General features: G+C 41.3%; 2 protein-coding genes across 11 annotated transcripts in view; both read left to right on the top strand.

Moving 5' to 3' along the window:
- Nucleotides 1–5,799, top strand: part of LOC137593490 (neuronal cell adhesion molecule-like) — a 64,528-nt gene extending 58,729 nt beyond the window's left edge. For all 8 annotated transcript variants that reach the window (XM_068312220.1, XM_068312226.1, XM_068312228.1 and 5 more), the window contains 3 exons: nucleotides 36–167; nucleotides 842–920; nucleotides 3,564–5,799. In XM_068312220.1, the coding sequence (XP_068168321.1) occupies nucleotides 36–167; nucleotides 842–920; nucleotides 3,564–3,810 (458 nt within the window). In that variant the 3' untranslated portion in view covers nucleotides 3,811–5,799. The remainder of the gene's footprint in view (nucleotides 1–35; nucleotides 168–841; nucleotides 921–3,563) is intronic.
- A 5,367-nt stretch (nucleotides 5,800–11,166) lies between these two features.
- LOC137593896 (contactin-1a-like) lies at nucleotides 11,167–60,565 on the top strand. 3 transcript variants are annotated; one of them, XM_068312988.1, is made up of 24 exons: nucleotides 11,167–11,304; nucleotides 37,169–37,303; nucleotides 39,054–39,092; nucleotides 43,532–43,658; nucleotides 44,435–44,613; nucleotides 44,996–45,091; nucleotides 46,029–46,235; nucleotides 48,353–48,452; nucleotides 48,546–48,727; nucleotides 48,813–48,937; nucleotides 49,314–49,431; nucleotides 49,679–49,826; nucleotides 50,676–50,803; nucleotides 51,449–51,621; nucleotides 52,206–52,329; nucleotides 54,087–54,248; nucleotides 54,446–54,595; nucleotides 55,164–55,234; nucleotides 55,329–55,563; nucleotides 56,508–56,611; nucleotides 56,731–56,920; nucleotides 57,035–57,147; nucleotides 57,227–57,383; nucleotides 58,276–60,565. In XM_068312988.1, the coding sequence occupies exons 2-24, from the start codon at nucleotides 37,249–37,251 to the stop codon at nucleotides 58,350–58,352; spliced, it is 3,060 nt and encodes a 1,019-aa protein (XP_068169089.1). In that variant the 5' UTR covers nucleotides 11,167–11,304; nucleotides 37,169–37,248; the 3' UTR covers nucleotides 58,353–60,565. The 3 variants fall into 3 exon arrangements, with proteins under 3 accessions (XP_068169089.1, XP_068169091.1, XP_068169090.1); XM_068312989.1 differs by lacking the exon at nucleotides 11,167–11,304 and adding an exon at nucleotides 30,921–31,309; XM_068312990.1 differs by lacking the exon at nucleotides 39,054–39,092.
- The last annotated feature ends 383 nt before the right edge of the window (nucleotides 60,566–60,948 follow it).

Consider the following 60,948-nt stretch of genomic DNA (forward strand, 5'->3'; position numbering starts at 1 on the left):
ATAAATTCTAAGTGTTCTTCCTCTCCTCTGGACAGCGGTGGCGAGCAGACAGGTCGACATCGCCACTCAGGGTTGGTTCATCGGCCTCATGTGTGCCATTGCTCTGCTCATCCTGATCCTCCTCATTATCTGCTTCATCCAGAGGAATAAGGGAGGGAAATACCCCGGTGAGTGGAGGTTAAAAGCCACAGTCTTCTATTAAATTAATGTGTGTAATATATCAGAATAAAGTTGAGCTGTTTTTAGTAAGTTGGGGTTTATTCCATGAACATAGTCTCTCTCAGTCACAGACTTACTAATCCTGACCTGGGTGAGTCACGATTCAGCATCTCTGTGATCTGTTTGTGGTAACACCGCGTCTGAAGAGCAAAAATGTTATCAATATGTTCCAAAATGTCTTCAAAAACACCTAAATATCAGGAACGTTTTGAAGTCAAAGTCACTGTGAAGGATGCACCGATGCTCCCAAACCTCCGATCGGTCCAGAATGCCCCACTACCACCGCCACCACATTCTGCACCTTGGTTGTGTGTGTGTGTGTGTGGGCGGGTGTTTTCTGTAGTGATATAAAACCATAGATGTTGCATCCGAGTCCGAGGAAGTTCTGCTGTGGACATAAAAGGCAGCTGAGAAGCGTTCCCTATTATTCTGGCGCGGTCCAGCGTGTGTCACGGCCAAACTGGTTGGCAGACATTTTAAACAGTCGTTTGAAGCAGTCGGAGGTTAATGGAGCGGCTGTATTGCAGTATACTGAAGCCATCCCATAATGAATGAGTAGAATAATACACACGTGCCTTTTGTCTAATTTTTTGTCTAAAACTGTGTATTTATGTCTCACCAGTCAAAGAGAAGGAGGACGCTCACACTGACCCAGAGTTTCAGCCTATGAAAGATGATGACTGTACTTTTGGGGAATACAGGTGAGAGAAAGTGCCCCAGAGCCCATTTTTACCCATCAACCCCTGCCCCTGCCCCGTCCCCTGCTTTCTACCCAGATCTTTTATCTCACACGGGGGTTGGAGCTCCACATTCCCACTCTGTTCTCCACCTATACGTCTGACCGACAACTGACCCAGGATCACCACCAACAGAAACAAGAAGAAATTAAAATGTCCGGCGTCTGAACTTCTACCACCATGAAGCACAACGTTTTTCTTCAGGATTCTTGGATAAGATATTTGTTGGACTCTTTTGTGCGTCTGTGTTTTCGTGAATCATTTAAGAAACTGGTTTCTTCAGGTACAGATCTTTACGTAAGACTTTCAGGAGAAGAACACATAACTTTGACCCATTTTCAACACTCTAAACTGACCTTAAGTGTTCCAAATAATAAGCTAAATATATACATCCTGTGTACAGTATACATAGTACCTTGCTTAGTGTATTGCTACATGGAAAATCTCTGAAATGATTCTCAGTCTTTTGCAGCATTTAGCCAGCTCTGCTTGTCGGCATCCTCTCTAGGCTGCTTTTCCAATTGCACGCAAAAGGAAGAAAAATGAAGCACTTTACTTCTGTATAGCTAATGTTTTAAATAATGATTTTTTTATAGGTCACTTTATAAGATGGTCTTTGTTCTATATTTTGTATTCCTTTTTGTATTATGTGCTGTATACATAAATCTGTTTACGCTGTGACACACATGCACTCACACACACACACACACACACACACACACACACACACACACACACACACACACACACACACACATGCGTACAGTCATACATACAGCATATATAGTTATTGATATGCATGGTGTGAATATCTGATGGGATATATGATTCTATCTTTAAGCAATGATGTGTTCAATGGAATTATTGTTCATATACTGTATATTCATATATAGATATATATAGAATTGAGATGCATATGGATCTTATATGAAATCATCAGCATGTTTCAGAGAAACAATCAGTGTAAAAGTGCCGGTCAATGCTGCTTAGAACAGTTAGCCATTTGTCAACAGTGAGGCTGGTGATAGTCTAACCGCTGCTTTCTGCAGCTTGTTTTTGTCCCTCTGCTTAAAACTTTTATTCTCTCTGGAGTAAAACCACATGACTTGACAATGGGCAGCCCAAAAGGTTGTTAAACAGGTTCATATATTGTTTCGATTCGGTCATTCATTTAGAGAAGGATCAGGTGAAAAAATTCTTCTTGGATATCCATTTATAATGGGACCTTGTTGGTGTTGTTGGTGTTCCTGGTGTCTCACGACTCCTGACTTCTGAGCTATGGGTCTTTTTTGCATTCAGCAAAAGAAATTTTTCTGTGGAGGAAAAAAAAAGGCATGAATGTGAAATGACAATTTAAAAAGACTTACAGGATTCTTTTAATGTCATCATTTCTCTACAATGATGACATTGCCCACTCTAGAATCTGAAAATGAAGTCTCTAGGCAGAATATTGGATATTGAATGAATGGTGAATAATAAGTGAATAAATGTAGGGCCTTTCTACCCTGTTTGACTTTATGTTTAGGGTGAAATTATTTCATTAAGTGCAAAATTTCTGAACTGATGAAATTCAAAAATAGCAAATGCCTGACTGAGCAAATTTTGGGTTGTTCCCATACATAAAGAACATTTTCAGCTGGATGGACCAGCAGATATGTGGGCAGAGCAGTGGCTTTAAGTACTGCTGAGCTGCATGCCGAAGAAGGATGTGTAGAATATCACCGTCCTTTCAAATGTCTCCAGTGGACTTTTATTTCAAATAAACAAAAGTGAACAAGTCACAGGGCAAAAGTAAATAAATATTATAGAGCCTATGTGAGCGTACTCTTTAAACCTGACAGTATGTCAATAAAGGCATGACTTCACACAGTCATTGTTGTTTGACTGCAGGAGAGTAGAGTTTAAGTTCAGATCACACATGGCGCTTGGTTGTTCGTGAAAGGGTTGTTGTGTTGTGTGGATCTCAGCTGGATCGCCTCTTCAAGTTTTAGGTCTGAGGACAGGTAAGGGTGATCATTTCACATTGATGTTCATGTATGTGGAATGTTTTTTGAGTATCTGATATCCAAAGAAAAGTTTCTTTGCAGACATGTCATGCATTGTTACTTACTTGTGATTTTTTTTTTCTTATCATGCTTGCTTCAGGGGATGTTTGGCTGAAATCTTGCTTTACAAGTTTTAACCACATCATTGCCTTGGTTTTTCATCACTTCTGTCTCAGGATGGGGAGGGTATCCCTTTTGTTGTCCAAACAACACATTCACCACTTCATATTTGGTTTCAGGGGGAATTTTAGCAGGTTACGATTGCTTGAGCTCTGTTCCCCTGTTGCCTGATGGAAACCAACTAATCATTCATTGCTGCCATTTTTTAGACATGGAGCAAATTTGAACATGCTTCCTGTACAGTTGGCAGAAATGTTCACGGTCACTCCCTATGGAAAGGTGCTGACTGAAAAACCAAGACCTAAAGAAGCAACCCATTTTTAATTCGGTCAAAAGAATATCAGTTTAATGCTCCATCTAAAAAAAGTGATCACTATTCTCCTTGTTGCATTTGTCACGTCATCTCACCTGTAACACCTTGCATGTTATTTTTTTCCTTCAGTGACAATGAAGACCATAAACCGTTAAAAGGGAGCCGCACGCCGTCTAGCGGGACAGTTAAGAGGGACGACAGTGACGACAGTTTAGTTGACTACGGGGAAGGAGGAGACGGTCAGTTCAACGAGGATGGCTCGTTTATCGGCCAGTATAGTGGAAAGAGTGCCAGCAGGGACACTGCCGAGGGCCACGAGAGCTCGGAGGCCCCGTCCCCTACAAATGCCATGAACTCCTTGAACTCATTTGTGTAGCCTAGCAGGACGACGTGAGGCGGCGCACTGACTGCTCGACCCCCACAGCTCTCTCCAGAGCCCCGTTCCAACACTGCATGGCTTCATCTTCATCCCCAGCACCGCACAGAACACACAAAATTAAGTTACATATCCGAGCCTTGGAAGTGTTTGTGGAGAGACTTTGTGCTCATGATGTCATATCTCATGTAGAATTTAAGAATGAAACAGGAAGTAGCTCAACCTGACGTTTTGATTTGGATGATGCACAGAATACCTGATATGACATAAATCCATATAATAATTAACACTTTGATATTAACAAGTGTTGTATTCTTACCACAAACCTCGTATGGACTATGCAGTGCTCATCTGAACTATACTTGTTTGTTGTTGTTTTTTTATTGAGTATTTTATTATCTACTATGTTCAAATAGTAATCTCTGTCTACAGTAAATGTTTTGTACCTTCATGTATTTTCTCCAACACAGAAGCCTGTAAGAATCTGTATAAATTCAACTATCTGAATTTATACATCCCCATCTGTTACTGCTTCATTGTGAATGATCACTGCACCCGCGCTGAAAGGGAACCGAAATGCTGCATGGCATGTCATGTGACCTCACGACCTCTGTGTCGCATGTGACCTTGTCTCATTCAGTTTTGATCTGAAGACCAGCAGGGAAGTGCTGAGGGTGTAACAGCTTGTTCTCAGTTCTTGCCATGCTCCTTCTAAAGCAGTGCCTTTTGCTGAAAACAACGCTTCAGGTGTGAAGCCTCTCCCCGCGGTTCAGGGTCGAGAGCAGAGAAGGTAGCACGGCTGCAGGGGTCGCATCCCCAGGATGGATAACGCAAGCTTGAGAGGAGGAATGTGTGGCGGGAGCAATCATTTGTAAACCTGGCATAATTTTTTTCTTAAAAGCACCTCCCATTGCCTTAAGACACAGGACTGACTTTTGCCCAAGAAGCTAAAAACACAAAACACAATCAAACCCGTAGCTGTTAGCATTTTAGAAGTCACATTGTACAACACCCGATTGTATGGCAATGTATGAATGTATCTCTCTGAGTGTAAGCATGTGTGTGTGTGTGTGTGTGTGTGTGTGTGTGTGTGTGTGTGTGTGTGTGTGTGTTTGTGTGTGCTGATACAGTACATTAAATTACCATTAGGCTGAAATTATTCATGTGTACTAACTGAACTTGAGGGCTTTTGGATGGAATCAAGATTTTTTTTCTCTTAACTTGCATCAAGTTTTTTTTTTAAGACATGTAGAATATTTGTTGAATTTGTAAATATGTTATTTGATTGTACAGGAACAAAGCAGCGTGTAAGGCAGCCGAAGAGGCTGTGCATGATATGATTTAACTTGTTGATAGGACTGTATTAAGTATAGAGAACTTGTTGAGAATATATATAGTATATATATATATATATATATATACTATATATATATATATATATATATATATATATATATATATACTGTATATATAATCATTTTCTTTCTTGCTGTGCACAGTGTACATTGTACTGTAACTAACTGAACTAACTGAGATGCATATAAAATTATAAAATTCTGATTGTTTTCTGATTTCCTTATCAGTGTGTTACTTTGGTATTGTCCAGGAATATGCAGTATACAAAGACAATAATAACCGCTGACAATTCTATTGTCCTCATTTATATTGTTTCTAAACAGTTCCATTAAACTGCTAAAAATGTTCCTTTTTCACTGCTATTATTGCAAACACTAACAGATTCTTTTCGTCATCTCCTTTTAAAATATGAAGTTCACCCTATTGGAAAAACAATGAATGAATAAATAATTACTTTAATGTAGACTCTTAACTCAGAATGGCATTGTGCTGTTTGGAAATGAGTGAGGTGCTGAATGATTCAGTGAGTCATGAAACCCCTGTTTTTCAGTCGGTGTATGCTTATTGGTACATTATGTAACCATGAATGATTCATTACATGAGGAAAATTATATCACATAATAACAGACAGCTCTACACCTCTATAAATAAGGGAAGAATAAAAATTTGTACCTTTACTGCATGTGCTCATGTGTTGTGTATAGTCAGCTTCTTTGCTCCAGTAAAAGTATCAATGCAAGAATTTAAAAATTAATAGCAAAAGCTCTGTAAAGGACATGTGGCTTAAATAAATACCCAGAAATTAAAATATCTATGACTGACATAATGGCATACATGTAATAGGAGCTGTTAATGGAGACGCAGGATTTTTAGTGTCATAGCTTGGAGTTTGTTTTTTTACTTTTTATATACATATAGTGTATGACTAATCATGAAGTGGTCTTATCCCCCACCCCACTCCCACCCACTATGGGAGTTAGGCAGGGAACCTGGATCAAAGCATCACAGGGCTGTGAGATACTGAATGCAGTTGGAGAGAAGGGGGAAAAAAACATTTCTGGTGCGCAAAATTGTTTTCATATTTAGGGATTTTCTCTAATCTGTTTTTATTTTGGAGTGTTTCACAGCTTTGAACCCCAAGGAGGTATTGAAATGAGACCATCTGAGGAATTTTAAAGTGGAAATCTTTTCCTTAGTTTTTTGATGAAATATAAAACCGAGTAACTCAATAAATTACTTAACATATTTTTTATAAAACACAAACCAAAAAGGTGGAACTACTACAAACGGTTGTGTCTTTTAGTTCTATTGCTTTGTTCACATAAACATTTAAATATATCAAGTGGTCTACAGAAGAAGAAGTAGTTGTGTATGACTTATTCTGTCTCTCTCTCTGTGTGTGTGTGCGTGTGTGTGTGTGTGTGTGTGTGTGTGTATGCATGTGTGTGTGCGTAACAGTGTGTGTGTGTGTATTATGGCAATGGACCAATTCCACGTCCTGCTGCCCATACACGTGATAAATTTAGCTCTGCACACATCTGAGAGAATTGATGCCAAACAAACATTTACAGCCTCTGAATGTTCATTCCAAGGTAAGACTGATGTACTTTACAATCAACACACACCATGCACACACACACACACACACACACCCCTCCACAAATACACACTAAAGAACAGCACCACGCTGCACGGTGAGAAGGAGCTAAGTGTGTGTGGACGCCTACACATCCCTCCGTCCCTCACGCAGTGTGATGCTGCTATGGAAAGGCCTTATGGAACAAGACAGTTGGACTCCATCTTTTTTGGATCTCACTTGTGGCGCTTCCACTTCCATTACAGTCATATTGTCAGGGTGCTAGAGAGAGAGCCGGTCGCCATCTGGTGCATTAACACACAGCAATGGTGTCAGAAAGCTGGGAAATCTGGTATCTAGTTTCTTGGAAAGAGTTTTCCTCCCTCTGGCATGCTCTTTGTGCCTTCTGTTCATTCAGGTGCGCTGATTTATTTTCGTGGGTAAAGTTTCTCGAGAGTGTATCACAGGATTGTTTGCACTTATCTTCAGTTAAAAATGGATCACTACTTAAAATATCTATGAATGGGGTGTGTTTTATTCTTTCTTTTCAAATAAGGTAACGGATATTTCTTCATGAGGGTTGAATACATCTGTGAAACCTACAACAGTTGGGAAAGATGTTTGCGCTATATTAGCCAAGATACATATGACTCACTCATCATCAGCATTCTCTGAGACCTTCAGCTTCTGGATCGTGATTCATCAGTTTTCTTCTTTTGCAAATATTTCCTCTTGACTTTACTGCCACCTAGTGATTCAAGGCAATTAAACAAGACTCCACGCAACAGGCTTTTTGAAAACACTGATTATAAATAACTTTTTCAAATATATATCAGTGAAAATATCCTTAAGGCCGCAATCATCAGATCTAAAATGTGCTGAATTACCTTAGACTTTAAATTTATCACACAAACCTTCGCTTTTTGTTGACATCCCCAGTCCTCAATTACAAAGGCTTAAAGGCTCAGCTATTTATTCATCACGACATCACAATCCTATTATTTGTCCACCGATTGATGATCATTGCCAACCATCAAGCAGCTGCCCTATTACCCTTGTGAACTGTAACCAGCACCCCCCCCCCCACCTCCTCTGCTGTGGCTCAAAGCCCTCCTACTCTACCCTCATTCCTCATCCAATCCTCAGTGGATTCATTCTGTGTCGTCTTCTCGTCTGCCGCAGCATCCATTACCCATCCCCACCTCCTCTGTCCAACGCCTTGATTTACTGATGGGCGGAAAGCCTGGCTTGAATGGCTCCATACATGTTTTTTTATGTCTACCTCCAGTCTGCTTCCAACATGGGAAGAAGGATAATTACACCTTGCAGTCTTGTTTCCCAACCAACTAGAATATTCAAACGGCGCCATTTACATCCCAGATGCTCAAGTGAAGGTTGTGATCTTTTAGCATCGACAAGCTTCCTGATATGAAGTTACATTTGGAGAAAAATAAATGAATCAAAGGCAGCTATTAGAAACATTTATATTCTGATATAGTTAAGGTGTGTGATGCCCGGAGCTTCAGGGCATCTGTTCCTTTACATGTGAATGTGTGCCTTTATGTAAATTTTTTTCCCTTTTTATTCTCTCAGAGCTGAGGAGGACAAATGTTTATGATTACTCTGAAGTTACCATATGGCTTGTGGACAGTTTGCCAACACACACACACACACACACACACACACACACACACACACACACGCACAGGTGGAAATCCACCCTTCCAGTCATCGCTGCGCTCCTGTTGGATGGTTGGATGGATGTTACACAAAATAATAGTCCTTTGTTCCATCAATTTGACACTGTCTTCCTTCACCACCCCCCTTCTTCTCATCATGATAGCACTAGGATTATAATCCTCTCCAGACCATCATTTCTATTCCCCAATGCAGCCCCCCAGCATGTCCCATGTGTGCTTTTGGGTGGTGGGGTTACTTTTGCATGAGCCCCTGTGGAGATCATTGGGGCTAAATCATGTTTACCCTCACCCCCCTCCATCCTCCATGTCCCTCCTCCTCCTCCTCCTCCTCTGCCAGACTTGAGAGATGACAGCTAGCTATTCTTTCCTCCCAACAGCAGGGTGTTTGCTGCTCGTCTTATCCGCCCCAGAGACCAACCTTGTAACAGCGTTAGCCATCAGCAGGATCTGTCTTTATTTGCACTGCCATGTTGTAAGAGTGTGTTTGTGTTTTAAAGGTGTTTGTGTGCGGATTGAATGCACCCAGATCTTGGATAACCTCTGCACAAAAATAATATCCTATTGGGCCCTGTGTTATGCTGCTCCTCTGGCTTTCCCACTGTATGTGGAGGGGTAACATATTTTCTCACACATCCTTCACAGCTGAAGAAATTAGAGTGATATTTTTTTTCCTCTCCTATTATCAACACTTCCTATCACAAAGAAAACTACTTTTTAAAAAAATGAAAAATCTGAACCAGAGCCTTAAGGAAAAAACCCAACACGCTTAAGAGCTGTAACCTTTAAGTGAAATCAGTTTCTGTTCACAGTAAAAATCACTTATTTGATATGTTCTCAAAAATTCATTCAAGGGGGCTGAGACCTTCAATTAATTCTACCCTGCTCTGTCTCAAAGATTCCTGCATTATTTATGGGCTCCCGCCACAGCAGATTATTATTTGCTGTGTGGTGTTTACATCCAAGATTTAAATCTAATCCCAGGGGAATAGATGGTTTCATGTTTGCACTGACACGAGGGCAAGGCATTGTAATTAGTCGAGGTGCCCTTTTGATATCTGCCTGCTGAAAAACAGGCTGACTGTTAACACTCAGGCTCGAGTCACACTCACTTCTCATCTCTCGACTATTCATCTGTTCATTTTTGCGCCTGTTTAAACACAACGGAACAAGATATCACCGAAAAAAAATAATCTGTAATTCACAAAACTCATTGACAACTTCTTTTTTCTCAGTGCTGTTGAATGTAAAAGGAAAAAAATGAATGGTCTAAACCAACTTTTTGTGACTCTTACTGAGCTATATTTGGACATGATTGAGGACTTAAAAAAAAAAGTCTGTTATCCATTAAATTTATTTTTTGTCAGAGGCGGTGTTGGCCATGTTGAATTAAGTATACACTTCTGGCTGAAGTTGTAGAGCAAAACAGAATTTCCAAGGCCAAATTGTTAAAAAAAAACAAAAAACATCCTAGAGTCGGGATCCAGTCAAAGAGACTTTCAAAAGTAAAGTGAGTAAATGAAACAGAGTGCGTAAAAACAGACGTCACAGGCTAGTAAGCACCCACAAAGGTGAAAGCAGTGATACCAAGGCTGCTGACTGATTCTAAACCAGAGTGTAGGCTGGTCAAGTCAGTACAGTTTTATGGCATAACAGATGTTTTGTTCTTTCATTCATGTGCATCAGGTATTCATTTACGTTTGAAACAGCCTTTATAATCACTTCCTATTACTGGGAAACAAAGCTGATGAAGTCAAGCCCCCTCCCTGACCGATGTACAGGCATGAAGAACAAATGGAACTTGATGGAGACAAAACTAAGGAGGTATAAGGAGGATTTATAAGGAGGCCAACAGAGATATTGTCATCCATATGTTGTTTTGAAGCAAGAGGTGATACTTCAGGGAGTAGGCCTGTATTTTTGGTGTACTGCAGCAGCTATGTAGCTTGTTTAATTGCTTTTTGTTAAGTTTGGCAAAAAATAAGCTCAGCTTTTAGTTAAAATGTTAATTATGATCACACTTTAGTGGGAAAATTCCATTATGGGTCAGACATGTTTGCAAATTGTCAAAATCTCTTGTTATCTGTTCGTAGATCATTCATTGGATTTTGAAAATCCTTTTGATCCAGTGGATGTGATCTGATAGTAAATCTCACCGTTGCTGGTTTGTAGCATCTCAAAGCTGTGTGGGTTTCACATGGAGCTGGACATGAACTGATTTTAACATTTAATCTTGATCCTTAACTCTATCACTAATCATAAAACTGCTCTTAAAAGTAGCAAAACTGAGTAAAATCTTTTGCTTGACAACAATTTCTGGAGTCAGTCTTGTTAAAATATTGGAAATTGAGCTCTTACCGCTGTGATATAACATAATTTAATTGAACCACCTTGAAGTGATAAATACTAATCTGTATTAACAATCCAGGTTTTTAACAACTAATACCCTAAAGTTTCTATGATATACTTAATCTCTTGCATTCAGGCAAAGTTGGGACACCTGATTATTTTGTAATAGCTTTAGTCAAGCAAAGGTTTTATGAGCATTAACTTAATAAATTCCACTCAGGTCATCTTCATTATGCTGCATAACCTGCTGATGGAGCTCACGGGGACCCGTACAACGATGCGTAAGCGTCGTGGTCCTTTGGAACCGGCAGGTCTAGCGCGCCCCCCCCCCCCTCCCCACTCTCCTTCCTCCTCCCCCCTCAAGCTTGCAGTCATAAAGCCTCATCCAATCCACGGGTCCAGGACCGCTGCTCCGTCAGCTCCTTTCCCAGCTCTTGAGCGCCCGGAGAAGCGGTGCTGAGCAGGTGTGAGCATCGTGAAGGACGCACCGACGGACGCGTTCGGCCGCCGCGGGAGGTAAGAACACCCCGGAAGGAGGCTGCTCATTGGAACCGAACGCTGACTGAGCTTATTTCCAGAGAAGACGTCCTGTTAACAGCTGGCAAATCAGGGTTGTTTACAACAGACTGACTGACTGGGACGCGCGGATGGGATGGCGCGTATGCACCCCAACCCCCCCCCCCATAGCCTTTCCCTCCCTCGGTCCCTCATGATGCATAATTTGTACCGATTTCAGTACTGCATTTTTATGTGGCTGTGACAGATTCTGAGATAACGTGTGCGCAATATTTGGCATGTAGTGTAGCACGGTGGAGGTGATGTTACATGATCTGCTGCAAATCCTGTCATGCGCATCCTTTACAAAATGTAGCCCGTTGCACTGAGCAGTAATACTGTTTGTGATGTCTTTTGGTATCATCTGGCACTTCTATACTTATAGTATTAAGTCTGAGTATTCAATTCGGTATTAATTAAACCAAGCTGGAGGCCATAACCCAATAGCGCAGCACATACCGATGATTCCAAGTGCCGCCTGCTTGACAGCCAAGAGATTAAGGAAGCACCAGACGACTGTAAACACTTTCATCTAGGGCGGAACTAAAACCCATGTCCTGGCATTAGTGCAGCGCCTGATGGAGGCATATAGTTCGGCTCTGTCATCTTCACCGGTAGATTGCTTAATAATGGCCCATTGCAGCGCAATTCTGTCAGGATGTCAGCTGCAGGAGAGGATGACATGGGCGCGTCCTGATTCGCCAGGCTGCTTCAATGGAGACAAACTACCGATGCTACGTGTTGTCAAAGTAAGGCGCACGGATTGTCAGACGCACTTGAAGGATGCTCAAACCGGTGTCCTTCATTTTTACTACAAGATGAAGCAACAAGGTTTTAAAATAGAAGTGTAATATTGCAGGCAACGATGGCCCATATCTGACTCCAGCATGAAGATGAACAATCTGAATGCAGCCTTATGTCTTTTCTTTTTCTTTTTTTTTTTTGATTCATAGCCATCCTGATTGTTGTTCTTAACAGCAAGTACAGATGTACAGTGAACAGAAATGACAGCAACAAGGCGGCTTGACATGAAATGTTTGCTTTCCTCCAGAGCAGCATGTCATGCCAACAGTTGCTTTCAGTGCATCCATTTAAGTTTGAACAGTGACTCATGGAAACATGTCTTTTTAAAAATTTTTTGCATGTTGTTTGGCAGGACAGTTGTCATTAGCGCTGGATAAGAGATAACCACATCTGCTCAGAATAAATGGCAGGCGTTGTGAACTCAATCCTTCATATGTTTCTGGATCAGATACGTATCTGATTCCCGCTGATGTGACAGCAGGATGAAGAGTCAGATCAGAATCAATGTGGTTTTTCTCCCACTATGCAATATTTTGTAAGTCAGAGTTGACAAAGTCAAATATGCAGGACTGCAAATTTAATAGATATCTATTGCGACTGTTGTCATAGATTGTTACCATCCATTTTTTTCAAGGTGAGAAAGTCAAGGATGTTATATTTGGATATTTACAACATTACATGGTTGTTTTGCATCTATATTGAGTGGGACATCTTTACAGTCTTTCTGCTTGCTAGTCTAATTTTGCCTGCCTGATCTCTCCATCACATCGAGTAATTAGATAGAGCACTGCCAAAGTTTTCATAACAGATTGAGTGCATGGATTGGTGCACAGATTCAGTAGGAGCAGCAGAGTACCCTTTAAAGCAACATGGCTTACATTATGTGATCGATAACATAAAACTACAGCACTTTTTGTTGTTTTGCCATAGCTATGGCTGCAGCTAATCGAATCCACACCTGATGTTTTGGGTTCGTTGTCTCGGTGGGGTCGTATTAGTGCATGTCTATGAATATTTGTTTTCTATATATATAAATGTGCTTAACTTCAGACCAGCTGATGGATGTCTTCTTTCTGCTCCAGATCCCTGCATTAATAGGTTTTAACTTTAATTTTTTACACTCTTGGTGCAGTGTGTTTGATTCTTCAATGTGTGTTTGTCCTGACTTCTGAATGAATCAGTTGCAGAACATGTCAGGAGGGATTCTGAAACCGCCAGTCACGTGGAGCACTTTATGAATCTTGTAAGCTTGTTGCTAATGCATTCAGTGCCATCCTGCATGCACCCTGAGGACGCTCCTTCATACTAGGTGAATGATTTTACTTTGCTCAGAAGTAGGCTAACCTACTGCATGCAAGGCCTTAACTTACCTCTCTTGTTCTACAAGGATAAATGTGCAATGAAGAATTCAGAAATTTTTATAGCAGGCTGAGTTCCAATGGCTTGCAATGTGTGCATGATGAAGTTCCATATAACACTGTACACTAAGATGTTCTGTGAAGCTTTTAGAAGCTCATTTGTAATATCATTCAGCTTCCTGCTTTCCCTTCAGTCAGCTTCATTTCTGAACATGAGAAGGATAGTGAGTCTTTTTGCTCATCTGATTCTTGATTTGAATAGTTTTTTTAAAAAAATGCTAATATATTTAGTGCACTTTTGTGCTTGTGTTCGTTTTTTTGGGGGGTTGGGGTGGGGGGTTGGAGAACCTTAGAAAAGTTCTTCTGTTTTCCATGTCTGGGTAGCTTTGTAGTGGTCAAAGGTGCATGAGTTCAGTGCTCGAAGCAGATCTCTGGAATTTTGCCATCAGAGATTTCGTTTTCAAGATGTCCTTCCAATTGATGGGCATCAAACTCATGGGCAAAGACTCAAGGAATGATCTGAAGGGAAAAGGGTAGATTTGTCAGATGATTTTAAAAGGCAGTTAACTGATAAGCACCGCTGCATTTGGCAGCCACAGGGGTAGTTATCTAGTTGTTGTTCTGCAATGCTGAATGTCGCGTCAGCCACTCTGGAGGAGACAGGTCTTGTAAATTTGTTTCATTGTTAAAGTGAATGAGCGAGACGAGACGGACAAGCATGAACATATTTGTAAAGAAACACCAGCCTTTATTGTCGAGGCTGTCTTCATTGTGAATGTAAGTGCTTCTCGCCGTCCTGCTGACAAAACATCGTCTCGATTCTTCCTTTACGTTGCTCAGCAATTTACATGCCAGCGATCAATAGTGAGACCCACTAATGGTACGGCGTTGAGGCAGAGACATGATGCGTCCTGTGTCTGCCTGGAGACAGACCTCTCCTCTGTTCATGCCTGAGGAGGAGAAAGGGCCTCAGTCTCAATCTGCCATCTTTGACTGCATGACCGCTGGAGTTGTGTTAGACGTGGTGTTAATTTTCCCACCGTGGACGGCACCCTGACCCTCCGCCTGCATGTGACCCATTTGAGCTAAGATGGAGTGAAATGGAAAGATCTCATAAGCACAGTGAATATTTTTGGTATCACTTGTCTGTCATTCTGGTGATTTGAATAATGTCAAACACAGCTTCCGATATATGTAAGAACGTCTCCATTTCTTTTCTGACGTGTAGAAAAATGGCTTTTTTTTTTGGATATTCCATAACAATAATCCCAGAAATTAACAATATGATAAAAAAGCAAAATCGTTTTGTTGAAACCTTAATTCACCCATGAACATTAGGAGCTAGCTGTATCTTTTAAGCGCCTTACATTGTCTTATATGTGCAGGATGTTCCCTTCAAATCACCCACCGTGTTTAACTGGATAAGGTTTTCTTTCCTCTAATCTCCATGTCTGAGGCCTTTTTCTTGTTTCATCACTTCTTATAACAAACTTATAAGAGTAATTACTCAATCATAATAGTTTTAAGATGTTTAATTGTGCGTAATTGTGTAATTTGTCTGTTTTGTCTGCTCGTTCTTTAACATCTTCCAAATCTAGTATAAAGTGCAGCTTTTAAAAATGGGTTTTTGCTGATTTAAACAAATACAGTTCATTGCTAAATATAGAAACACACTTGTTTGATATCAACTGTTTGTATTTTTTGTCTATTTATAACACTAGAGATCATGTTATTCATGACAAGGTAAAAAAAAAAGAAGGCCTTTAAAGCAATGGCTCAATTGTAAAAACATCAAAATACAACCCTCCCATCAATTTATAACTTTAAGTGTCTTTTATCACAGAACATTTAATCTTTTCCCTTCATCTAATTGTGATTTTGTCTGTTGATAGAGTATCTTGGTGACTAACTCTGGAGTGATACCTAATTCAAAATCAGATTACTCCATTTCCATTAAGACAATGCGTGTCTGAGATGCAGGTGATATTTAGAAAAGGTCCGATATCTCCACTTGCTGCTCACGGAGGAAGCAGGTCGACTGATCAGCGTCATCATCGGGGTTCATTTTCACCAACAGGGCTTGTTTTGTCTATTGGGGAGAGTTAAACTCATCCAAATTATAATTATTCTTTAGATTGGCTTATTGAATAAGTCACTGATAGGATGGAAGTGATAGATTCAGGTCTGATTTTGTTGTTTTACACCTGCTGGCATTGTCTAACAATTTTTAACACTGACTTTATTCGAATGAGTTTGAGACATTATTATAGTCGCATTAAGAATGATTCAAATCTGTATTTAGGTTAGATGTGACAGATTTTTTTTCTCTCTTTCTATTAAGATATTTTTAGATTTTACAATCAAAGCAAGTCTTTTGGGATTCATGAACTCAATTGGAAAGAAATTACAAATGTGTCTCCTTCCGGGGGCACATTTCTGTTAACAGCATTTTGAAGTGTTTCAGATAATATTTGACTTCATTACAATGCATGCAAGGAAAATAGTTTATTTTCTTATTAGCCTGGCAAACCTTATCTTACTTCACTAGGATGCCTTTAATTTCCACGGTAATGTTATGTTTCATTTGCCCATCGGATATTTAATTACAGTTTGCTTGTTCTTAGTCATTACTAAAGTGATTAGTTTTTAATGATGATAAGGAGTAAAAGTAACAAGATTGTGAGGTCAACAAGTTCAGAGGACAACTATCCCAAATTAAGGAGTCAGTTTTAAGCATCTTGATGTGAACGGTACTTAATTAAACTATTCCTCAAAGTGTCACATTACCACGAGGGAATCGGTTTACTCATTTTATTGATCACAAATATTGTTTTACAGTGGACTGGCTTTTCATCCAGGAGGCTTCAGCCATTTATTTTTGCACCTTTGTGGGAGGATACTGATAGATTGGTTACTGTAGAAATCAATATCGCGTTTTGGTTTTGTAAGAAATGACATAAATGAAAATGATAAATGAAACTTCATTTAACTTTTGCTGGCATATTAGCCAGATTTAAATATTCAAATGTAAATAACATTTGTTGTTGTCAACAAAGAATGCCTCCTCTGTTGAGAATTGAAAAAACCCCCCAAAACAAAACACTTCACTATTTACAGAAAACTGTAAAGGTAAGGTAACAGTTTTGAATAATTTGTTCCATTGTCTTAATATTAAAAATAGTATTCATTGTCATTCTAAAAATTGGATCACTTCTGAAGCCCTCATCATTGATGCTCTCAGTAATGGACAGCATTGTTTAGGACTTAATCCCATTTAATCTGTGTTTATCCTGGGATTGTGAAAGCTTAATGCTGTTTCAATGGCTTGCACTGTTATCTTACAGTACTGGGGATACAGACACAGCCTGATTGTACAGAGAACTGTCCAATTAGGTATGAAAGCGTCTTCCTCTTTGGGGCCGAGCCACTCTTGAGGCCTCTGAGCGAGGCCTGTTGCTAGGTGCTGGGAGCATGTGCACGAGGCAGGAACCTTCATCTACATGCTAGTTCAGCATGTAAGACTCACAAACAAAGCCTCTGTCCGGTGCTTATACACCGTCTTTCACCTCCATGTTTATCATGCTACTTCAGTGCATGATGGATGCATCTAAATGGGAAATACAGACACTAATGCCATCCTGTTTGACTAAACTTGAGTCAAGAAGACTAGCGCTTTAACTGGCTCACTGCTAGTCTTATATGGCAGGGACTGTGTTGGTAGGAAGTGCTTGGATAGGAGGATAATCGAAGAGAGAACCCAAAGGCGAAGGGCTTCTGGCACGTGGAGCGAATACTGAAGGGGTCAGGCTCTTGGGAAGTTTCATAATACGTTTAGGGGCGTCCTGTTTTCCCTTTCTCTGGACAACTGGACAGCTAAATTGTTTGTGGATCAATAGTTTAGCTTCCTACTGGCTTTACGGAGTGAGCAAAGTGCATTTAAACCCAAGAAATCCCATTATGTTTGGCAAAGATGGGAAGCATAGTGCTAGGAGCCTCAGCAAGAGCTATTGCTAGGCCCATTATTCAATCTCTCTCTGCTTGTTTACCTGCAATGCTTCTACTGAGACTATTCACAATCAATACATACTCATCTGTCTCTTTCTGTTGGAGTTAGACTTTTTTTGACACAGAGACTTTCAGAAATATGCACCATTTTCATAGTTTTGAACATAATACTGTATGCACTATATTCCTAACTGCAAGATGCAGTAATTTCCAGGATATTGTAGATTACATAGAGATCCTCACTCACATAATTAATGAAACATCAGAAGGATACGCTGTTCTCCCTTATGAACCGGCTGATTGATGGTTAATGCTAACTTATGAGTGAAGCCTTTCTGTCTATATTGATTCAATGCTCATTTGGAATGCTTGTTGTTCACTTCAGCTGGCTGGCGACGGAAAAGGCACAGGGAGAAAGGCATCAGGAGAAAGAGGGAAGCAAGTGGGTTTCCTGGATATAGAGAAACAGAAAAAGAACAAAACATGCGACCTCTCCTTTCATGCTGTCTGTCAGTGTAACCAGAAATAAAAGCTGTGGCTGGTAACAGGCTCTGGGCTACTCCTGTTCTCTTGCTTTGCTAGCGGTGTTTTGGTTTTCCGTTGGTCAGTCCACCAAGATCTTGGCTCCTTTGCTGCATCTCAACATGAAGATTCCATTGATCTAGGCGACATTAGCATTCAATGTAGGATAAACAGGTTGCTTTCCCATGTCTCATTGACAGACGTGCTCCCCCTGGATTATCTCAGAGGATCTCAAATCGACCCTCGTGTTGCAAAGCTATTGGGTAAAGAGAAAAGGGGTCAAACAACACGCATGTTGCCATTGCCATCCAGCAGTTTACTCTTTGCAAAAAATCGATTCGATCGGTCAACTGACATGTCGGGGCAATGCATTGTACCTTTATGGATACTGCCATGTCAAACTCACAAGCTACTTGTGTCGTATATTCTCTTAGACCAGCAGCTATTGGCTTCTGAGCTGACAGGCGACCGCAAATTGTCTCATGACGAAAGACTGTTGTTTTTTTTTACCATATATCATTAGTCAGATCTGAACAATCTGTTTTACCCGTTCATTACTTACACATTTACAGTTCTTGGGTAAAATCTATGTTGCAGATATTTCCTTGGCATAGTTTACAACAGCGTCTGCTGCAATCTGATGATTCATGTTGGCGACATAATTCATGCAATTTTTATGTTGCGCCAGTAAATTGAAGCGGATGATACAACCAAATGAAAAATAACATGTTCATTTCAGAGAAAGAGGCAGACAGAGCTGGATAGAGTCGTGGAAGATAGCTTCCTCATTTCAAATCTCCTCATCTTCCATGGGATATTTCAGCCTGGCCGTGGACACATTTGTATGAACATGAAACAGGGATATAATGAAGATATGAGTGAAGATAACAACCTTTCAGTTCTCATTACTGGCTGCATAAACCGAGCATCAATTTCCTGACTGACTCAAAATATCTGAAAAATATTCCATGCAAAAAAATATTCCGTGCGCATATCAATATAGCATTTGTTCGGTAGGGCTTGGCAGGTGTGTGTGTGTGTGTGTGTGTGTGTGTGTGTGTGTGTGTGTGTGTGTGTGTGTGTGTGTGTGTGTGAGTCCTGTGGTGACATGTGTCAGCAGTAAAGTGGCCGGTGTCACTGGTTGGATTATTCATGAAGAAGGTGTAATGGCAGTGAGTAAAGGAAAGGGCACCCAGAGGTGAATCTGACTGGGAAAAAGCATCAAATCTTTTTTTTTTTTCAAATACCCTTATCTTCAACACACAGCTCCAGTCATACTGCACACAGAGAGCCACAGTGTGTGGGGGACAGACAGTGTGAAGGACACAGCGTCACACACATACACTCAAAACACACTCACGAACACACATCCACAATGGATGGAAGGAGGCGGGATTGTACTTTCCTTAATTCCCCTGACAATGAGGCAAAAGCAAAACACTGCTCCTTCATGGGACTGAAGAGGGGGATGGAAACCAATACATGATGAGAGACTGCTGGAGGATTTAATGTCATTCACGTTGACCCATAACCAACCCGAGTATGATGTGATTCCCTTACAATGAAATGAAAAGGTTGCATAAAATGAATGCCTGAAATGGTATTAGGCGCCAATCTGAACAATTTGATGAATCGCATTTCCCTCATAAAAGGTAAGACTGACATTGTGTTGTTTACAGTGTTTGTCTCAGGCTGATGCAGCGATTTCCTGTTGACATCCCAGTGATAGTCCCATGATGTCAGATTACCTTCAGTTAGAGTCAGACTGGCCATTTATTTGTGCTTCTAGTCTTAATGCTAAGCTAAACCGAATGTCTCCCTGTTCCAGATGGTAGAGTTTTGTTGATCTCGTCTGCAGAGCAGCTTGTAGTTTCTTAAAATGTCAAATGTTGAAATTACAGAGAATTTAAATATGAATTAAATGTAAAAGAATCTTCACTATCACTAAATCCTTCATGAAATATTATAATAACTACTATAGGACACAATGATATTGAGTCAATGCTACTTTTATATCTTCAGCATTGGCATCTGTAAAACCCAAATGTAAGCCAGAGGCTCCTGTGAGGACTGAGGACAGTCAATCAGAAGCATCTGTTTCAAGCATAATAAATGAAGAGTTGTTTTTTGGGCTTGATGGAAAACAAGCTTTATTGGAAATGCTGTAAACCATGTGGTTGCAAGGGCCAGTATGCGAGCTGCATCTCTCCATAAGGCTGTTCACTGACTGTATTATGACCTTGAAGAGATGATTTCCAAAAATAAAGTCATCTGAGTGAAAGAAAACTTTTTCTGGACCTCGTGGTGACACTCGTAAAAAAAAAATCAGTTTTGTTTTTTTAAAAAAGATTTTTGTTTGGTGAAGCAATCCCATCCAACTATCTGAATCATCAACACGGTTGATCCTGGACCAGCATCGTGATCTGAGCGCTCTTGAAATGCACCTGTTGTATGTCATGGGCCAAGATCACATAGTGTGACTCTGCCAAAAATGCACCAGATGACTCAGGTCTTTTCCCAGGCACAGCTCATTGTCAGTCGGAACACATCCCTTTCCTCCAGGCCGTCTGACTGTGGCTGTGTACTCCGCTTAAACACGAATGACTGCAGTCTGGAGACATGAACATGAATGGATGGAACGTGGTGGTGGTGGAGGAGGGTTGTAGTCCAGATGGGTTAGGGTTAGGACCCACATGCAGAACACCAGAGGAGAAGCTCACATTCATAGTTTTAATTGAATAACAAAGAAAATCCTACAACAAGTTTCTGAGGAGAGCAATGAGCAGACCAACAGGCAAAGTCCAAGAGGCAAACAAAAACCCAGGAAACACACAACATCTCAAAAACTCCAAGAAACTTGAAGACTGAGAATGGTTGGTAACAATCTGGCAGTGAACTCAGGTCTGAGCCGAGCTTAAGAAGGTGGATTAGAGAGGGAATCAGGTGGCTGTATCGACACAGGTGACTGGAATGAGTGGATTGAGTGGGAGCAAAGCCAGGATAGAGAGGACAGGAGGGAAAACCGGAACTGGGACCATACTACATGTACTTCGGGAGCATAAACCTCTTCACCATTCTTGTTAATACTTATGCAATAAAGAAACAGTTTATAAAGTTTATGTACAGAATACATAAATATGCATGGTGCTGGTGTCAAGCACTGGGGAAGACTAATACAGTACGGCAATCATCGCATTCACAGAGGAGGCTTTGTCTGGTGTAGTTTCAACTCTGGAGGAGATGTCTGAGCCTCTTGTTTGAACTGTACAGCCCTGAGTAAGATCATAAAGAAAGATTTGTAGTCCCATTCTACAGAATCTTCATAATGTTGTTGGTCTGATATTTTATTTTTTGTTTCCTTGCTCTACTTGACTACTAGTTACTCGTTGATTGAGATGTATTTAAATTCTCCTATTTAACTTGGAATTACAATATTTCATTTAGAATTAAATTGGTGGTGCTGAGTGATAATTTACTAAAGTAAATAGCTCAGCATGTCTCCGGTGCCCCACAGATCTTTTGAGGCCTCTGTGTGGCCTAGATGTATTCTAGATAGACAACAACTTTGCTCAGAGACTCGGTGGCAGGGGAATTGTGTCTCTTCTCATTTCCTACTGTTTTCTGATATCTCTCCACATCTGCCTCACAGAGAAATTCATACAAACAGAAAGAATAGAAGTAAACAAATAGCTGCAGAGCTCTTTAATGCTGCAGACTGTGCATTACTGCCCTCAGCGATTGGGCTGCTTTCTGCAGCAAAGCTATGGTGGAATTGGAAGTTAATGATATCATTAACTTAAATTATCATTCTTAAAGCTTCAACACGTCCAGTGCATTAATCAACTGATGGCCTGGCCTGTTTTTACTAAGCGTCTGTTTTTTTCTAACAGTGTGTCAAGAGCTTTGACTGCAGGTTTCCCTGCAGGGCAGACTCATTTCAATAAAACAAAAAAAAAAGAAAAGAAAAAAAACTCAAAACAAAACCTATCGTTGAATAAAACCAGACACTGTTTGAGGCACTGCTGATTGTGAAAGGAGGGGGAAGAATGTACTGGTCTAGAATCAAGCAGTCAAAATATGGCTACTTTCCTTAAAGCAGTAATTTAGGGTCATTAAACAAGACCAACGGTAGCTCTGTAAGATTGTCTCATGGCAGCAAAGACTCTTTCTTTGCAGGAAATTTATAACAGAATTAAAAAAAAATTTTTATTGAGCAAAAGCCATATCAGTTTTGGTAAAGGCTTCTTTACCACAGTTGTAAAAAGAACCAGATCAACTGTGGGAAACTCCTCCTGAATGTATCCTAATTATGGGGTGTCATTGATTGCTCTAGCAATATCAAGGTATCAGTCCTGTATTAATAAATCAATACTTTGTGATTGATCCAGTTCCCCTACTCAAATTTAACCGAGAAAATACATTGATTTATTTCTTAGTGGGTTCATTTCCCAGACATTGCTTTGCGTATCTTAATACAAGTGAAGCAATAATCAGATGATTCGTCATGAACTGTTGGACGGTGTTTCGTCCACATCCACAAAGCTGTCGCTGTGACACTCACAGTGATAAGCAACCTGTCTACCCTGTGACTGTCACTGACTTACATTGTGTGTTAATAGTCATTATATTCTCACAGTCTTCGATGGTACAGTTTTTTGTGACATTTTACAATCAGTATTGCTGAAGAAATAGTCCACTGAAGCATGGAGGCGAGGAAACATTGCACCCTTCAGCTGACTTGAAACATACTACTCATTTATACCCACTCCCACCCACCAGCATACAATGACGAAGCTAAAGGAAAGCAAAAAACTGAAGCAGTGTGTAGAGAGGATTTTTTTTCCTTCTGTAATTGTGTGTCAAGCTTCTGAGGAGGAAGGTAAAAATTACAGCCGTTACACACATTAAAAAAGGCTCTGTCTGCTAATAATCCCCGCTTCAAAACTCAACCGCTGAAACCTTCTCACCTGCAGTTTGCTCAAACAGTCTGAGCAGACGTGGATAATGAAGACAGAACAGTCCCAGCGGTAAGATGATGCTTATGAGGAGGAGAAGGAGTGAGTGGGCGTTTAGTTGAATGTTTTCCATGATTGGGTTTAATGCTTTGATGTACCATAATAATTAACAGACCCCCAGATATTCAGAGTGCGGTTACCCCTCTATTGGCAAAGGGAAAGACATCCTATTTGTTTCTATCCGAGTTCAACGCAGAGAGAAAAACAGGGGGAGGGTGTCAAATCTCCAGGACAGTGGGGGACACAAATATGGGACCTGGCTTCTCTGCTGTGTGACCTTATTTGCTAATTAAGTGTCAGACCTATTTTTTTCCACTAGAGGAAAAAAAAAGCTCATATCTCAGACTCAGAGATTGCCAGAAGGCGAAAGGAATTTTGCCCCCATTGGCCGACTTCTCTGGGTTTCTGCCTTTGTGTGTGTGTGTATGTGTGTGTGTGTGTGTGTATGCAAATAAAAGTCAGGAGTAATATTAGCGATGCTACTGTAGTCCATTCTCATGAATACTGCATAAAGCTTTGATGTAACAACACCATGTTACTGAAAGTATGCCCCAATATTCCAGTCAGAAGCAGGTTTACTTCACACAGGCTCGTTCGTTGGAGACAACACTTTGGCAAGAAGTCAATATTTTGACGGGAAGGTGGAGTTTAGTCCAGGGTTATAGTTTTTTTAATATTGAGTTCTATGAGTTTTAAATTTCCAATTTGATTTATAAGTGTTGTAAATTTAGCACTTATTCCACATGATTTTTAAAATATTTACTGTTAGGCGTTGAAGTGTTCTATAATCTGGAATATGTCCACTTCCAGGAAAAGTCTTTCCATTAACAGCAGCTACATTCCATATTCATCATGTAGACTACAAAAGTTGTTTTCTTGACATATTTCCGCTTGTCTCTTTACATCCAGACGCCCACGTTATATTGTATGGGTTTTGTTCAGCGAGCATGAAAATTGCCCTATTTAGTGACACCCTCCCCGTGTTCCTCAAGATGCAGCGCCCATAGAAGCACCCAGGAGAGCGCAGCGACTCTTCAAATGAAAACTCCTAACTGCATAGAAAGTGCTTGTGTGAAGTGAACAACGGATTTCACCACAGTTGTATTTTTGTTAATCCTTATTGTGCTGGATATTGTTATGTCTCAACGCTGTAAGGCATGAGTGATTGTTTGTCCGGTCCTAAAAAGAGCAGCATTGTATGCATGACTCACATCAGTCACTTGAATGCCCACGTTGACCTATAAATGGAGGCCTGGGTCAAAGGAGGGGCAGTGTACCCTCATCATAGGGAGGAGATCTCGCCTAATGAGCCCTGATGTTGATGACACGCATCGGGTTGTGCCACATATAGACAGCCAAGAGGAGAAAGTATTTATATCATACTTGTGTATGTTACTTTCTACAAAACTAAGTTCTTCAAGCTGAAACTATAGCATTGTCTTATTTTTGTTGTTTGCTGTTGTTTAATGTAGCACACGTGAAAACCGTCATACTTACTCACCCATCCATATTAAAAACAATCCCAATTCAAAACCAGTGTTTCCATTTTCTAATTGGATTGTCAATAAAGGACAGGAAAAGATGAACTGTTTTCCCATGGGGGAGGGAAGAATGAGGGAAAACTCTCCAAACCTTATTATCCCGTCCTTGATGACTCTTCTGTTGCAGGAATCAATACATCCTGACTGGCTCCAGGGACACTGGGCCCGATACAGGAAGTAGATACCTAAAAAAATATCTGTTCTGGATGAGAGGAGAGGAGGAGTGTAAGGATAGAATATAAGAGGGGGGGGCATAACTGAAGAGTCAAAGACAGGGCTGGTAGACCTGGATTAATAGGAGGAAAATACAGGAAGGATGAATGTCAGGACAGGGGAAGTAAAGATGGGTGGAGCAGTCCCACTCGATGAGGGGGGTGAGTTTCGGGGATGAAGAGATGCGGACGAAGTCAAAGGTCTTCTCACAGCTCCTCTGCTGTGATTGGCCGTAGCCCTCACAGCCATCAGCGTTAAACATTTTCCTCCCTCCCTCCTCCAGTTTCTGTCACCCCTGTAACCTTCGGGCATGTATATCTTTTTCTGCAGTCTCTTCTGATGAGATATTCTTGCATATTCTTCCTTACTGTAGTAATTCCATCCTCCACACTGTGGCTAAAATACTTTCTTGCCATAACCTGTGATCACTCTCCTTCCTGCGACTCCGCCCTCCCTCTCCCGCTTCACTCTCATGCTCCCGTTCCTCCTCCTCCAGTGTGATGCGAGGTCACAGCTGGGCAGCTCTGTGAGCTAAATGTTTATGCGAGGGTGTATATAAGTGTGTGTGTGTGTGTGTATGTGTGTGTGTGTGTGTGTGTGTGTGTGTGTTTATATGAGACTGATGGAAGGGACTTCTGTGCCACTGAGCGTCTGTGATACAACAGGGCAGGATGCCATGAAGGCAGTTGCTAACCAGCTGACTAGCAGTTTATCCTGAGGCGCACTGTGGCAGAGAGATATGCAGCCGACTCCACTGTGCCAATGCTAAAGGGATTGTAACTGCAGGCGTGTTGGGGTGGCTCTGAATGCACCTCAGGGCTGTGTGTTCACGAACAGAGGTGGGTGGCGGAGTGGGCTCTCTGTTCGGTTTTATGTACTGTATATGCTGTGTGGAGGAGCCAAAGCAGAATGGAGAGTCAAGAAGTTTGTTAGCTTCTTGTGGGTTATTTTTGAATGTGTGTGTGTGTGTGTGTGTGTGTGTGTGTGTGTGTGTGTGTGTGTGTGTCTGTGTGTGTGTGTGTGTGTGTGTGTGTGTGTGTGTGTGTGTGTGTGTTTTCTCCAGCACAGCTCAGCTCTGCTGGTTCTGTCTCCTGCAGAGGGAACAGCTCATTATCAGCTTTTCAGAATGAAACATCCTACCCCAACACTGCAGTGCTGCACACTGAAAGGATGAACTCACTGAAGCATCATGGCTGTGTGTGTGTGTATACTGTATGTGTGTGTGTGTTTGTGTGTGATAACTATACATGCGCCTGTTATTCTGTAACATGTTTTAAGTAGAAGGGTAGTGAGTTTCTATGTCTGTGATGTCGTGTTACCTCTTTTGTGCATGAATGTCTCCATGTGTGCATCATGCAAGTGTCTTGTCATGTTTACCTTTTTCTTACCTGAGACAGTATTTTCATGTATGATCGACCATTCCATTCATTAAATATTCATCGCTTACAGTCTTCCCTTTTTGTATGACATGTCACATGACCACTGTGATTTATTCATCAAGCCTCAACCGAGCCATTTGTCCTGTATGCACAGTGTCGCTTATTGGGTCGTCCAGTGGTCTCATTTCATCACTACGCATGCTATGATAATGTTGTGCCCTATATATGCTTTGTTCATCCATGTATGCTGGGTTTATTAACCACAAGTATTCAAACAGTGTTGGAACTATCTCTCGTGGTGAGTGTTTTTCCATTTCAGCAGCTGCTTCACAACTGTACCGAAGTATAATGCGAGTCTTTGACCTTTACATAATTACTTTCTATGAATGATTTTATGTCACTGGGCCTTTACAATCAACAGCGGTATGACACATTTCCCCTCACTTTCACTTGGCATCCAGCTGTGCATATGCAAAAGGTTTTATGATCAGTGAGTAATGATGATGGATGAATCATTTTCAGCCATGTGTGTAAAATAATATTCGATAAATGACACTGGAATATGTACCAAAGAAAAAGATTACTGTGTGTTGACTTACAGATTCAAAATTTAAAAATGTGTTCATTAAGGGCCCTGAAAATGTATTTACTCAATCATCTTCTTAGTATGAGTGATTTTCATTATTATTTTACTAATAACCAATAATCACTTACCACTCAAGATGGATGCATGTTAAATTTCTAATAATTTCCCAACTTTGTATTTTTTGTCACCGCATTTTTTAACCTGTATTTTATGCAAATATGGGGCAATTTAATATTCTAGTGTTCTAATCTTTGTCAATAAAATGTATTGACTTTTAGCTACCTCTATGAACACTTGAATTGAACATTGCATTGCAAATTGCAAAGATGTTGTCTTCCGATTGAAATAGCTGAGAGCGTCGCTTCTTCCTGATGCAGCTGTGGGACTTTATCAGTGATATTTTTCTCATTCTTCTTCTCTTTACTTCATGGTGAGCAATCTTTTTTAGGTCAACTGGAGTTTGTGCAGTATCTGATAATTTAAGTCAATCAACCAATAAGTTATGATACGATTCGATAAAATACAAATATCCACCTGTGCTTCCTGGCTTTATCTCTTACCCCAGCTGAGACACAACAAAAAGGTGGAATGCTATTTAAGGTACCTTCATTCACCCAAATCTCTTGGCACTACTCATATTAACATGCACACAAAAGCTGTTCTGACCCGGTTGGGCTGTTCTCCTCAGTCACAGGTTGTGCAGTTCTGCTTCTATTCTCTTTTCCTGACTCAATGAGCAACAACAACAACACATTATAAAAGGCATTGAGGAACGGATGGGATCAGGAAGGTCGGGGACGATTCACTTTGGCTTAAACTCAAACTTCCAAAAGACTCTAGTTTTGTCTGTTTTATTATCAGCAGCAGGAAAGCCCTCTTAGACAAGTTAATTCATTCATGTGCAGTGCATTTAATTCACTGACCTGTTTCTAAACATGTAGCACGCGTTCATAACACATTGAACATGACAGAGTTAATGACACACACACACACACACACACACACACACACACACACACACACACACACACACACACACACACACACAGCTACACATATAAATGCACCAGATCAGAAGTAAAGACACACAAAAGGATTCTTGTGGGAATTAAACCAGTGAAACATGGATAACAATTACGAGACAAAGGGACCAAACATTTATTGTGTGACAGCAGATGAACAGATTGTAAGTCCCCAATCTCTGTAGTAAGCCTTTTTGGTCACATGCTTTAGAAGAGCTACGAAAAATGTAAGTGATCATGTATTCTGATCAATTCTTCTGACCTTAGTCTCTGCCGATATTCAGAAGAACACACACAGCTGTAAGGTCTATTTGGGTCAGGAGCTGATGACCACCAGTTATTGATGTTTCTCTCCTATAACCCCCGGTACATTTCCCCTGCCACACCTGCCTAATGGTGGCTGCTTTCTCCTCAGTGAAGACAGAGGCTATTCCTTTCTGCCTTCCCAGCCTGCTCTGTGACAGGTTTTCCATTTTCTCCTCCTCCGACCCCAAAAATGTCTCAATGCAGTCGAACGTTTGAAAGTGCTAAACAAAGCCCTGCAATACCACCTACGCCGGACATGTGATCCCCCTCCAGCCAGCTTCCTTGCATTGGGTCACCTCCAGTCCTTCCTCTCATGGGACTTCGAGCTAGAAGTGATGACCTTCCATGTAACTGCAGATGCCTCCCAAAGTCTTGGTCTACTTCCTGCTGGCTGAGAAACAACTTTATGTTTGTTTCCCACCTGGATTGTTCCTACACCAGCTTCTTCAGTACTTGACATTGAATCCTTCCTGTGCTTTTCCAGCCACCTTGCTGGACTTGCAAAAACACGATTTCAGTTTTGTAGCAGTCCTCATCAGCTCCTTTCACCTGCTGCTACTTTTACCTCGTCTTTGGTGGCCTTTGATTAGAAGAAGGCTGGGGCTTATATCTTCCATGTCTTTATGTCTTTTTATTAAATTAAGTTGCAAAAAAAAGCCAAACTGAAATTAGCTTATAAAACAAACAAATGTCTGTCCTTGTGTCATCTGATAAATATCAAGACTTTCCAGTATTACAGTCAATATAAAACCCTGCCCATCTGGTTTTTGTGACCACACATGTATCCAGGAACTACAAACAGATGACACAAATGGCGCCGACTTCCTTTACATTCTACTGTATGTCCATCATGATCGGCATGGTACTGTGAAGTAGCACAATCGCCTCTATACTACGGAGGCAGTGCAGGTCTGCGACATGCAGAGCGATTGTGCTGTGTCAGAAGTATTGGGTAATCAAATTGTAAAAAATAAGTCAGAGGAATGAAGCCAGACAGACACAAGTCTTATGCCCCGCTATGACAGCTTGTGCCCTGCTCCACATACTTTGTGCTTCTGAGAGATTTTCCTTACCTTTGATTAGTCAGGGAGCTCATGGTTTATGAATGGCAGTGGAGTGCTTGTTAAAATGGAGAAATGGTACTTCTTGCTTCTTCGCACAATGCTCATGACTTTTTAGTGTCCTGAATTGCTTTTCTAAAACAAGCCATTACATCCATTTTGGTCCCAAGCATCATCCGCAGCTCTCTTGACTCGATCTTTTAGTTTTAATGACTTGAAGGTTAAGTATGGACATTTGTAGGTATTGGATTTCATTGGTATTTTTTTGTCAAAAGCCTCATCAACTTTCAGGGTCATTTTCTTTCTATAATCTTTTTCATGCTCGGAAAATGACGCAAAAAGCTACAGTAATGTTACCTACAGCCTTAAATCATTCAGAATGACTATTTTTGAATTCTTCAGTTTCTTTCATTGACATAATTTAATGTATTAGAAGCTAGTTTAGATGATTTTATTTCCTTAGAGCATTAGCTAAAGTTAGACTGCCCGGTAATAGGGCATCTGGATGCCTCCTGGAGATTTAAAGCCCCTTTAAATCCAATCTTTTTAATATTTTAAATTGCTGTTTGACATCTTAATTTCTTTTTCCATCATGTTGTTAGATCTGGCTGCAAGCAATACAAAATCATTCAAAGCACAACTTCTACTGTACATGGTAACTCAGACCCAAAGCTTCATGGAATCATTTTCTGTGGGCCAAATGAGGCTCCATCTCTGATAATTCTGCTCCCGTCCTCTGTTGTCTGCAACACTCAGAAATTTTTTCATTTAATTTTTTTCAGTTAATACAACCCAGAGGCACAATGTGAGAACTGTAGAACTGTGGCGACCTCCTGTTTCTAGAGCTGCCCATACACCACTCCAGGATAAAATCACAACTGGAAGCCACTGAGTAAAATGTCTTCAGTTTATTGTTGGACTGTGGGTAGCTCAACTCAATTTTCTTTTGCCTTCGGAAAAAGGTCAAATTATGACTTTTCAGTCAGAAAGTTATCTTGAAACTTTTCCAAACTTATATATAAGGAGAAGATCTTTTATTTATTATTTAGTATTGTAATTGTCTGCTGAAAATACTCAATCCTTTATTACGTGAGTAACTTCATGGAAGGATGCTTTAATGCAGATACGTTATCTAGTGTTGTGTTCACATTTCAAGTTCATTCTTCCAATATAATGAAGAAAGATTTCTTTGTCATACCTTTGATACCTTTTATACTTCAATGTTAGTTAGTTGCTGCTTTTTAGTTGGTTGCTATTTTTTTTTTATAAAATGGGGTAATGTTGGTTAACATTTAGCTGTAGTCCTTATTCTTCATCATTAAGCCATAGAAGTTTGCACAAATGTAAAAAATATTATTCATAGTTACTGACTGAAAACAAAGAAATATTTGTATATTTTTATTTTATTTGGATGTTTTGATTTACTTTTAACAGACAAATTGCACACAATTGATATAAGCTTTAAATTACACAGCGTTCTCATTGCTTCATAAAAGTTAGTGGGAATAAAAGGGGAGTGATTTCTAGTTCTATTGAAGCAGAGGAGATGAATGGCTTTCAAAGAAAAGCTTAAGAATCGTTGGCTCTCTTCAGTTAAATACAGTAAATAGAACAGAAGAATGAGCTGCTCGTGGATTTTTTTTCTCACTTTTCTGGAAGAAAAAGAATATCTTTCTCTGCGACAGCGGTGATTCTGACAGCACTGATGATATATCTGGGCCTCTGCTCGTCTAATCACGAGATGAAGTCGGGATGGAAGGTGGGGTTAAGGTGGGGCTGCTGAGAGAAGGGTTGTTAAGAGTGCATGTGTGTGTGTGAGTTCAAAAAGATTAAGACTCCAGCCTGGCCACAGTGAGGAGAGAAGACCCCTCTGTGGAACCCACTCACTGCAGGGAGGCTTCATCGGTTGTATCCCATTTGCATGGCTCCCTGTCCTGCTCGGGGAATTAGGCCTTTTTTTTTTTTTTTTTTTTTTTTTGCACCTTGGAAAGAGTGCCTCCATCCAGCCACAAACCTCGTCTCTGAGGCAGACAATGAGGCAGAGTATTTAGGACACTTGGCAGGGTAGGCATATTTGGAGGGGATGGGGACACGGACTGCTAAGTAGCTCATCTTTGCCACACAGCCACCAGCATGATAGCTCTCCACAGAAAGGTAAGCTCTCAGCAGTCACTGCACACACTCCATTCACTGATTGTTTTACTGCATTGGTGGTGTTGTGTGGTGACTTAATAGGTCACCTTAAAATCCACCTAAAGGATGTGACTTGTACTGTAATTACATTGGAACGGGGATCAGAGTTAAAACCCATCCAGCCTTTGAACGTTGACTTTGTTGAGCTGATAGATTCTTATTCTCTTATCACATAACAGGAAACAGTGGACGTTGATGGGAAGGCATGACTTAGTCTTTTTATTGACCATTTATCATAGTTACCCGACGCATTTCCCTCGGAGGCTTTTGTCTTTGCAATCTGATGCTGTTCGTCTGTCGTCCCGGCTGACTTCAAGACATTCATATTGCAATATCAGAACTGTTGTTTAGCATAGGACTTTGCCATTAGGAGTAAGTAGCACTGTGCCACTCAGTAATAACAGTTATTTACAGCCGAGCATGTGGCCATGAATGCTTGTCTCTGCTCTTCCATACAAACCACTCAGCCTTTCTGTATAGCACAGATGTGTCATGAAGTAATTTATCTGAGCACTCTTCCCTCTGACCTTTGCCTGTGTGGCACTTATGGCACACATGATGCATTTAAAGAAGCACATACTGCTTTTGTTATTTGGGGTCTTTCTTTTTAGTATTATTCTTCCATTTTGCAAATCTTTTAAATGCGTTTTTTTTCTCATCACTGTTAGAATGAGGCTCTAGCAAAAGTCGATATTTTGCACGTTAAGCTGTAGTTTATTTGTCATTATATCCCATCATTGACATCTCTCATGTTCAGATGTAATTTCCTGTCGCCGCTGTCTGTTCTCTTCAGCTGGTCCCATCTATCCCATAGCAGAGCGAAACACCATCAAGCGCTCTATTTTAAAAGCACTTCAACATGTTTAAATTCTCAACAACAGCTGGTAAAATAAATGGCACATTTATGTAGCGTGGTTTCAAGTAATATTACAGGTGTTAATCCTCAGTTTTGGAAGTCTAAATCCTCTGGTGATCATTTTATATTTTTATATCTGAGTTAAGTTTTCACCCGTGGTTCAGAAACAGCATCACCTGACAGCTGGCTTATCACTTGACAGTGAACAGACTCATTCTGAGACATAAAATTCAAAAGCTGTCGCCGCTGCTCTTTATAATTCATGCCTCATGTTCGCCGTCGCTTCCCTGCATTTGTTTGCGAACGCAAGTTGCTTTTAGGTGAAGGTAAAGTTTACAGATTACGTGATGTCATTGATATTCAGGTCAGCTGAGGTGGCTGATTCTGTGTGGCCCCGAGGGCCATTGTGTTGACTGCAAGGGTCATGATAAATAGCTTACATTAGCATGCCTACTTCCTTTAGGTGGGGGAGTGAGAGGGAGGGGTAAAGTGACAGACAGAATGGCACAGTGAACGAGCCATGACTGGATTATCTGCAGCTGGATTACATCATGAATAGTCATGTCTTCATCGTCTGTTTGACCGCTCCGTCTGTTAAGGTGTTTAAACAGGAAATGGACCAAAGTAAATGCAGATACAGATTTGTTTTAAAGTGACCACATATGATCAAACATAGATGTTTTTCATTCAATAGATTATTCCACATTATATATTTGTGCAAACAGGAATCTTACAGTGTCAAAATATTTCAGAGTTCTTATGAAAGAAGAATCAGGTTTGATGCTCATCACTCTCATAATGTTGGGTTTAAAAGCTGCCTCTGCAGCAGGTGTGCAGAGAGCATCTTTCTCTGAGTTACTGTTTTATCTGCTGTGTAATAGTCTCATATAGCCCATGTCTGTAGATTTTATTTAATTATATCAATTTCTTGGTCCTCAGGGAGATAAAAACCTGTTTGTCTGCAGCCGAGTCTGGTCTTGTTTTCTTTGCAATGACAGAGCGCAACATTCAGAACTGAGGTTGAAGAAGCACACACAAGCTGTTTACGGCTCATTTTAGCATCCAAATCGATATATTTGTCCTAAAAAATTCATGTTAGAAGAAATGCATCACCAGTGATTTGTGGTAAAAGAACAGTGATTCAGCAAAGAAAAAAAAAATCAAAGGGATCACAGTGTGTGTTTCATTCTCGGGTTTCTATTTCAACGCAGTATGTAGTTTATCATTGAAGTGTCGCGATTCATCAGATGCATAACGCCATTTTCTTGTAACGCGTCGGCGTGTCAGATTACATTTCTAAAGTTAGAATTTTAATAAGACAAGTTAACAAAACAATTTGGCTTATCCAGTCAAGAATTAGTGAATTGTAGACTACAGTAGATTATAGTAAATATAGATAAACTGGTCAGCCAAGGAGCTGCTGTGACCTAATGAACTTTAAAAAAAAAAGCAGATGCTCTTCTCTGCAGCCTCAGGATAAATAAAGCTGAAACCAGATTGAATAGTAATTCCACTGGAACCAGACGAAACACATCTCTAAATCTGCCTCTCACAGATGTTCCCAGATCCAACATCTCTCTGTCTCATCTTCATCTAAGGTGGATCGATATTTTTCTCCCTGTCTTATTTTTCTGTTAGTGACGCTGGATCATATATGTTGTATCAAAAAACTGATTTCTCGACACACGCCCCCAGAATTAATGACTTACTTTCCACTAGTAGTGGGGGTGATAGGATAGCCTCAGGCTCCATCAACCAGCACACCCTCTTCCAATAATCAAGGGATAACAAGACATTTAAGGAAATATGCTTATTTTCTTTCTTGCCATGAGTTAAATTAGAAGATCAATATTAATTCATGCCTAAATATGAAGCTCTAACCAGCAGTCTCCTTTTGCCTCATCACTTAGATTAGAGCCAGCCAGTCTGCATCTGTCCAATCAGCATCTTCTGGAGCACCGATCAACAAACTGAGATCTCCAGCTTCATATTTACTGGGCAGACATGAAAGGGAATTCCATATACCCATTCAAATCCACTTTCAGCTCAAGAACAAATAAGTGGATTTACCATGATGTCAAAAGATCCCATTAATGCACATTATATGCAATGATGTTTATATGGTGAGTTTAGTTTGGATTTGACAGTCTCCTCTTTGCTGCCTGATTAAAACCAAGCCAGAGTTAACCCCATCCCATAGGATTACTGCAAGTCTGTTGTTAATGACTGACTCTGACATCAGGGACAGTGTTTGTATATAAGTAAGGAGCAATGGTGGTGGTGGTGGTGGTAGTAGGGGGTGGGGATGGAGAAGCATGTTGTTTATGAAGTATGGTGCCCCGACCTTTCCTCCTCCTTATCCTTTTTCGTCTTTCCTCCGGATCTGCCCCAGCCGATGAAGGGAGACGTTTCCATAAAGTTACTCACTTGATTATGCAGCACGCATCAGGCTGAGCATACAAGAGGAGGGATATCAGTCACGTTTGCTGAGCCTGTAGCAGCCTTAGGGGGTTTATTGGGTCATGATAAAAAGCACAAATGACAGTATTGGTCATTGATCATCCCAGAGCAGCCGTAAAAAAATCGAGATTCCCAGAAGGCGTTTGAAAATTCTTAGGGAATAGAAAGGCTGTCAGGGTGAAAAGAAAATTGTAAAAGGAGGGGCGTGATGCTTGATCAGAAAGCCTTCACAATCAAACCATCAACAGTAATACCGTTAGCAACATCCAGGGTGGGTGTGATTTATGGGGGGAGAAGAAATGGCCTGTTTGAGCGCTGTCACATTTCAGCCTTGTGATTTATAGCGAGGACTGAAACACTCTGATCGCATGCATTCAGGCTGCAGAGACAGGAGAGGAGAGGTGGGAGGGCCCATTAATACTGATTATGGTAGGATGCTGCCGTTCTGGTTGGAGCTGGTCCGATGGATTGTTTTTACAGTATATCAATTCCATGGCGGCGCTTAATGGCATAGACGCAATTGGTTCTTCCACACCATCACCAGGCTCCTCTTTGTCTCCATAATCTCTTAAGTGGATCTATTAAGATCATTTATGATTAATGAGTTACAGACATTATACATGAAGTAGTGATAAAGCTGCAGAGTGCAGTAGAAAAGATGGAAAGCATGAGAGAGCTTTAATAAACTTTTTTTTCCCGGTGCTTTGTCTAACTTGGAGAGGTGAATCCCTCTAATAGATGTGCAGAGCTCTTCAGGTCTTTGCTCCATAAAAGTGTTGCTCCAGCTTAAAATGAGTGTTTGCATAGTTTCATTGTCGTCAAAAAAGACCCCCCCCCTACTGCACACAAACTGCTCCTTTTTGAAAGGTGTTGCTAGGATACAGGCCAGCGTGAGGATGAAATCCCCTCTGCAGCTGTAAAGCTCGGACATCATGTCAGACTTATTCTGCATACAGATGTACAGCGTGTCTGTCAGTTTGTCTTCATTTGTATGTGTGTGTCCGTGTGTGTAATATACAGTAAATGCCTGTAATAGCAACGTCAGTCAAAATTTTCTTTATTTGGAATCCATTTGTCTGGTTTGGCACTGAGATCTCAATCCTGTTGCACATCTGAGTCTCTGCCAACCTGACACCTCAGGCTGTGCGTAAAACAAAAATCAATCAATAGCGTCTGACTTGTGTTCAATTCCACTCCAATCAACACAACTAATCCAGGACAGGAATAAATGGAAATGTCTGTGGATAATGAAGTACTTTACCATTTCAATTCTCAGTTCACAGACAGACGTAATTACATAAAAGTAGAACTTTGTTCAGAGTTTTTATAAATAACGCGCAGGATGTCAACCACCAACATGGCAGTCAACATAGAAAGACTGACACTAGCTGTGCTGCAGGATTTCATTCAAACGTTGATCAAATTTCCGCAGACGTTTTAGGAGGTCCAATTATTGAGACAAACACAGCTGGTGGTGCTAATTCACCAGTTGGATGCCGTTAAGTGATTGCAGAAGAAAAGAAGGAAGATGACAAGATGGCAGGATCAACTGACACCAGAACAATAGAGAAAATGCAACGTTTGTTTGTCTCGGAAGCTTCAGTGGATTTTTATTGTTGTGGTTTATTGATGTGCAGGATTTAGACTTCTCCAGTTCTTCCCAGAAATATGAACAAAACTAAGTTTGGAAATTGATTATTGCTGTTACTAATTTGTGTTAGTTAGAATACTTTTTAATAATAATTAAATTTATGAATAGATTTTTGAAGGCTTATTCTTGAAAATTCTTGAAAACCAGGGTTTACTCACTATATATTTTAATTCCGTCTTTCCCTTTTCTGAAACCCCCCCCCCCCAAAAACCCACCCCATTATGACATATTAACAATAATTCCTTTGCATCCATCTTCAGTCTTTGCAGCTCTACTTCCTAGCCTGCCCCCCCTGCCGTGTTTAATGAAAGACAATGAAAACAACACATTAACAAAATCAATTTCAAATCAGATATTCTCATCCATTATGTAAAAATAAGGACTCTCGTTGGGCATGAGGCCCAGAGCTGGCTCGCCCCCGGTGGTTCCTGGTCTCCTGTCTGGGACACTGAGTGTGTTGCATTACTTCACGCTTTCCTCCAGAACCTGCCCAGATGTCAGTCATCACCTCTCAAGGAGTTTGTGCCTTGGAGGCTGACAGGAAGCAGATGTTGTAAAGATGATACGACACCGTTTGCAGTCCAGTCGAAGTCAACTTGTCTTGTATGTTGTGTGATCGTATCCGTCAGAGTAGACATTCACCCCCCCCCAGAAAACACACCCAAGCAACAAGTTGGATGTCAACCAAGCAAATCCTGAGCATTTATCATCTCACACAATCAACTTTTTAACAGTTATTGAGCCTTTTTCATTAACATTTTTTGGTCAATATTCTTAATTATGTATTGTATATTCAGTGTTTTCTGATTTTTAACAATCTGTCTTGATTTCTGTCCCATTTCATCATTTCAAGGAAAAAGAGGCAATCCTGCTAATGTTTCATCAGCTGAGCTTCCAGCCGTAACCCCACCAGGTGGTCTTCATTTAAACATCATGCTGCACCTCATCCTGCTCCTTCATCTCCTGGTCCTCTCACTCGGCTCTGCAGGTCAGTAAAAATGGAACGTCATTGATCCAAGCATCCCAGATATAAGTTACACTCTCTATTTTATAGCATAGTTATTGAATGATGACCCGCTAGTGTAGGTTTATTTCACATCTTAGATGTACAGCTGAAATAAAATAGGTAAATCTGAATATTTAGATCAATTTTTTCATCACTTTTACATAAAATACTCTGTTTAACTCAGCGGTGGAGGAAGGTTACTCTCATAGAGTTTACCTATGTGGGCCTTTGATATCCAGGCATCATTTGGATTTGGCTCACTTAGCCTGCATCTCCTTTCTCAGGTCTCACCATCCAAAAATCTAGTATCAAAGATGAATTTCTACAGGCTGATAGTGTTTTACAAACTCGTACAATGACTCCAGTAACAGCTTTGATTTCTCACTCCTATCAAAAATAAAATAAAGGAACCTGAGCCCAGAATCCCACATCAAAACTTGTAGACTGGGGCAAAAGTTGAGACAAAATGTTAAATAAGCTGCAAACTCTTGATGATGAAGGAACAGTTTAATGTTACAAACTCTAAAAAATCAAATTTTAAGATCTAACAGACCTCCTGCAAAAAATCCCACATTGTAGAAACACATTTATCAGCTATGCAGGATGAGCACCGAGGCTCAGAGGGCCTCCAGTTCGCAGGTTTCTACTCCGTTTTGGTAATAATGATGTTCACTCAGGTGTTTGAAATAAACCAAAGTGCTCTGAGAACAGCAGGTGTGAAAATGACCTGTGTTCAGAAGCTACAAGTTCCTCTTTATTCCCATACCTTGGGCTATGCTCACTGGTTCTCCACTTGATTTCACATGAATCGTAAACCAGATGAATTGGGAATTCTCCAAAGCACATCTTCCTCAAACAGGCTCTTAGATCTGTGAGATTTATCTTTCTGAATCTCAAGGTAACTCTCCATGTTAGGATTGCAGACTTCAGTACAGCTACAGCTTACGATATACTTTTGGAAATGCTTTCATAGACATCTACGGAACAGGGATGAGCAGATAAACGCTCTGAAAACACTCAATGCGTGTTTGCAGGGCTCATGCTTAGACTTTCGGTGGTGGAACTGTGAAGCTGTCCTATCTGAACAGACAGCAGCCAGCCAGCAGACCTGGGTTGATATTGTGGGGAAAGAACATTGGCTTGACAAGAATAAAGTTTGATGGTTCATGTGACATTATTGTTATGACAGGGGGAAAAAAAGTCAAGGATCCACTCCTATACAGACAGTGAGACAGTGTCTCCTGTGAGACATGTCCTTCTATATACAGTATAAGGATACAAAAACGTGAGAATTTTTTAATTAAAATTAGTTCGTTTTCATTACCTTGTAATTCCTTGACTCACGAGTTTCTGTAATTCCTTGAATGTACACGTCTAGTCATTTGAGTGCATAATCGCAGCATAATTAAAATCCTCATTCACCAAACACACAAGATTTCTGAGTTTTTTGTTTAGAGGATGGAGTGGATTCGACAGACGTGACCTTCAGCCTTCAGCCAAATGTAGTCTTTCAAAGCAAAGTGGGTTTCCCAGCCATTCATTGCATTCATCACACTCTCAGTAGCAAACAGGGGTTTTGCACTTCTCTGTTGAATGTAATGTGACTCATTTGTGGTTTATATCTATTTTTTCTTATTGCATCCTGTAAGTTCTGATAATATAGGAAGTAAAAAGAAGCATTTATACAGTAAATTGTTCAATGTTTTAACTGAACATCCTTAAATTATTACAGATACATCAGTTCATCAGGATGTGTCTGACATTCACGGAGGTAAGACCGATTCTCATATATAATTTTCGTAGTTGTGGTATCATTAATACATTTTACTGTCATAAAGCAACAGAAAAACACACATCTATTAGAAATGCAGTTTAATTTACCAAAGTCTTCCCATGTGTCTGATTTCCCTCGGTGGGGGCCATCATTGAGCTGTAAAGTATTCCTACAAAAACATTCCTGGCTGCTCACTCAGAGAAATAACCACAAACCTAAATACTGCAAATATGAAAAATAGGACCTGAATGGACTTGATGTATGGGGTGCATCACAGAAACAACCAAGCAGCGCCTGTTTGCAGGCAGGTTGATGCGGCTGTGGCCTTGGAGTTCAGACGACTAAGGTTATGATTCCAAGTCAAGGCAACACAAGTCAACCTGTTCTGTCAGAGTGAAACCAAAATCATGTTATTTTTGAAATGCATAATTTCTGGTTTAATTTTTTTCAGCCTCTAATAGTTCACTAATGCTGCTTGAACTACACTGAATGCCTGATATTGTGAAATTAAACCCTCTTGGCAGGTTCAACACAGGCAACGCATTAACTTTATCACAAAAATAATTAATTTAAATACTCATCATATGATACAATGAAGACCAAAGACAAGAAGGTATATCAGCTTCAAATCAGCTTCTGCCCCCTAGAGGCCCGGAGGTGGTAAAATAAATTTCTCTACTTATTCAGACGTCTTTCCAGGACTAAATAAAGTAAAGCAAAGACATGCCAGTTTCATGTCTTCTCCTGTCTTGTCATGTTTGCTTAATATGAAGCTAGCTTTGTGGAAGAGCTTTTTAAAGTTAAGCTTTAGAGACTTTACACTAGCTCTGAGTCCAAAGAGAACAAAATCAACAGGCAACAGTCTCGTATCTTGTTTGTTTCAACTGTACAAAAGCCAAAATGTATAAGCAATGCTGGTTATGGGCCAGATTGTTGTTGTTTTTTGGAGAATGATGTGGTTGCTATGAGGTTACCAAGCAACCACAGATGATCCAAAGCAGTCTCTGTGCCAAAAAGTAGTCCGCAAATAGCCTTTTTGGAGGTTTATAGCTAACTCCCTGTAGCGTTAGCTGAAAGTTAACACAATTTTCCCAAATGTTGCAATTTTCCCAAGTCAAGTATGTTAACAAAAGAAACAATAATTTGTCCAAGCGGCGTTTGTAAGATGTGTACACAGTTTATGCTCTGGGAGGAAAATGAAGTGCAGAACTGTCAGCAAGAGGTAAATTTGAAAGAGGACGTCTTGCTGATTTGTCGCCAGGAAACAAGTTGTGATGCAGCCTGCAGGATGAATTGCTGATGGATCCAGTGTGGAGGGAATTTTTTTTCTAGTGGTCTCTATAGTTTGTTAACCCATTCGTTTTCTTGTCAGGTTACTGTATGTCTCTCTGGCAGACTGTGAAAGGCACACATTCTGATATATCGACTCTTATCTGCAGAAATAATGGTACAAAAGGGATGTTTTTGGTGCATCAAACATCAGTCCAGCTGCTCAGGCATGTGTTTATTTTTTAAAAATGGATTCCCTATAGGTTCTCTGGCTTTCTCCCACCACTAAAGACATGCAATATAGATGAAATGATGACTCTAAATGGACCATAATTGTGAACTTGAGGATAATTTGTCTCTATGTATGGTCCTATGATGAACTGCGGACCTGTCCACGGTAAATTTCGTCTCCTGCCCAAAGGTAGCTGGGAGAGGTTCCAGCCCTCACATTAGTTGGACTAGAAGCAGAAAAAATATTTAACATGTAAAATAAAATTAAAAAAAACTCCAAACATTTACCTGCAAGACAATTTGTTCTGCTACATTCTTCATTATGTTGCTGAAGGCCTTGTGGGTAATTATTGCAACACTGCTATTGGCGTTTCCAGGAAACAGTGTGTTACTTGTCCTACTTATAAACTCTCTTTGTTGCGCAGATGTGGCCAAATTGTGCAGCTTTGGGCCAGTCAAAACTCCTCACAGGATTGAAATCCTCTGGTATAAAAGCAGAACAATGAGACTATTGATAAAAGATCGAACACAGAAGACTAGAAACTGCATCCTCGGAACCAGATGTTCAGCTTAACAAAAGACACCAACCAATAAAACTAAACTAAAACCTCAATGAATAACTGATGTGGCATTTCAAAGAGAAACTGAACTCAGGCATCTGTTTGCAATACAATATACATACACATACAATGCGTGTAGGTACACAGATTCCAACTCTGTAGACTTCATGCTGTATATACTACATTATGAGGGATATTAGGGAAATGTACTCTGTGGTTGAGAGCTACATGCTTACGTCAGCATACTAACATGCTCCTATTAAAACTTATAGCTTTTTTTTTGGGATGGTACAATATTTACAGCCACGTTCTGTGTTTGCATGTTTGCATCCTAATCTTGAAGTCAGCACAACCTTTAGCCAGAACTGAATCAAAAAGAGTATTTCATGTGCAAATATGTGCATCCCATAGTTTTTGAGATATCTCCATCTCAACACAGGTGGTTTGCTGACCCGACATTGCTTCCCTTGGATACGTGCAGCGTGCATGGCTAACTCCTGAATTAAGGGAACTCTAGAATGGTTGTAATCTGTGGAAATAAATCCTGGAAATGTAAGAGAAAGAGGAGCAGAGCATGACGGTACAGAGAACCTAGAAAACCCCGAGTTAGAGACAGATAAAGAAAGTGAAACGAGGCAGAGAGAATGTAAGAGGCGTGTGTCTCCAGGCAGTGGGCCTTATGTGGCCTGCTTTAGCACTCCCCTTCACCATCTGTCACATTCCACATTACAAGGAAAGGATCGGAGCAGCACCAGCGTTCAGCTCTCCGAGTTACGCTCCGACTACACTGCACCAGAGCCTCAGCGACTCCCTCCCTCCAGCCTTCTCTGCATTTATATTTCATATTCACACGCATAGCATTCATCTGACACTCCTACAGAGCAATATAAGTGCAAAAGTAGAATAGGGTCACCGTCATCCCTCGTCCTATTTCTTTTTTTTTTCTATCTCACTCGTTCCCAGAACATAAATTCCCACTTCATTTCACTCTCACAACCCCTTAATGCCTCATTTATAGATTGTTTAATTCTCTTACAGCCAGCAGAAAATTCCGATTCCTTGGGATTTGCATCAGTGTCAAGTACTCTCACACTTTTGCTGGGATGAGTAAATCTGTGTAAATCCTGTCTCCTAATATCTATACTGACTGTCTGGATGTCCTGGTGGGAGAGAGATGCAGTTAACTTTCTTACCTGTCAGGATTATTATGATTTGCTTCCTTTTGGCAGACGCTAATGAAATATGGATCCGATTCACCGATGTTTAACCGCACAGATATTTTTACTCTACCGCAATGTCAGGTTCTGACACGTGTTGGAATGATTTGATCTGGCTTTATTTTTCATTATTCTAAACAAACACATCTTCCTGTTTTTTTCCTGATGCTAAATCTTAAAAAGGCAGCTTGAGATGGTAGAGCATTATGAGTAAAAGCATCTTTTATTCATGGTTCAAAAGGTTGCTAGCCATCAGTCAATATGACATTTTCAGAGTGACTGAGTGAATCGGAAGTGTTGTTTCAGGCCTGGTTAGAAGCACTGAGTATGAACAGGATATTACTATCTGAGAGAGTGTTTTTCCCCATTCAGGTGTCAGCTGAGCTCTCTGAGAACTCTTTGGAGCAGGGAAATAATGCATTTGTGCACAAACACACATCCGCACCAGCCTTGCATTTGTATTCCTGCAGTCACCTACACACACTCCTGATCTCAGAATAATCAGTTTGAGAACATTTTGCCTCAACGCTTACTCATAGCCCCTTACTGTTGTTATGACTTATTCCTGTCTCTATATATTTCTGCTTTAGTGAGAAACAGGGACGTATGTGCTCCTGATGTTGAGGACAGATTGAAGCGGAAAATGTATTTTCAACAAGGGGAAAACCGCTCCATGCTGAGGTTGACACATGCAGCACGAAATGGGTTTGGATTATGCAAAAATGGGCATTCTCAGCTTCAGGATTTGTTTTAGCTTGTAGCCATATCAAATCCACTGGCAGGAGATGAATGTCTATTTGTTTATTTGGCACCTTAACGGGAACAACTCTGTAATAATTACTTCCACGTTACACGTTTGTAATAAAAGCATGGCTTCGTTACCCTGCATTGTGCGTGAAAGAAGAGTTCATCTGAGGTCAGGATTTCTCTGTGTGCATCTCAATACAAAAAAATCAGGCTGAAATATTAAATAGAATGTCCTGACAGAAGCAATCTCAGAAGCATAGGCAGTGTTTTCATCTTACATCTGAACCCCGCTCTCTTGTTTTTCAAAGGAATTGCCAGACAGACGCTGAGTTCTAACACTTTGATACTTCCTGTTTGTAAGTCTCACCATCTTGTTGTTGTTTACCCGGTCTTGCTTGATTACTATTGACAGATGAAGTCATAGGTTACGGACCAGTGTTTGAGGAGCAGCCGGTGGAGACCATCTACCCCGAGGAGTCAACCGAGGCAAAAATCATCATGAGCTGCCGGGCTCGGGCCAATCCACCTGCCACATACAAGTAACATATGTTCCTCGTGAACCTGGTCTCATTACTACCCACTGTGCATTCTGCATCTCCCACTGTTCTCAATCTCTCATGCTGTATTGCTTTAGAATCCACCACCTCAACCTTGATGCACTTCCAATGTTTACAACACACGAGCAACGTCCTGAACTACACGAGTGTATAATATATATTCCCCCACATAATTTTGTCATCAAACAACCCATGCAGCTCGTTCACTTCACATCAAATCTTGTTTTCTCCCCGTACAAGGAATAATTTAAATACCAGAATCTGGGACAACAGAAATACCTAATAGCATACAAGACGTTGCTGCAGACGAACAGCACTGCCACCTCATTTTGAACATCCCTACGTAAAGCATTTTGCATGATCCCTTTCAATTTAGATGTAAATATATGTAAATGTTGTGACTTGACATCCTCCAAATTGGTTTCACCCGCAGAGAGGCCTGAATGTTGTCGGATGGGAGAGATTTAGCTTTGACCGCAGCCGGTGTGAAGTGCTGAGAGGGTTCATCCTCCACCACGGCCTTCAAATCATTAAATTCATCATTGTTATGGATAAAAGATGTCTTAAATGAAGACATTTATTGCGATAAAAGGCAACTTTAATGCAGATTGGTCATAATTTGCCTTGAGGTGACAAACAAAACAAAAAATATTTCATATACTGCATGAAACTATTTAATTTGGCGCTCCATTGAATCAAACGGTAATGACTGCTCACACAGCACATTTATGCATTGATCCCACTTGTTTTTCTGGTAGGTGGATGAAGGACTACACGGAGATCGACTTGAACGCAGAAGACAGTCATTTCAGTTTATCGGGTGGCAACCTGGTCATCAGCAACCCAGTTAAACCCCAGCACGTAGGAATGTACTCGTGTTTGGCAACCAACTCGTACGGCACAGTCATCAGCCGAGAGGCCTCGCTCCAGTTTGGGTGTAAGTGACCCCCCGCTTCCCGATGTGAAGCCCCACTTACAGGCTGTGGTGACGCACCATGCAGAATTAACAGAGAACTCCTCTGAAGCTGTACTTCCATGCATATTAAACATAGTCAAATTACATGAACAGCTGGAACAAATCACAAGTGTTATGAAAAGTCCCATTTGCGAATGGTCTAACTTCATAATAACACCGTGCCTAATGTCTTAATGTGGCTCAGTTCGGCTGCAGTCGCGTAACTTAAAACCTTTAGTGAACATTTTATGGACATTATCCATAGTAGATGCTCAAACATGAATGGATGACTAGATTAAAAGAAGCTCTTGAATTTGTCTCTCACTTGATTTTGTCTCTCTCTCCCTCTCTTTCTTTCTTTCAGACCTTGATCCTTTCTCGTCAGAGGAGAGAGAATCAGTGTATGTCAAAGAGGGACAAGGAGCTGTGCTCCTCTGCGCTGCCCCACCACACTATCCAGGTACAGCATGCGATAGCCGAGTGAGCTCCTGCAAGGTTACGCTCTTCCTCCGTCATTATGTCGCATTAACGTGTAATTGATCTGTGGCTAGACAGAATAGAATGAAAAGGTGGCTACCACTGCTTCCCGTTTTGATTTCTGATCCCTTCTATGTGGACTTATTGTTCTCTCCTTCTTTGTGCGGTCGTTCTGCTCGGAGCTGCAGTCAATCAAGTGGACGGATTACATATTCCCGTTTTATGCAAATGAACCCATGACTCAGTTTGAAGTCATCAGACGTACAGCGATGAACGTTTCTTGATCCGTATGTCCTCGCTGGGGCTTTCATGAAACTAATGAACCAATTATATGAAATGAACACATTTCTTGGCCTTGGGTGCATCGCTCTTGCTATTTTTCTCTGAGGTATAAAAACAATGATGTCGGTAACTGGCGCTGTCTCACCTTCAGATTAAAGCTGTGTTTTGTGCGTTTACATTCATACCTGTGCTGTGTTTGGTTCTATTCTCCCGCGGAAGTAAAGCGAGAGAAAATAAAATAATGTTGTACCTGATGTTATAAGTAGTTAGCATGATATTTGGACTTGGGAGTGTTGCCTCTTTCTTTGTGGCTTCATTATATTATAATTTTTTTTTAAAATTCATTTTCGTGTCAATGCAAATCATTCAACAGGAGAACGTGGAAGCATTGTAAAATACTCGCTCCACTGCATTAGAATTAGCTCAACAAGCTAATATGACTATCCTGCCTTTCAGCTAAAAGTATTTTAAGACTTCATCTGAAAGGTCAACGCTTGAATAATGAAGCTCTCTCAGCCCCAATAAATGTGACTATTTTTTATTTAGCATATTTTCAGTTTATTCAAATAAAGCCGATTCCCTCTGGTCTTTCACAAGCTTTCACTCCTGACGCTCTTCTTGTGTCTCTTTCTGTGCAGCCGAGCTGTCATTCCGCTGGATCCTCAATGAATTCCCAACATTCATCCCCCTGGACAAGAGGCGTTTTGTCTCCCAGATAACGGGTAACCTCTATATCTCCAAGGTGGACTCCTCAGACAGTGGAAACTACTCCTGCATCGCCACCAGCCCGTTTATTTCCAAGAGTGTTTTCTCCAACTACATCCCCCTCGTACCTCTGGCTGAACGTTAGTATCTTGCTTCCTACTTCCTGTTTCCCTTCCAATTTTTCTTCCGTAAACAATGATAGATCAAAAAAGGTTAGATTTTTCTAGTGTCCAGGTAGTAATGTTGAAAGCCTAAGTCCTAATTTCAGTGTGTTTAAATATCTAGTACCAGAACCGTGATTGACCAATTTTGTCTTTTTAGTGGGTGTTGGGGATCTTTTAAGGGAGATCAACAGTAGATTCAGCACAGGAGTGGAATTCTTTAACTAAAAGCAGGGAAACGGGGGAATAGCTTGAAATGTAGCTCTGTAAGGTCAGTTTTTTTTTTCTTGTCACAAACCTACATTGTGGTTTAATTCGGCATCTATTTAAACTTCAAAGTCAGAATGTCAAGATAGAAATGCATCATGTGTCTCATAAACTGCTGCAGCAGCATTTTTGGTTGATATTCGCTACACAGATTTATTGCGCAGTAAATTTATGATGCATGTTTTTCTTTTTCCAAAAATAAAAAAAATCTAGGAAAATGTGGGTATGTCTATAAAAGGTGAATTTAGGACCAATAGAACTCTTTTTAATTCATGCTTACTCATCATGAGGTCTAGGGACTTGTTTTGGAGGGAAACAAATGTCTATGCCAGGTTTCACTTGTAAACATTCAGCAATTTTTCCGGAAAAATTTTTTTTTTTACTGCGCCGAGCCGGACACTGCTGGCACCAGCGGATACTTTAGGACGTCTAGGTGTGAGTTTAGAGCTTAAGTGTTTCTCAAAGAGATAAGTCTCAAAAATAGGCTGGATGTTGGGAAGTGACTCTTCCTGGTTGCAGCAAAATATTGATTTTCTTCTCCTCTCCCTGCTGAAGCTGGTGTTTAATCACACCGGCACTTGTTTTAAATGGCATAAAGGTCACATCCCCGCCGTTGACTTTTTAAATTAGATTTACAGGAACAAATGAACTCACATCTGGCCCAACAGAATAGTTCTGTATAAAACACAGGCAGCATTTTATGAAGAATTAACTGGAACTGATGACCCCATGGACAGAGATCTCAAATGGGGGTGTTTCTAGAGAAGCAGTATTTTCTTTTGAGAGCTTTCCCAGAATCCATCACTTATTCCATTGTTTTATCTTGACTTTCACAGTTGTGTAACCACTAATTTCACATGTGGTTCTTGCTTTTTGAACTTCAACGTTATTTACAAGAAGAACTAGAACGCCGTGTCCCCGATGAAGAGGTCAGGATCAGAACAGAACACAGTGGTTTGTTTGGACTTGGCTCATACATGTGTGTATTATGGGATGCCTTCTGGGAATGATGTGGCCTGTATTAAACTCTAACTAGTTAAGTCACTTTACAAGTGACAGTATTTATAGCAGTGTTATGGCTGTGATCTCTGTTGTGGTCACCTGTGCAACACTGCTGTCATAAACAGGAATAAAGACAATGCTACATGTTGTCATGGTAACTTTGTACTAATGGGAGAAGCCCATCTACTTAAGGATATTGGTACATTCTTTTCCTTTATTAATTTGCAGTGTTGAAACCATAAGAATTCCATCGCATCACAATAACACATCCATTTAGTGGGATGCAAGTGATTAATGAAGTATTGATGATCAACGCTGAAATGAAAGTGAAAGTTTCTCACCAGAAAATATAAATAATGATAATGATAAATAATGATTTTACTGCTCCCGTCTTCTGTTTTCTGGACCGCTGCTGTAAAGTAAACTGGGTCCAACCTCTTTGGCAAATCAGACATAGAGGTCAGGAGTGGGTAACATGACGAGAAATCACAGACACACTTTAGATCAGCACTACGTGCCGTAAATTATGATCCCTGTCACACCGGAGAGGAAGTGAAGTTTCTAACTTTCCTTCATAGACTGGTGTCTCCTCTGACTGAGGCTGAAAAAGACAAACTCACTGAAACATAACTCAGACAATACAAATCCGATGACTCACAATTTACACAATGATGACACTGAACACAGCACTCGTAACTGGGAATAGAAAACTATCTTCTGTGTCTCAGATGCTTCCAAAAAAAAAGTCATTTTATTTTGATCATTGTTTTTTTTTTTTTAAGCTTGGTTGCTTAAAAGTAATTCTAGTGTGCTTTTATTCCTTTCAGGTCCCATCAGGAAATACCCCGCCGACCTCAAAGTTAAGTTCCCAGACACCACTGCTCTGCTGGGACAGAATATCACCTTGGAGTGCTTTGCATTGGGAAAGTAAGTCTGAAGGATCGCTGACCGGTGACTCTCATCTTCAAGGGTTCAGGTGTCATCAGTGGTCTTATTTTTCTCTCTCTACACACTCTTCAGTCCGGTCCCTGAGATCCGCTGGAAGAAGTTAGATGGACAGATGCCACCCAATCTCGAGGTGCGGATGTCGGGGGCACATCTCCACCTGTACAATGTGCAGCCTGAAGACGGCGGGACGTACGAGTGTGAGGCAGTGAACTCCAAAGGGAAGGACTATCATGCCGCACGTGTGTCTGTAGAAGGTATGAGTTTTGTTGCCTGTCAATTAGGAGTAGGGTCAGATTTCATACTTTTCAGCTAAGTAACCATCATTCCTCTCATTTACAGCTTTTCCTGAGTGGGTGGAGCAGATCAGCAGCACAGAGAAAGACCTCGGAAGCGATTACACCATGTCCTGCACGGCCACCGGCAAACCTAAACCACGCATCCGCTGGTTGAAAAACGGAGTGCTGGTAATATTTGCAATCGTTACTGTCCTACAACAGTGGGTTCAGTGGGTCAGGCTAAAGTTCCCACAGTAGCTCAGCAGTGACAGGAAACTGTCGCTACACATCATGTCCAGAAAACCTACATGTTGCTGTTGAGCGAGCGCCGTGATGGCGTGTCTGTCCGTAGACACAAAACTGTCATCAGGCCTGAAAACCACCAGAGGGAGAAGCAGGTACAGAGGAGACAGCAAAGTCAGATACGAGTGTCTGGTTACTTCATTCGCATTAAACATTACCGTCAAATAATCCAATTGTCCCATTTTTTTATTTTTTTATTTTTGTCTCATGAAAAGAATTTAAACTACTTGAAAATCTAACTTCACATTGCTGTTTCCCACAGCTTGACAGGAAAGAGATGAAGTTCAGCAGCTTGACATTTAACGATTCAGGAATGTACCAGTGCATAGCCGAGAATCGTCATGGAGTCATATATGCCAATGCAGAACTGCGAGTTTTTGGTGAGTCACGACCGCAGCTCGAATGGTTGCATCAGAATTTTAAAGGTCACATTCCAGCCTGACTAATTGGAGCTTATTAGGGCAAAGGGAACGCTGTGTCACTTTTTCACACGGACAAACAAAATAAACTGATATTTTTTAGCTCATTATTAGGTCATTATGTATTTTCTACAAATAAAAAAAAAAGTGTCTTCAATGTACACATGGCGGCGGTTTATTAAGAATAATTCTCGCTGTCTCACCGTAGCTTGCGCCCCCACATTTGAACACAACCCAGTGAGGCACGTCATGGCGCCTAAAAACGGCCGTGTGGTGATTGAATGTCGCCCCAAAGCGGCTCCGAAGCCCACCTTCTCCTGGAGTAAAGACACGGAGCTGCTCTCCAACTCCACCAGGTGATTCTCTTCCTGTGATCAGATGCTTCCTTTTGTCACGTGACCTGTAAATACCACACAGATATGCATTCATTCAGAGAGATTGATTTATCTAGTTTTACTTTGTTGTATTTAAGGAAAATTATTCATTAACTCCTGGCTGTGAAACATCTGGGTCATATTAACACAAAGACAAGAATGTGGATCGAGAGCAGTGAGACGTGTAGAGTGCAGAGATTTTGGGGATCTGAATCTAGTATAAATGCCAAAAGCAGGTTTGGTGATGTTGTTGTTTGTCAGCAATTGCTGTGCAGCGCGTTTTTCTGTGTCTGTGGCTGACTTTAAACACAATCTCAAATTCATCATTGTAGACAGACAGGAGGGGTAAATCCCAGCCTTGTGCTCCTCACTGACAAAACAAGCCTAATCTGTGAGCTCTAGATCCCCAGCCTTCCTTCCCCCAAACACACACTACCCTCCCCTCCCTCTTGCACCACAGTGGGATTCACATAGAGGAGGAGCAGCGGCCAAATTACTATGCAGCATATGCCTCGCTAATGCGCTCTATGGTGGCTGTCTGCACGAGAGAGGGTGTGGAGCCGTGATGAGGCGGCTGGCACAATATGATTTGTCATGCATGGATATTGAATATTCAGAGGAAAGTACATCAAATATTGTTGCCTTGTTTTTTTGTGTTGCATCTTGCTGATTATCACCGGCAGGAATTCAGCTTACCATAATCATTTTAATAGTCCACGTCTTTTAACCTTCATGTTGTGTTAAATACTTTATATCAAACAGTACTTTTTTTTATTTTACTTCCTCCAAAAAAAAAAGAAAGAAAAACAACTGATTGTGTTTCCTCCCCAGAGTTTTTGTCTGGGAGGATGGGAGTTTGGAGATCCTTAATGTAACGAGAGCAGATGAAGGCAGATACACCTGCTTTGCGGAGAATGACCGGGGCAAAGCCAACAGCACGGGGTCTCTGCTGGTCACGGGTCAGTTTCAGCTCATGAGCTTCATTAATAAGTCCATGTAGTCAGGATTTCAGAATGGCTGGACTTTCTTTGAGTGGTGTCAGCCTTTGCAGGCAATCATCCGTATCACTGTCAGTCCTGACCTCCAAATTTCTGCTGTCATTGAATTATGGGCCTTTGAACGAAGTGACAGTATAAAGACGACTGGTGGATATTCAGTCACTCCCCAAGGACGGAGCTGAGATGATACTGCTTTAGATCAGGTGTGATGAGATGGAGCTTCGTCCGCTGTTAAAGGACTAGAAGACATGAGTTATGAACTTGGTTGAATAGTTTGATTGAACAACTGTAATAATAATGGGATTTATTATTTTTTATTGCTTGTCATCAGTTTATTAGGGATGTGTAATCTCAGTCGTAACATTTTTAGTTTTTTATTGTTGATATTCAGAGGTGCTGGGTCTGCAGATCTTTACTGCCCCCTTCTGGACAAGTTAATGAACATTTCTTTCTACTTCATATTCACATCCTGTACTTTAACCTTAGAAATATACATGTCCACCTATTCCTTTCTGACAATTTCTGAAATTTCTAATCTATTTCAATTAAATAGCAAATAAACCAACCTAATTTTAAGATGCCCTCATCCTGTTATAATTTAAACAGAGTCTACGAAGATCACCTTGGCACCGTCCAATTCTGATGTCAAAGTAGGAGAGAACACCTGGATGCAGTGCGCAGCATCACATGACTCCTCTCTAGACATCACGTTCATCTGGTCCTTGGACGGCCGGGTCATTGACCTGCACAAGGACAGTCAGCACTATGAGCGCACCCTGGTGAGACATCATATCAGATATTAATAAAGAGAAATTGGCACTGAAATCTATGTTTCGCTTGATAGATCCAACCTTTTCCCTCGGCTCCAGCCTGGAGTTCATCCACGTACAATAATGTTTGAGGTCAGGTTGATGTCTATGATATTTTTATTGGACTACCTGAAATGGAAAAATACGTCCAGCTTTCAATAAATACAATTTAAAAGCCATTTCACGTTCATTCTTTGAGTGGAATTGTGCATTTTATATCATTTTGATAGGGATTTCATTTCATGTTGACATGACCCAGTCCGACTGTACGACTGTGGTCGGTATTTCCCATATCTCTCTCACCATGTTGTGATTGTGATTAATGAAGCCTCATTTTGGTACACAAGGAGGATTTTTCCCCCTCGTAAAAATGTGGTTTGGTTCAGTTTCATGCTGTTTGCGTGTTTTTACATGAGAGTGCAATCTAGAACAAACGCTGCGTTCAGCATCAGAGGAACAGAGGCCATAGCTCTTTAATTTAAAATAACTGAAGATACACAATGCTACAATTTTTGCTTTGCATGATTCATGACGTCTCGTGTTGTTTTGTGCAGAATGGAAGCTCTAACGGTGAGCTGCTGATCAAGAACACTCAGCTGAAGCATGCTGGACGCTATACCTGCACCGCTCAGACCCCCATAGACAACGTCACCGCCTCCGCCCACCTGGTAGTCAGGGGTGAGTCATGACTCGTGTAAATATATGCACAGAGCGGTGTGCGAAACGGCATAAAACATTTTGTTCTCCATTAACCTTGTTCTAGGTTTAGAGGAGGATCCTATGTGAACATTGTTCTCTGGGAAACGACTCAGCAGAGATAGGATATAAATTCTGTATGTTCTCCAGTGTGTTTGTAGGGAAGAGTTCTTCTGCAGAGGAACCAGACTCTAGTCTTTGAAGGCAGAAAGTTTGGAGAGGGAGAGAGCGACAAAAAGCTAAGAGATATGTGCTGTCCTCACAGAGGAGACAGACACATCCACCACCCAGTCAGCCAAATCTGAGCTGTTTCATTTTTTTCTATAAGTTTAAGTAACAGTGAAGAAAAAATCTCAAACTTATCTCCACTGTGTGACTGTACTGTAAGTTTTTTTCAGGCTGTTTTTTATCCAAGCGAGAGCCTTCCAGTAACCATTATGTCTGTAGGTATTAGTTGTCCAAAACCCATCTCACGAGTATTTAACTGCAAAAACATGCAGAACATGATAGATTTCTGTCTTTCACCACATTATTTTGATAGTGAGTAGCTGTGGTTTTCCAGCATCTCCAGCGGACCGTCTGTCATTTACTGTATTTCCCATCCTCGGTGATTCATCAAGCTTTGTTTTCACCTTCCACTTCCTGATGAGTGAGAGCTTTGCCTTACAGCCCACCCCACGGGTCTCCAAACGGGCCTAGTGTTGGCAGACAAAGGGTCTCTTCAGGTAGGGAACCCAAGATGTGGAGCAGCGATCTAGTTGCCAGTGATCCCTGCTGTGCCCTGGGTGTGCTGCCGCTGCCGCTGCCTTTCGAGCAGGTATTGACAGATGGCCAGGTGAATGCACAGCGGCTGACTGTTAGCTTTTACAGAGTGGAGCCACAACACAAGCCCCCGAGCCGCGCCAAATGGACTAGCAAATGCCAGCAGTTCGAGGCGCGGCGATGAAGAGATGAAAGACGGCCATTTATCACGGCACATGAGGAAGCGGATCTGCTTCGGGAGATTGTCTGACCGACACACACCTGTACTTTGTTATTGGTGGGGATTTGAGCTCATCACATGGTGGGTTTCTGTGTTATTGTAGCATACTGTTGCAGTCTCGATAGTGTTGAAATACCAATGCTATAATGCAACTTTGATATTAATTCCTTACGCTGAGTTGTTTTAAAAAAAAACGAGTTTCTTCTGTCCTTTGCTTTCTCCTGCTGACTTTTAGAGGAGAGGGGAATCTTAAGGGCTCTCCAGCTTCGACTGTCTAATCCCCTTACTTGTCTCAACTCATATTCATGACTTGAAAATACTAAATCCTGGCAGATTTCTGTGGGGCTGTGGGTTGGAAGGCTAAACACCCACACAGTCTGGGTTTTCTATTAAGCCACTTTTAAGTTTGCTTGAAGAGAAGGACTGAGAAGAGCAAGAGAACCAAGAGAAACACTGGATTTAAAGGCTTTTGCAAATGCGTAAGACAATATGTGTCAGCGGGACCTAAGCCTTAACGTGATAGCCCGTCGATTTTGTGAGGGTTTTTGATGGTCTGTTTCATACCTTACCTTTTAGTGACTGGTGATCGGGGATGAAATCCGGTGAAGAATGAGGAAAATTCACAAAAATAAAACATTCATCAGTTGTCAAAGTGGGAATTCAAACAAGTGAATTTAATGTTATGGGATAATGTCACCAATCTCCAAACCAACTGCATTCATGGAACAAAACTTGTATTATTTTATTTTTGCACCAGGTCCTCCCGGTGCCCCGGGTGGGTTACGAGTGGTGAACAAAACTGACAAGAGCGCCACGTTGCAGTGGAGCCGTGGAGCCGACAACCACAGCCCCATCTCCAAGTACACCATCCAGTACAGAGACTCCTTCTCCAACGATGCCTGGAAAACCGCCACAACCAGTGAGTGACTCTCTAGTGCACTTGTTGGCCAAACAAACAAACACTGAGTTCTATTAATGTGGGGTCAAGCTTCGCACTGACACTCCAGTCCTACATAGGAATGAATATCTTTTAAAGGTGGCGTCTATGTAGTGGAGTTCAAGGTTCTGGCTTTTCATTGTTGTATTGGAAAATCAAATCTGTGCATCTCCCTGCAGCTCCTGCTGACGTTGAGGGGAACGCAGAGATGGCTACGGTGGTGGATTTGTTCCCATGGACGGAATACGAGTTCAGGGTGATCGCCACCAACACCCTGGGGACAGGAGAGCCAAGCAGCCCATCTCCTAAAGACAGAACGTTGGATTCAGGTAAGATTCTCGGCACAACGTATCGGAGTAACTGCAAAAGGCGGTGAAAATGTTGTTTCTACAGTCAAGCTTTCCGTTCTAATATTGATTCTTCATTATTCTATCATAACACTGTTTACTTATGTTAAGTGTCATTATACGGCTAAGTCAGCAGAAAGCCCATGGAGCTCTACCTCCTACAGCAGACGCACGGCTGCCAAAGTCACCACAAAAACCTCTACAAATGAGCACATTGCTGAGACCGTATACTGAAATTCAATTATGGATTTGAAATCCCAGGCCTACAGTAACCTCTCTTAAAAAAACAGTAATTATTTGAGAGTGACCCACTAGACTGGAGGCAAAGCGAGAGAACTTTTGCCCCTCTGTCTTCTTCTGTAGCAGAGATTCCCACTTGCTCTGAGGTGTTGCGTTTGGCAAAGGAGAGGTCACTGATATTGTAATTACAGAGGAAGGATGGCTCGGTTCTGCTGCCCGGGTTGGGTTCCACATTCTGCGTGGGATGGCCTTGCTTGTTTAGGTTGCTGTCATGTGGGCTCAGAGTTCTGCCATTGCTGTCTCGTTGTAGTTCCTGTGGTGGCGCCCTCGGACGTCAACGGGGGTGGAGGGAGCAGCAGAGAATTGACCATCTCATGGAAGGTATGTCTGAACTTTCCATTGGACACAAAGGGAGTTGAAGGGGGTTGTGGGGGTCATCAGTTCACTCGTAATTACTTGGTGTTTCTGCCCACAGCCGGTGCAGCCACAGTACTACTACGGGCCTAACTTCGGCTACATCGTGGCTTTTAAACCACATGACGGTAATGAGTGGAGGAAGGTGACGGTAGCCGACCCCCAAGCCAAGAGATACGTCCACAAAGACTCCAACTTACCTCCGTCAACGCAGTTCCACGTCAAAGTCAAAGCGTTCAACAGCAAAGGGGAGGGACCCTTCAGTCTAACGGCTTCCATTTATTCCGCGCAGGATGGTGAGCACCGGAACGCCTCATCGCTCTCAGCGCCGAAGTAAAGAAAGGATAGTAGATCTCAAAACGATGTCACAGATCAACCTGGTCGTAATATCTCAGCATCACGGATGAGGAATTCTGCAATATGCCAACACTCTGCTATTCCAGTCTGTCAGTGTCAGCTACTTATCACTACCAGGGGTTTTCGGAGTTGGACCATTTAGCTTGTGTATAGTCGGGAGGAATTTTAATACCCCTTGAAAGTGAACCCATCTTCCCCTCTCGCTCTCTTTCCTTGCCGGGGGGATTACCATGATCTATGTAGCATGAACCAGAAAGCTGATAATTCGCCCAAGGATGCAAAGCATTTAGCCTAGTTATTAACTTCCACTGACAGACACTTCAGATAATGGGTTACAGAGATGCCCCATTGCCATGGTTACCCACATTGGGAACTGTTTGCTGTTCGAGGGGCCTATCATTTTATAGCCAAGCCAGAGAAATATTCAGCTATCAGGGATGTGTCGTTTTTATTTATGTGTGCGGTGGTTGTTTGGTGTTGTTTCTGCGTGGGGTAAAATGACATCCTGTGATTGGTTGTCTGTCCGGGGCCATGGTGGCAATTTAACATTCAAGGGCAGTTTCCCGGCCAGGGCACTTTATACAAAGAGTGTAAGTGATCCATAATTCATTGAAATGTGTCAGAGGGTGGGATAAGAATGATCCTAAGAGTGATAGATTCATGTGACTTAAATGATGTTTGAGCACCGCCGGGAGGAGAATGGTGTTACTAAAGCTGCTAGAAACAATGATGTAATGGATCCAGTTAGCATGGGTATCAATGCTGACATCAAACCGGATGCATTCATGCATAGAAACCTTATCAAAATCCATGTTGAGTTGCATGTGGAACACAAAGATAAAAATGGAAGGATTTACCTGATTTTGTATTCTTTCCGCCTCAGCTCCGTCCGAAGCTCCTGTAACCGTCGACGGCAAAGCTCTGTCTTCCACAGAAGCCATCGTGTGGTGGCTGCCGCTCTCCCAGGGCAACATTGATGGATACGTGGTGAGTAGAAACCGTCACTACTAATACTGTACTCATGAACAATGGGGTCAGGGTTTGGTCCAGGCTGGTTTTGGGATTCCGACTGTCTCATCTGCATCTGTTCGTGCATCACATCACAGGTGAAGTACTGGAAGAAGCAGGTTGGCGGTGAGAGGGACACACACAGGCTGGTGGTACCCAGCAGGGAAAACCACACCAGACTGGAGGGAATGGAGCCCAACTCCCTCTACCTCGTTGAGGTTCGAGGCTACAACACCGCAGGATACGGGCCGCCCAGTGACCACCTGGCCATCCAGACCAAGAGATCCCGTTCGTTGCACTTTTAAAGCTCAGTGTTGTCCAGCAGGGATCATGGTCACAATATGCAGTATGTATATGATAGATGTGTTATTCAGTGCATTTTTGTGTGTGTGTTTTCCATAGCGCCAAGTAAACCCCCCAAGATAATTGGTAAGAAGCTCAAAGGTCATTTAATGAATATCGCCTGGGAAAATGTGGAGCCACAGCCTGAGGAGGCGGCCATAGACGGATATAAAGTGAGTCCATTTTTTTTATTAAAGTGACCTTAATACCCGGTTTAATCCCTTAAACTTACATTTTTGTGTTTATAACAAGGTGCTATACAGGAAGCAGGGCGAGTCCACGAGCACTCTGTACACAACCAGCAAACTGTTCATAGACGTCCCCTTGCGTGGGGGCGGGACTTACGTGGTGGAGATCCGGGCTTACACGGAGGGGGGAGACGGGGCCGTGGCAGAAATCCAATTCGCAGGTAACGGACTCCGACATCCACGTGTCTCGTTTCAGTTACATCATTTATGGCGTTCAAGATGTTTCTGCCTTTTTTCCGTCTCCGAACAGTCCTCCATGCTGAGATAAAACATCACTGTGTGGAATAACTGTCACACCTTTACAGATAAAATGTCATTTTCATGATTATTTTTTTTTGTGTTTCATCAATACTGAAATGGAATTTAATAACTCAGACAGTGTTCACACAGGTTTGGTATCAGGTTTGCTGTAACAAAAATAAAGCCTACAGTTATCTGATCATATTTAAGCCCACGGCACTGAGGTGACGCTCTAGCTCGCCGTTTGCTGGCAAGATTAAACCAGGTTCAGAGTTGATGGTGGGTTATCATTTGTCACAGCCAGGAGGTTCCCATGGGTCGGCACAGAGCTGTCACTTTGGGTTTCATACCTCACATTTGAGGGTTAAGATGGGGAAACTTTACGATCCATGACTAAAGCCTTGAGAGCCCACTGACTCAACTCCCCCCACTGGCTGATGGACTGACAGGCAGGCTGAGTGGATAGACGAGGCCTAAAGCCCCTGTAATTGATCTTGATGAGTAGAGGAAACCCCTCCTGCGGTTTCCTCTTATCCCTTATCGTCAGGTCCAGACCCACCTGACAGCTTGATTTCACAGACCCTGGGATTTAAGCCATGGGGGGATTTCAAATGCAGGGCATTGACGTATGGAGAGGCATTTAAAGTTGATCTCCACACAGATGGGGTTCATACACCGAATACAGTCTTTAGTTTGATGGATGAAAGCTGGACGTATAATAGATGTGTATTTGTCCCTCAAATCAGGAGCAAATTTGACTGTCAGTCCAATTATTTGAAAATTAATGTATTTTCGTGTCCATATGTCCCTCAGATGGAGGCGTCATGGTGGCCCCGTCTCTGAGTCTACTCTCCCTGGTCCTGCTGGCTCTTCTCTGCCTCAACTTCTGAATGTAGCGCCATCTCTGCCTTCACTTGTCATGAAGGAGACTCTTAATGGTTGACGCCTATGAGGACTTGGGGGGAATCTCTCCACAGAACGAACGGTTCCATCCCGTATCCTGGGATATTCCAACCCTTCACCTCTGGAACAGATGTTGGTGGAAAAAGGCACAGATGTGGAAAAAAAATTAGAAATGGACAAAGACATCCCTTATTTAACCACAGAAAGCCTGTATGGAGGAGTGTCAAAGGAGTTCTGTCAAGTTTTTAAATATGCCTTATATAAATGACTGCACTTATCTTTCACAATAGCATATTTTAAAATGGATCATGACTGAACGTGTGAACGCTTTTCATTAAGTCTTCTTTACTTGATGAAGCCAACTTTTCTGAAAAGGATAAAGGCAGCGTGTCTTCAGAGACGTGGGCTTCATTTAATTTGTCATATGTTGGAAATCTGTGCCACAGCGTACTCAGTGGAGAAAGTCAGGAGGTAGCTGTGAAGGATAAGTGTATAAGTTTATCGAAATATTTTATATTTTCTCTTTCTTTACTTACATTCAGTGGCATTTTATTCTATTTCCTCTCACAGAGGTACGGTCGGAGCATAACACACCCTCTCACAAAATTTAAGGTGAAAACCAGTAATCGACTTTTTTTTTTAAATCCGATATTATGGATGGTATTTGAAGAAAAATAGATTTTTGTCTTGCAGTCAAATCCTTATTTCCATATCATAACAAGAACAATGATGTTAATACCACTTTCAAAATTGTGTGCATGTCAACTTTGCGACCTTGAGGAAATGCTTGAAAATGGTCCAAAGGTGTTTTGAGAGTGTCGAGGCACATGGATCCATATCTGCAAAGCTGAATGTATACCACAGAAACAGGAAGTGAACCAATCAACATATCAAACGTGCAAATTAAAATGCAGAACTACAAGCAAACGGCGTCCGACAGCGGTTATCGTGATTGCTTCCAGGCCTCTGGTTGTGTTTGTTTGACCCTGCAGCGACCCGGGCTTTGCGCTATCATCTGGGTTCATAGCACCCTGAAAACTGCTCCGTGTTTGTGAATTAAACCCAAGCTAATAACAGAAGCTTCCGACTGTATCATCAGGACCTCAGTCGTGCCCACTGGTGCTTTGTAAAGAATATTGGCTTTTTGCTTTTTTTTTTTTTTACCGTGAACATTTTCATTTATATCACTTGTGAATCTGGGTGAGAATCACTTTTAGCTGTTACCAAGGGTGCTAGTAACACTAGCCCTTCCAATAATGTTCTGATTCATGTGTTGCTACTTTATATTTTCTAATGAGACAACTCACCTAGCTCCTAAATCCTAAAGCTCCAATAACATCTTTTCTCATTTCATTATGGGGTCAAAACAAAAACAAAAATTCATGATGATTCTGAGCCAATGAAAAGCTCAGGATGTTGTTCCACTTGAATTACTTTACTTTAACTGCAGTGACAGGAAGTGCTATATATATATATATATATATATATATATATATATATATATATATAGGAACATTATCAGCTGTTTGATAATATAATTTTTGTTAATTCATTATTATACTTGTATGCCATGACCCATCTCTAGCTGGACAGGTCAAGGGGGTCCTTTCTCCAAGTGGAGGAACAAGTGCTGTGTTCTAAAGTGTATGACTGATGCTGGCTGTGCTTCTTCCATTGTGTTTATATCAACATCCACCACAAAGTGCTTTTCCCAGTTTCCCTTCATGCGACAAAATCATAAAATGTTGCCAAATGTATCGACCGTTGAACTTGACACGTTGGATGGAGTGGTGGTGGCCCTTGCGTTCTAGCTTGTATGACACTGGGGGGAGAAAGCGGTTCGTTCATTTACGACGGATCAACGTCCCAGCAGCTTGTGACCGTCTCACCTTTATGTGAAACTCATTTCACCTCTGAGTGACGTCCCTTTAAGTGTAAGATGGTGTAGACGTGAGCCAAACCTCATGAAGCCAGTCATTAGAAAATAGACCGACTAAAAGGAATGTCACTCTTTACGTTCAGACCCGGTCCTGCAGGACATGCATATGATTGGCGGTTGGGATTAGAAAGCACTGGTGGCATTGGCGTCATGTTTGCTGAAGTATTGTGCTCCGCTGGACTTGAACGGCACCTCTGAGGGATGAAACTGGAACCTCTCTTTGCCTGGAAAAGGAACAATAAAAGTGTAGCTAACTATGAATGTGCTCTGGTGTTTTTTTTTTAATGCTGTTTGCATTAATGTTTTGTGTGTGAGGCTCAGGAATTTTTCACAGCTTCTGTTTCATACCTACAGATCCATGAAGTTCAAAATCAAAGTAAATAATAATAGTCCTGTAGAATATCATTCATCTGATAAAGTGTATTTAGGAGATGTTCTTATGTATCACAGGATGCTCATCAGCAGATGAGGGTCATGTGATTCCTTTCTGTGACGACTTCTTGTCTGACAGCAGCAGCTGGTCTCCACATTGGAATCATATGACATGATCTTTATCATATTAATTTCAGTGATTGTATCTTTGAGCTCCATTTATTGTAGATTAAAAGATGAAAACTGTTCGTTAACTTAGTCAGTTTGCTGGT

This window comes from Antennarius striatus, chromosome 4 (genome assembly GCF_040054535.1).
Source record: "Antennarius striatus isolate MH-2024 chromosome 4, ASM4005453v1, whole genome shotgun sequence".
Taxonomy (NCBI): domain Eukaryota; kingdom Metazoa; phylum Chordata; class Actinopteri; order Lophiiformes; family Antennariidae; genus Antennarius; species Antennarius striatus.

Coding starts and splice junctions, on each gene's coding strand:
- LOC137593896 (XM_068312988.1), top strand. CDS start 37,249: ATGCTGCACCTCATCCTGCTCCTTCATCTCCTGGTCCTCTCACTCGGC. Junction 49,827..50,675: donor CTGCTCTCCAACTCCACCAG/GTGATTCTCTTC, acceptor TTTCCTCCCCAG/AGTTTTTGTCTGGGAGGATG. Junction 57,384..58,275: donor GGCAGAAATCCAATTCGCAG/GTAACGGACTCC, acceptor TATGTCCCTCAG/ATGGAGGCGTCATGGTGGCC.